The sequence below is a fragment of the Melanerpes formicivorus genome, unplaced genomic scaffold (genome assembly GCF_026170545.1).
Source record: "Melanerpes formicivorus ecotype bairdi unplaced genomic scaffold, bMelFor1.0.p_v2 SCAF_4, whole genome shotgun sequence".
In the NCBI taxonomy this organism is placed as follows: Eukaryota; Metazoa; Chordata; class Aves; order Piciformes; family Picidae; genus Melanerpes; species Melanerpes formicivorus.
Window position 1 is genome coordinate 22,918,024 of NW_027142356.1, and position 63,165 is coordinate 22,981,188.

Consider the following 63,165-nt stretch of genomic DNA (forward strand, 5'->3'; position numbering starts at 1 on the left):
CTACAGAGCGAAGAAGAGTCTGATGACTGAACAATTCTAATGGGAACTAAACATTTTATACCATCTGAACAAAATTTACCATCTTGATTACGAGCCCTTTTTTTCTGCAGTCTTCAAACAAAGGCAGGAGAGAGTTAACTGTGAAACTCAAGTCACACAAAACCCCAAGTTTTACCTGGTTTTAAAATGAAGCACTATGGTAGCTAACTTCTCAAAACATATCCCTAATTACCACTATCACAATGCATACACACATATAAGACAGACAAATCAAGATCCAACAGGCAAAACTAGTTTCTAGCATTAACTCTTAAGTGCTTGAATTTATAGCCTTCAGTATTCTTTAAAAGGCAGCAAAGTGCATAACTATTTTTAATTAGCACAGTAGGGCATATCATCTGTTCAATACCATTAACTAGGAACACAGTGCTGATGGCTGAACTGCTCCTGACTGAACCAAAGGATATGGCATAAACATAGCAAAAAACAAACTAAGAATTTGTTTCAGGTTTACTCTGTTCAGTATCTGATCCCTGTTCTTAATTAAGAAATGTTATCATACAGCCACACTGGTACCCACCTAGTCTTACCAACTAATGATGCAAGGGAACTCTTGAAAGATACTGTTGATCTCTTCTTATGCTTCTCCTAGAATATCAAATATTTCAATTCTTCTAACAGCTGTTGTCTTGAAAATGGGTTCTCCTGATGAGATCAGACAAACAAAGGCTTTTTTCACCTGTGGCAATTGTTACAAATTGAACTTGCATTTTGCTGAACATAAGTATTTCAGAGTACGCTACCAATAGTGGACAGCACAGAATTCACAGAATGGGTTGGGAAGGACTCTCATCTAGTTTCAACCCCCCCTGCCATGGGCAGAGACAGGCACTTCCACTAGACTGGGTTGCTCAAGGCCCTGTCCATCATACCTGAACATTTGATGTACCAGCTTGGATACAATCACACAGAATGGTAGGGATTGGAAGGGACCTCTGGAGATCATGGAGTCCAACCCCCTGCCAAGGCAGGTTCACTTAGAGAAGATCACAGAAGAAATACATCCAGATGGGCCTTGAATGTCTGCAGAAATGAAGATTCTGCCATCTTTCTGGGCAGCCTGCTCCAGTAGCTCCATCATGCTTAAATTAGTTCCTCCTCACGCTTAGATGGAACTCAAGTTTGTGCCCTATATTCCCTGTCCTGTCACTGGGCACAACTGCCAAAAGACTGGTCCCATCCTCCTGACACCCACCCTTTAAATATTGATCAGGAATCACTCTGGGTCCTCACCGATGGAGAGGAGAGCATTTATTCATTGTGTCCAAGTCCTCTGCTCAAAGCAAGGCAAATCCAATAGTCTCACTTCTTAACACCAACTTTTCAGCCATAGGACCTTGTCATGATTCCTTGAGCTGCTTCTGTGAAGCAGGAGAATCACAGAATGCCAGGTTGGAAGGGACCTCAAGGATTATCTGGTACACCCTTTCTAGGTGACAGTGTAGTTGAAATGAGCTGGCCTTCAAACTTGTCAACCCTTTATTCTCTGTCATTAACTGAAACATTGGAGAGAGAGCCTGAAATCTGAACTGAATTCACTGCTTCCAGGGTGTTCTTGCAGTTGTCCTCATATTACTTCTGCCTGGGCACTTGGGATGTCAAACAGTTCCCTACCTTCAACCACATTCCATGTATTCCCCTCTCAAGTTGCCCCTCTTGTTGATTCTGTAATACTAATTATTGTTGGAGCTGGAGAAAGAAATAGGAGTGAACATTTAAGAAATTAGGGGGGGGGGGGAATGGCTTTCATAGTACATTTTGTTTGCGGTCCTCGCCTCCTTAAAATTTTGTAGAAAGGCAGATGAAGCAAAAAAAGAAATGCTTTTGTGCCAGCACTCAGCCATAGGAAACAAAAATTATGCAAACCATAGATTTGAGCCTTTATGTCCAATGTCATGACTCTGCAAGATTTGTACCTTGCTCCTCTACATAACTGTGATGAAACAGCAACACATCACTTGTCTTCTCCACTGTTTTCCCATCAGTTTATGCAGGCACAAGCCATCTGACTTGCCATACTTACGTCACAGGGTAAGGTACTTCCTTAATTCACTTCTAACCATTGCCCCGACAATAAAAAGTGTCAACACACCCCAGTCTAACTGGCCACTTGATTTCCATAGAGAATGACAGAAATTAAGAGAATAGACCTTGGTGAAAATAGGTGCAGTGACATGAACAGGACTGCTCTCACAGACACACAATTGTGCTTCCTATGCATCACTAGCTTTAGCACCAAAATCACCTGAAAGAACAAAAAGGTATCAGAGCCACTACCAAGACCATGTACAAATACAGACCAAGTAACAGTCAACTCTGTGGATCCTCTCATTAAAACAAATAAACCCCCAAAACCCTCAAAAAACAGCAACAACTCACTCCAAATTTTCAATTTGACACAACTTAGCTGACAGTAGTTGGATAAGTTTGGGGTGGAAGCAATCGCAAAACATGAAAAAAACCACAACACAAACCCCACCAATGACTAATTAAAAAAAAATCTGTGCCTAGTACAGCCCTCACATAAAGCACACAGCATGGAAAAGATAACCAGGCTAAAATAAAATACCAAACCAAACCCAGCTCTCAGGATAATTGCAGATGAGGAATGCTAAATAATTATAATACCTTATGATTCTTGTAACACCACAACAAGGAACAAGAGCAGATAAGTAGAAAATACAAAGTGACTATGCCCCCTGTTCAGTTCAACACAGAGTTGAGTAAAACACTTAACTTTTCCTTTATATTACTTTGATAATTTTTTTGAAGCAGACACAGAACAGAGATAAGGTTGCTGGGAAAACCAGTTGACAGAAGATTGAGATCAGGCTATTAGTTTAATGATACTGGCATGTTACTATACTCTACTTGCATAGACCTCTTTTCAAATACAAGTATAGAAATATTTTATAACCAGAAAGGTTTTGTAAGGAATTGACAAAGCATGAAGTACACCAAAGGACATTTTTAGAGCAAAAGAGAACTCGTGCAAACAAAATAACAAGATCTACAAGTTTCAAATTAGCCAGGAGTGCAAATTACTTAGTGTGGTCACTGAGAAATGAAACAGCTCCCTGGGTCTCTGGTGGAACAGCTGCAACAGCATATCTGAAACACTATTAAGTGGTTTAAATTCTTCTTCCCAAGAAATCTCTCACAACACTGGAAGGACTAGTGTGGTAAGTTTTAACAGAGATGAAATCTTTCACAGGCAAGACTCTACCAGGTGAGTATGGCCCCTCTTCACACACACACACACACACACACATCCAGCCTGCCAACTGTATACTTAGATAAATGCCAGGGTTACAACCGTAAGATACAGCTTTTTTTTTAAATCAGTATCAGAAGGCCTCATAAACATAATTACTTCCCATTAGAAACTTCAGATGTCTCATCCTTGTAGGATCTCCAGAAGCAAAAGTTCCTAAAATTTCGTTAAAGAACTAATTCAGAATATAAAATATGGGCTTGAATTATTTCATAAGCACATTTGAATAGAAGCAAAGAAAGCTGAGTTCCATATCCTGTCAGCTGAACACAGAACCCTCTTCACTGTGGCTATTAATTAGAACAAATCAATTAAAACAAAACTTGCTTTTATGAGCAAAATGGAAGTAATTTTTCCTCCTCCCAGTACTAAACACCACACAGATTTTAGAGAATCGTCTCAGTTGTCCCACCTTTTCTTCCAAGTGAAGAGGCTCTAGCAGTTTTAAGCCACTGCAAAAATGTACAGGTTACACATGCACCATTCCTGCACAAAGCAATGTCAAATTCAAGTTTACACTCTTGCTGTTTCTATCAGATAAGCTCTATCTGGGCAGCAACTGTTCTCAGCAGGAGACACATAAGAAAATAGTACGTGTTCCATATGTGTCCTTTTCCTCTAGTGTTCTAAAAGCTGACATTTCGGCTGTAGTCAGTAGGTATGCATTCTTCACCCCTGCTATAATGCTGCTACCTGCATTTCCCAGCTCAACCATACAGTTATAAAAAAGCTAACTTCTTTCCTGCACCATCATACCACAGATGGCAGGAGTCAGACACTGGAAATCAATGACTTTGTAAGAGTTGTAATGAAATTTCATTAAAAAGTTTAAGTCAAGCGTATATACTGAAAGATTTGTTTCATTATGAGTTTACATTCAAGTTGAACTTACACACTATTAAATCATGCTGAAACAACATAGCCTCTGTGTTACCACCTAGTACTGTGCTTCAGCAGCAATGGCAACTCAGAAAAACAGGACGGTGTTTACTGCAGAAACTGAGTTCTACTCTGAACCATCACAAGTCAAGAAGTTTGACTGCAAACACCTTTAATATGAATACAAAATTCACATAAGATATACATTCTGGGGAATGTAAATTAACTACTACAAGAGATTCTGACAGAACAAAGACAAAGGCGGCTTTGCCAGGCCAAGAATTTAATGAGGAACGATTAAAAAGTTTGATTTACAGTTACATTACAGTTGTGTTAAGCACTGAAAACTTTAAGAACATCAGCTGAAAGGCATTCAAACATACAGTACATAAATCATACAATCCACACCGTTGTAAATAACATATTTGAAGAATTTAATTTTACTTAAGAGAACACAAAGCAACGTAATATGTGCAAATGAGGACGCAAATATATTGAATTAAAAATGTCTATGATAAGACAGACATACAATTTTACATTTAAAGACTACAGGATTGATGGAGAAATGAAAAAACCTGTCCTCCATGTTACTCCCATTACTTAAGTATGCTTTTCAATCAAAAAGAAAAACCATACTGGCCCATTTCCCTCTCTCAAAATCATGCCTGTCCATGAAGGTTAACTAAAGCTTTAACTTGTTCTAAGTGTACAATGAAACACCATTTATACAGTCTCCTTCCCCTCGGTGGGAATTAACAAACCATTACATGAAAGGATTTTTGAATTATGTACACTGGAGAAAATATTATCTTATAAAAAGGCACATACCTGTGATTTAAGGCTAGTACGGTATTTGTTTCATAGAGAAAGTAAAATTTTAAATGAAATTAGTACATTGCATGGTTGGCCTCACTGAGCAACCATTCGGTGCAAAGCAAAAACATGTGCTTAGAAGCCTCAGACTGACAGTGATTCTTGCTTTAGTGTTTTTTGTTTGAACCTATGATGGAAAGGTACATCTTTTAAAAAGGCATTTTGTGCAATTCCACTAGTCTATGACCCAACTGCTACTCGTACGCAGATATTACACATAGGCCTTATATTAATCTGCAAAACGTTCTTTTCACACTCTCCTTTTTAAAAGTCATATGAAAATTACTAAAGATGTTTTCTATGTTCATCTATAAAATACCAGATGTTGGTACAAATCATGTAAACCTTCATTTGCAAATATTTTGACTAGCCACCAAAATGACCAGAAATCACAAACATCATTTGTCAGTGCAAATCTGTAAGTTTTGTTTCCCCTCCCTCCCCACTGTCCCCATCCCAGTTACAGAAATAACCACCAACTTCTACATACAAAAGGAGTGCTCTGTATTTGAAAGGAAAGAAATTGTTTGGTTACCTTGAAGTCACCCATTTCCCCACCAAACTCAGTCTTACAGTATTACCAAAGGCAGGGGTGGGAGGGAGGAGGGGGAAGTAATTAAAGCTTTCTGTGCAAGAATCACTACAACAGTCCTTCAACCCCAACCTTGGATTATTATCAGATTTAAAGATTTCACGTTAACATTGGGTCCTCTCATCTGATTACTGTTCTTCAAGCCAGGATGGGGCATCTGATCCAGGAGTTTTCAATTTGATGTGGAACTCTTTAAGAGTCTGTTCAAGCTGCTTTTGATTCCCGGAGAAGTATGCCGCAATGGCGTTGTGGAACAGAACAAGCTGATTGTGCAATACTTTAACCTGCAGGCAGGAATAGAGATAGATTAAAAGGAGGAAGCAGATGTTAGCAACATCATAGGGCAGTTACCGAAAGAGAAAAGGTGCATTTGATATGTTCAGATTTCATATAGGTTTATTTATTGTAAGTGTTGGGGGTGGTTTTTCTTGTTGTTATTTTTGTTTTTAAATAATCCCAAACAATTCTTTAACATTGGAGTGATTTAGAGTTTTCATAAAGCATGCTTAATAGTCAATACTTGGTATGCACAGGCCAAAAGCAATTCACCAAACAATATAATGTTCACAAGTGTCACACACTTGACCACAAGTACTTGATTTCCTGTAATTAGATGACAAGCCTCTCTTTAAGACACCTACTCGAAGGCCAAATGGACTTACCTGAGAGTACACGACAAATGTGTTATCTAAGTGTACAGTTCATTTATTTGCACACATGCCCCCTATCCCTTGCAGTTTTACAGCTCACATACACCTAAGTCAAATTAAACTGATGTTCTCTTCCCAGCAGTATTTCTTGTCTCTCCCCTGTAACTCAGGACTATTTACAGCACTTGGTCAGTATCTTGACTATAACATTTATGCAAATCATGGAATGCACACATCATACCACTAATCAAAACTTGGGGAAGAGATCACAAGAGCAGCTGGAAAGCATGGCTGTTTTTCTCTTCCAGAGCAGTCTATGATGGCACTGATGATGTGTATAGCCCTGATGAAGTTAAGCGAGTGCTACATTTCCATATCAGTACACGAGTAAAGCTGATGTTGTGAATGAGGATCAGTAGTGTGCTGAAAAGGCATCTGTCCTGCTCCTCCTGCAGTCAAACCCTGCCCTTTTTATTCTTGAGTGTATTATCGGCCTAGCACAATCTTAGTTTTGTGTTAGAGCTCAAATCCAAATCCTAAAATGGTGGCCCTGTGCCTGTTGGCTGACCTAACCTACAGGGAGGATGCGGTAGGTAGCAGATTAAACTTTCTTTACTCAATTTTGGCTCAGTGCCTTATCTTTCAGCACAATTCACAAGGAACAGTCTACTCCTCTCATGCTGTGAAGCAAAACAGTCTCTGGGCCAGGTTTGGTCCATGCCTACCAATTGGCCATGCTTGTTTTAACAGGTTATTTACCTAACATGCTTTTCTGAAACACATGCTTGCTGCTCAGTATGGAAATACTTCATTGCCTTCATTCAAGAAAAGATCTCAAAGTAAAAAATCCCAACATATATTGCACACTAGAAACCCAAAACATTTTACCCTATTACACAGAAATGCAGTATACCTCTAAAATAAAATACTTTAAGGAAAAAGGGCTGAGCATATGCCCGTGTGCATGCATACACTCAGTTGTATATACAAGTTTCAGCACAGATAATTGAGACTTCTCTTTAGCATATAACTTTTTTTAACTGAATAGTCATTTAATGCATTAAGTTTTGCCCATAAACTGACAACTGCACAGACCTTAGTGTCCTACTTAAGTGATAACCTCTGTTTGGGGACCCAAATTTTGGTCAAAGTTGCAATTTGACCAAAACTAGTAGCCCTGTATTTTGTTCCCTAGTAATTTGGAACAATTCAACAAAATACATGTTAAAAGAATAGGTTTTTTGCTTCTGTCAAAATGCTCTCCCAAGAAAAAACCATGAGAGGTATGTATGGCCAGAAAGGAGTTCACTGTGCACATCATCTCCTGAGACTGCTTTTTTCATTTACAACAGACTTCACAAAATTAAATGTTTTAACATGTCGGAGATGCAAAATTTAGTTAACTACAGTTGTTTAGCACACACAATTCAGCTGTTCTGAGTCATAAAAGATCACCTCTCTTTCAGTTTGTTTTCAGTACGCACATATAGATACTTAAAAATATATATATATATATATAATCTAATAATGCTCATCTCCCATGTCAAACAAGTAGAAAATGCCAAAATAACATGAAGGCTTAGCTTGTAAAAGTTTAAAGAAAAAAAATTTAGCAGGTAGAGTCTCTCACTTGCACTCACTCTTCTAGGATATCAAAATGCTACAAGAGTTTTATTCATACTCTTTACAGGAACTCAAACTGGGTAATAAACCCACTCTTACCAGCCCAAACTACCTAATTTGAGATCAAATTTGGTACTCTGTTAGGCTAGCTTTTAACACAAAGCTTCTGTAAACTGCCCTGAAGTTTTCTGACAATTTTATAAATTCAGTCAGGCCTAGGTTCAAGTAAGTGTGCATGCACAGGCAGAAGCAGATGATTTGGAATGAAAAGAAGTTTCACTTTGGTGGAGTTTTTTTGAACTACCAGAGCTAACTCATTGTATGAAGTTCTGTCCCCAAGCCAATCACTGTGGCATAAATTTTGTGATCACTATCAAGCTGGCTGCTGAGGTTCATGGTGTTACAACTTCTCTTTCAGAAGAGGATTGCTAAGTAAATCCCAGAAGTAATGGTGGGATTCTTTTATCCATAGCTTAATTTAGGTAATTTTAAGACTCAATTTTTAGAAAAAGTCCACTTAAACTGCCTTGACACAGTACAAGGAAGCTCTACTATGAAGCAGCAGCCAGCTATGAGAAAAAAGCTGTAACATCTCAAATCACCTGAGGTTCACTGCAAAAGCACCTACGATCACAGCTAAAAGTGTGACAAGTATTCACTCAGAACTGAGTTAAAACCTAACCAGTTTCCCCATGGAAGAATTTCAGCTTCACTCACTCCTGTATCCAGCCATTGACTCTTACTTCCACACTGTTTCACCTTAGCCCTCTGTTGGCAAAACTCTTGTGAAGTTATGCAGTCAGCTGAATCAGGGAACCGATCTAGATTAAAACTAACCAGACAACAACATATTTGTGTTAATGTGAACTGGTTCCCCAGTCTGATTCTCTGCACAGCTGCAAAACCACTTCTGCAAACACAACTGAGAAGGAAATGTGAGGGTAGGGGCATGGAGGATTAAGCGATCACCATTTTCCAGAGTACAGTGCTTAAAGTCAACTCTTAAGCATTAAGATAGTGTCTATTGCAGTAAAGGAGCATTTGAAGATCTGCCTTTCAATCAGACCTGTATTTCAGCAGTGTACCATGAACATCATGTCCCAACATATGACCAGCATGCTTATCATGTTTTACAGTTGAACATCATTTAAAAATCACTGATCCTTGTTCTTTAACTAGATACACCTTCCTGTTCCTAATTCCAAACAGAGCAAGCACTCCGTAACATACGTGACAAACTTCAAGTCTCAAACCAAAACTAAACTTTGTGGATAAGCATAAAGAATGGGCATGTCCTAAACAGATGACTTAACTTGCATATACAGAAGATTTTATGGGTTGGATTGGAGTTTTCACTTTTCCTCTGGATGCTCTTACAATTTCTTTTCTTTTTAAATACTGTCCTCTTTCTCCCACCTCCCTCTAGACACTGCATTTTCTGTGTCTCAAAAAGTACAGATTTGTTTACCTTCTCCTCATTCAGACTGTTTCAGCCATCCATTTCAATCCTGTCAGTTTCTACCTTCTAACAACTATCATAATCCATTCCTCTAGCTATCTTTATCTGAAGCTTTTTGGCCATCTGGGTTTCCATTACATTGCATATTGCTTTCATTTGTAGCAGCAAGCATTTAAACATCAAACTCCTGAAGTATAACCCACAGAAGTGCATTCAATTTCTTTCTGTACACAGAATTCTATTTGCCATTTCTCAAGTGCATTCACAGGTAACATTTTCCCCCTTTCTTATAAAGGCAATGCTTTTACAATAACAAACAAACAACTTTCAGTGGCAGAAATCTTTAAGCTAAGAATGGGTCATCAACCTTGTTTGGTTTTGTTTGTTTAAAAAACAAAACCACCAACTATTTGTGAGTTGACTGCAGCTACTCATATTACTTCATGCCACAAACTCCTACAGAACTCTGCCAGCTGGGTATGCTACCAATACAACTTGGTTTTAACACTAGAAAAGCCCTCAGAAAGTAACCACCAAACAACATCAGTTCTAACTTCAAGATCAAATTCTACAAAGTGAATAGCAATCTTGTGTGTCTTGGTTTTACACACAGAAAACTGCAATCCTAACTTTACTGTAACGCAGTTCTCAGAACCTTTGGGGGACTTTAAATTGAAATAGTAACATGAACCCAGGAGAACGGGCACAAAGAGATTGCAACCACGTAAGACTTTTCCTTCCACAACACAGGGCCAGCTAGATTATGACTGTTTGGTGACATCTGCAGCAACACAGACCAAATGGAGCCCACCAACCAGTTAAACTGCCTTTACAGTTCCTTTGCAGTGACAGCTTGAATCACCTCCCAGTTTTCCCTGCTCTCCTCGTATCTTGTGCTTAACCAAATATGGGACAAAACTTTTCAGTGAGAACATAACTGAGTGTATCTAGTAAAGATACATTTACAGAAGCCTATCTAGGATTCTGTTCTGACACTAAACTTACATTTTGGCCTGACTAAGTTTTTTTAATACTGGTCAGACTGTAAAACCATTTTTGGGAGATAATCAGGAACTGATTTATCTAATCTAAAATTAACTCCTAAATTGCTTAATTGTCTTGCAATGGCAAGGCTTCATTACACAATTCTGTTTTCAACACACAAGTGATACCAGCTAAGGCTGAAACCACACTGTATTCCAGCCTGTATCAATATACACAAGACTTGAAGCCCAAAGGCTTATAGTCTACAAGAAAGGGAAATTATACAGCTACTGCACTATTTTCTTACTTAAAAAGGCTTCACAGAATAGAATAGAATAGACCAGGTTGGAAGAGACCTTCAAGATCATCGCATCCAACCTATCATCCAACACCACCTAATCAACTAAACCATGCAACCAAGCACCCTGTCAAGCCTCTTCCTGAACAGCTCCAGTGATGGTGATTCCATCACCTCCCCAGGCAGCCCAAAAGTTTGGCATCTCCTTCGAGCCGGAATCGAACCAGCGACCTAAGGATTTCCGCAGCAGCGCCTCTACAGTCCTCCGCTCTACCAGCTGAGCTATCGAAGGGACCTTAGCCTCAGAATAAGCACTAATTCACATCTGGATTCAGCAACATGACACTATGTATTAACAAAGCTGATGATCATGAATCTGCAAGTTCTGGTATACTGTAACATGAGTTTGGTAAGGCCATACCTTGATACAGTTGCTCAAATACTAACCCTCATTTGTCTTCTATGCAACAAACCTGAAACAACACAGGCTTTCTAAAACCAGCTACAAATAAGCTCTTAAAACAATTCCTTCCAGGGACTACAGTAACAGTTTAACAGTATCAAAATCATTCTTCCACTTGGGAATTCAGCATCATATATGGTCTTCAGTTTAAGCCATCTCCTAAACTGTACTCTACTCCCACAGCTGAAGTGGCTGATTTACACACATAGTCATACAGCTGTGTTTTTCTCTGTGTTCCTCCTTCTTTCTTCCTTCTCCTTCGCACACATGCTCCATTTACAAATGTTTAAATTATGGACCACAACAATTGTTATCATATACTATGGTAAAAAGTAGACATCTGAGACTACTAAATCTAACTGAAATGAAAAACTAATCCCTACACTTAGCAATCCTGTATTTACTGAGTTAACAACTTCACTTGAGAGCAGTCACATACACTCTGTAGGAAGCTAAAATTAGAAGTAATGTTTATAATGATTATATAGTTATCTGGCAAATCAATTGCACATTCTGGTACCTTAATATGAGCTGCAGGAGAAGTATGAAGTCTAAGAGAAGCTCCCCCTCCACTGACACTAGTTAACAAAAGAAAAAGAAGCCTGCCACCAGAAAAAGAAACATGTCAGACTAGTAAGAACATCATCTCTGAGATAACAATCACTGTCTGACTACAACCCAGCAAGCATTCTGGGTAACAGAAGAACAAAAACTATCAGAGAGATGCAAGATGGGGAAAAAAAAAATCAAATTAAATAAAAATTTTGGATTAAGATTACATGTTCTTTACTATGGACAACCCTACACAACAAACAAAACCACCAAAGCAAAGCTTACCAGTGTAAAGCTCTCAGTAGATAATTTTATTTAAGCCAGTATTTGACTGTAAAGGAAGTCCTTTCTATGACTTATTTGGGAACAAAATTAAATACACTCTTAAGTAAATATTTTGACATCTCTAGTGTCAAAACTGAGGAATGTCAGCCAGTGATAAAAAGGCTTAAGCATGTGAAAGTCCCCTCTATTAATCGAAAAGAAAAGGCAGGAAGGGAAAAACAATCTCTTTCAGAAACAAGATTTGTAGGCTGCGACTGTTAACAGGATGCTTGATCTAATTCAGGGCTGTCACTAGGAAGACTGTGCTAATGCTCTCAGACCCAGAGGGTAAAGGCTCAGGTCTGGAGCACTGAGCAGAAGAATTCAGAAGCGATTCCCAGGCAAGTATTTTATGGCAACAGTGGGGAGAACTAGATCACAGTAGACAGAAGAATTTTATCCTCAAGCTAAGCAAGGCATATCTCATGACCAGAGATGCAGCTCTCTGCTCTCCCAGCATTTCTAATGTACCTTTTTGTAGGTTACATAAGCAGGGTTGAGACAAGCAAGGCTTACACTAGGCATTCCCTAGGAAACACCACCCTTTCAGCCCCAGCAGATGCCTCTGGAGGGGATGACTACTCAGTGCGTACTGGGAATCTAAGGAGACACCACCTTGTAACCACAACCACAACTAGTGCTAATGCTCCCTAAATTACTTTTTTTTTTTGTTTTTTAAATATGGAAAATTTTGTGCAAGATGGAAATACAATGCTTTCCCTCTGAAGCTTTCCTATCAGGATAAACATAAACTGATCAATCTGCTATGTAGTTAATGTAAACGAAGAGGAAACAGGGTAAGTGCTGTTTTCAACCGAAGATTCAATTATTTCAAAAGCAGTATATTATATCAGTAGCACAAAACTTACCAGAAAATGAAAACAAAGGGGAAGAGGAAAAAAGGACACTATACCCATTTTCAGCCTAATACTGTTTCAAAACTCACTTATCAGCATTTTCTAATGTAAACTTAAATATCAGCATTTCGATCAGACTTCAGCTTGTTCAAGAAAATTCATTTCAGTATGGATTTTTTTCAATTTGAAAGTTAATGGGCTGCAAGTTCAACAAGAACAACAAATGGAAGTCAGAGCAGTACCAGTTTTTAATCATCTGTTGATCTGATTCATCAGTTCTTAATAGCAATGCAATTCAGACCCCTGGTCCTAATGCAAATGCTCGTATGAAGAAACAGTGCTCAGTAGCAACATTTGAAGCGTGTATTGTTCTTGAAACCATGAGGTTTACTTATTTTCTCCACTTCTTTTCTTCTCATTTATTGATGGTTCTTCCCTTTCATCCTTATTCTAATTAGCTGAAGCAACTGCATATGTGGTAGTATTCAAAAATTCAGATAAGTAATCAGTTTTAATTGGTTGAGCTTGTCCCCTTGATTTTCCATTCCAAAGTTTCCTCCTCCCATGCAAGGAGCATATTTTCTTACTGTTGTCATTAGGGTCATGTATTCTCTGACAAGCAGTTGTCACCTGCATCAGATCTTTAAAATATATGAATTAACCCATGCTGAAAATGTTTGTCCACAAGTAGACATGGACAAACTGAGAAACCACTATCTTGATATAAGTTTTGCTAATATTTTCCTCCCTCTGAAGACACAGGAAATACAGTCACAGATTACGATGACCATTTAATTTACTCTGAGTATGAGCAAAAATCAGATGTAAAACCTCAGGTCTTTAAAGATCTCATTATAAGCAGTTTAGAAGGACTTGTTTATCAAAGAAAGCACAGTTTCAGTGTGTTCTGTATTGCAAATCTATTTCTGCCTGGCAAGCAGAGTTCTCCATTAAGAAGGTATACATGAAATAGCATGGCTAGAACAAACAGAGATGGGGACAAAATTCTTTCAAACCAACAGTTCAAGAGCCCTGTTTAGAATTAAGAAACTATAAAGGCATTATTTATAGAAAGTTGTCTAAGTTCAAGTTAAATTTTCAGAAGCTCCTTCGCATTTCTCTCATCTTCTTTGTGCCATGAAAGCGTTGCCAGCAATCTGAAATCAATAGCTGTACGACTAATTTAATCATTAAATGCAAGAAGCTGAAAAAGTAAGCCTTTGCCAAACTTGAAACCTCCCATATCAACAAGAAATTTAGTACCCTGTTTGCCATTTGTAGCTGGAGCTGCTTGATTAGACTCTTTCAAGGCTATCTGTTCTAAAAGTGTGTTCTCCAGTGGTACAGCAAGAACTGTGAAAAAATAAGCCTCTTCCCCCCGACCCCTCCCCCTTTAAATACTCTTATTTTTAAATTAAAATATATTTTATGATCTAGAAAATATTTCTAGCAATGCAGAAACTTATATGAAAAAACTCCTAAATGTAAAATCAGAAGCTGTAGCTTACCTTGTTTTCTTCTAAAAATTTCAGTTTGATAGATACATCATTACGCATTTTGTCATATTTCTCTTTATGCACTTGAAACAGTTGTTGCGATTGCTCAATCTTTGGCAGAGTGTTTGCATCACGAGGGCCAAGATTCAACTCTTCTAGGTCTGTTCGATAGGCATCATACTCAATTCTGAGAAGAAAAAGGAGGAGGGAAAAAACAATCCTCAAGGCAGATTGTCTCAAAACAGACCTCACAGAGGGCCAAGTAGAATAGAAGATGAACAAAATGGTGAAGTTTGGAAAAAATAAAACACCTGGACAAGATTCTTCTTCCTCCCCCTTCCTATTAACCACCCTTAAGCAAATTGTACAGCTGCTTCAACAAATACCCTCCCTCTTCTGTCCCTATCTTGGCCACATGCTCCCAACCCTCTGCTTTGTGTTGACTTCAGTGCTCAGAACTCTTCCTAAGGCTTCTTAGCTCATATAAAGCTAGTATATCTTTTTTCCAGGTTATTCTTCCCTTGTTCAATCAATTCAGTGAAGAGTTTATGTTCAGAGCAAGAGAAGCCTCAAGACCAAGACATTTCCTTTAAGCAGATATCTGAGCAACAGCTCACTTCTACCAGGCTCTGTCCCAAGGCTTTTTCAGCAAGCTCTAGGCTTCTCTGCATGCATTCATTGGAACGATTTCATAGTTCTTCCACAAGTAGTTTTGTGAGAACATGTCTATCCATGGATTAAACATGCTGCAAAAAGATGATGCATTATTTACACTCTTCTGAGGGCCTATCTTACTTTCATAGGAAAGTCAGACTCTCTGGATCAATACCACCACTGAAGGAGATAAAGGAAGACAGAGTTAAAACTAAGGGCTGGCTAAGTATTTAAGCTAACTCAATACCAAAGGTATATATCCCACTTCTAGATAAGACAGATTAAAAGTATTTTCTAATTTATTTCTGTTCTCTCCAAACTACCTATCCTGAATACTGACAGCAAAACTAGAATTGATGTTATGGTATAGGCTCTTGCCTGCAGATACCTGATAATGTTTTAATTGAACCAGCTAGTCTACATATACTACTATTTATTAAAATAATCATAAGCCCCCATATAAACATCCTTGATATCCCTCTATATTATACTGTACCATTTTAGTATATGAAAGGAAATAAACTCTATGTTCTTTCTGAAATGTTCCATTAAAATGAGAATACCTTTCAAGTACTTAATGCAGAACTTTGCATATTCAATTCTGTCTTTAAAAAAACATTACAGAATGTTAAGCTTTCTAATCATCAAGACATAGCATTTATAAGTGGGAAAGGCACCTATGGAATGTTAGTAGTTTGAAGATTGTATCACTAAACTAATGTTCTGATTTGCAGTATTACAAATAAGTCTAACAAATACTGGATCCTTGCCAGTAAAATTGCATTTTAAGACATTATTGTAAGTGGCTAATACCAAAGTAGTATGCAAAATGTATCCATTTGTTCACAGCCATCCAGCACTTCATCAGTAAAGCAACAGGCAACAACCAGAAATCCCTCCAAGGCCCAAGGCTTCACCTTTTCCTTCCATACTTCTGTGTAGCTCTCAAAAAATGAAACCTGGCACATCAGCCTGTGAGAGATGCTGCATTTAATGGAACAAACCAACCATTCCGTTTACCTGGATAAAAGAGTTAACCTTGCAATGCCGTGCTGCTAAGAAAGCCACCTTAACCCAGCACACAGGAAAAACATGCTATAATTACTCCTAGAGCTAATGAATAAAGTCTACACAGAACATTTAGAAAACATTAAGTGATGTGCAATGAAGCAGTTAAATCCTATCTGTGTGAGAGTTGTGTTAAAATCTTTTTATCTGACAGGTTAGTCACATCCCAGGAATAAGCTGATACAAAGTCTGTTTCCTGAGTATTAGTTTGTAATGAAAATAAGCTGGACACAGAATAGCTACCTGGCAGTTTCGTACTGTTTCACAGTCAATAATGTGTCTTCAATTGTTTTATTCACCAATGTAGTCACACTGGCAATAAAAAAGTTAATAGCCCCAAGAAGAGTTTCTCCATTTTTAGCTAGAAGTTTCTGTGTATCTGCATTGTAGCCAAATTCCTCCTATAAACAGAAAGCAGAGAAAACAAAACTGTAGATTATTTAAAATCATAATAGTCATCAGCAACTGCATATAAAAAAGTACCCAATCACACAGATATGGCAGTTCTTCCCCTTCTGTTTGGGTATAGCTATGATTAAACATACATGACTTCAGTGCAACATTCAGTTCAGTTTTTAGGAACTCTAGTATCAGTGAATCATGGTTTACAACTTTGTTACCACATGTGATGTTAAACCCTACTTTATCACAGGATTTTTCTGCACTTGGAAGCCTTGAATGTTACTTAGAAGTAAGCGCTGATGCAATCCTTACATTGTCATTCAGCAGGATTTCCATCCATGTGATTGTCTATGTAATGCTTTGATGTCAGAGACACCACTACATTAAATACAGCAATATAACTAAATTTACAAGGGCACACAGCATTAATTAGCTATTACATTTTATTCTTACATTCTGGAAAAAGATTAGTGGAAAGAAAAAAAAAAATCAAACCAAACAACAACAAAAAACAACCAACCAAACAAAAAACCCCACAAAAAACCCCACCCCAACAACAAACCAACCAACCACACCAAAATAAAACCCCCAACAAAAAATACCACCAACAAAAAACCCACAACACACCAAAACCAAACCCCAACATCTATCCCAGGTCTAATAGGCTGAAAGTAATTGAAGAGCAGAGCATTATAATGGACAGCAAATTAAAAAATTACAATTTAATTCAGCCATAAATTTTGAATGAAGGGTGAAATTTTTTCCAAAGCATTTCTGTCATATTTGGATATATGTTTGTTCATGTCTCTTTATTAACACAGCAGCGTAAGCCCTGATGAAATCTGCAAAGACTTTTCTAGTGCACAGATGCCAAACAAGTTCAGTTATTACATTTATGTCATCCATATGGCATCTTTGCATCCTGCAGATGGGAGTTCTCACAAAGCAGTACAATCTCTGGTGGCAATGGTTGTAAAACACAATAGGTTCATATTTGAAGCTTGGTCTTCTTAGGCTTGCACACTGCCAACAACTGACTCAGAAGTACTGTATTCTAGTTTCTTTTCATCTGTCTAGAACATGCACACCAAAGCCAAAGAATATTTCATATTAATAACTTGACAAGAGTAAGGGTGACGTGCAATAGTAAAGAAGGAATCTTGTAGAAAGGAGGTGCAGTGAAGTGAATGATTTGAAGGAGAACAACAAAAAAGGAAGAGAACTCAGTGCAAGTTTTCACGAGCTAAGACCTGCAAACACCACTAAAGATCTGACAGCTTTGCATTGCTCGGGTGGCAAAAGCAGACAGCTAAATCACTACAGATCTTGCTGAAAATAAGTATTTTTCAGCTGGTTTTGTTCAAACATTGCCAGCAACACAGTAACATGAGTGGTAAAACAAGGAATAAATAAGAACATGCAGGCAGAGATAACAACAGCAGGACTGCTCTATTCAGCAGTGCTTAGTCCCATCTCTTTTCACTCCTGCAAGTAAGACTGCAATGTTTACTGGCTGGTCCTCTGACCTAGATCATCCTAGACCCAGCTGAACAATACTACCAGTTCAAAGTAGGAGGGTAAGAAGGACAACTCTGCAATGGCCTGAAGTATTAAGGAAGTTGCTAGCCACCAAAACTGTCCTTCTACTGGTTCATGCAGTTTCATATTAAAAACTGTTGAAGTTTGTCCATGACCTCTACAGATAACGCTTATGAGAGAAACAATAAGTCCTTTCCGTATCAAGAGTTTACACTCAGTTCATACTCAAGGCACAGCTCAATTAAAATTGGAATTCATCCGCCTGTATAATTGGAGACACATGAGCCTGGAACCAGGAGTTATCTTTGTATCCAAAAGAGAAACAGCCAAACATGTACATTCAGTAATATCTCCACAGATATCCCATTGAGATCTTATTTTGCTATCATGTATAAAATACAAAATATAAGCTGAAGTAGTACTGTGGGGATTCTTTTCCCCTTTGTTTTAGAACTTACATCCTGATAGCACATTAAGCATTAAAGACTAACTCTTCAGAAATCTCAGTCTTAGTCTTGCACAAGTTTTAGAGGCAACAATGCTATCCAAACATCCCAGAATAGGCCAGGCTACAGATAGTAGTACAGGACAGATTAAGCAAAGGGAAAACACAAAGAGGAAAGAGACAAACATCAGGCAAGTCTCCAAGAGGCAAAAGTTTGATTGTTTTTATTACAGCAATAGAAACCTTTATTTGATTTTCATCAACAGCCCCATTCAGTAATCTACACAAGAGATGAATGACTGAAATTCCAAGATCAGTACATGATGCTGAAATAACCTGGAATGACAGTATTCCCACTAGAAGTTACCAACCACTCATGGGGGAAAAAAAAAGAAAAGGAAAGAAAAAGAATCATTAAACAAGTGCATAATGCCAGATTTAATCCAAGTTTCAGAAGAAACATCCAGCTTCAGCACATCATATCAATCACTAAGCTCTGCCACAAACAACATGCCTATATGTGACAAGGGTAAACTGACTATAAAAAACAACTTCTTTTAGCAGATGTCTTAGCTGCTAGAAGTGCTTTGCTTTCACAGATTTTGATCTGCCAGCCTGTAGTATTTAGAATTCCTGCACACAAGTGCAGAAGTATTTTGTTCCCCTGCTAGCTCTTAGTTAAGGTTCCTCTGTGCAATCACAAACTCCACATCTTCCCTTAAAATTCCATGAGAATAGACAAACATGAATAGGGAAGAATAAACAGAAAGAAGTTTTAAGTTTAATCACACAAAGATAATTTGAGCTGTTTCAGCAGCTATGTTTTATGGAATTATTAAGCCCCTTAGTACTGGTGAAGCAGCAGCAGTAATAAATTGTTTTAACTTTGGAAGTATACAGAGCAATCAGTAGAGAAGTAAGACAGCTACGATGTTTTGTATTTAACATCTACCTTCCTCCCTCTTTACAGCAGCTTTATTACTTGCCACAAAAAGTGCCAGCATTACATATGCTTCTAAACCAGAGTTGTTAACACCACAAATGCTGGTATCTAAAGACTGCCTCCCTTGCTCAGAATCTACAAACAACGTAAGAGTACAGACTGGTCCTACTAGCGGCAAAGTGTATTTCAAGAAGGATTTTGAGATTAAATCTTGATGCTTAAACATGCTACAGAAAAGTAATTTGCTCACATTCAATGTGCACAAGTGAAGTAATGTGCCCTATACTATTTGCTCTCACGTATATTCCCCAAAGAAATGATGTAACACTCTGGAACACTGATGACATTTCATCACAAGGAAAACTCATAGCAAAATGCATTTTCTATACAAAAGAAAGGCGTCAGTTCTTGAGTCCAGCCATCAACTGAAGGGAAACATTTAACAAACAATAAAGAACTACAGTAATTCCAATGATTTCTTCTAGTTAAGTGAATTACATAAGCTTTTAACACAAACAGCACGTAATATATACTTAACTACAAGGTTTAAAAAAGTAGCTGCTAACTGCTGTATACCCTGCATGAGTCAATTAGGCTTATCTTCATCTCTGCCATTTTATTTTTGAACACTATAAAAGTCTTACATGAAGTTCCAATGATTTCAAACTCAGGTCAGCAAACGCATCTCCAAGTTGCCTTTGGGTATGTACCATCTGGAAGAGTTGTGTGGACAGTGTCTGCGCCAGTCTCAAGATGTTTTCATACTTTTTTTTGTTATCTCTCAATATATCTATTTGAGCTTCTAGTTCCAGATCTACCGTTCTTGAGCCACGACCCAATTTTTCAGAGATGATCTGACGTGTACACTGGAGGAAAAAAAACCTAATTTAAATTATAAAGAATCAAGTATATTCAGGACAACAGAGCATACACCCATTTTCAGCTTCAAGGGACGTATAATTACACACAATTCTTTCACAATCACCCCTCCCAATGTAAGTTTGCACAACAAACCAAAAAAACAACACACTCTTTAGAAGTTTATCAGGACTCAGCAAGAACAGTTGGACAAGTCTCAACTCCTGCTAAGATGAATATTCAAGTGAGCAAATCAAGAGCATAACTAATTGTTTCTCAAGTAAAAGAAAACTTATCTCTTTTAAGGTTTGGTGAATCTCATTAAATTAGAAGACGCAATTTAGCCCACTGCATGAAACAGTTAATGGGAGTATTACTAGTTCTACATAAGAGCAGTTAGTGATCTTTGGGTTCTCTATCTACCAAGCATCCAATTTCAGATCATCCATGTTATTTTCTCTTCAAAAGAATGTTATTTTGCTTTTTAGGTTCGGGGTTTTTTTTTGGTTGGTTGGTTGGTTCATTGTATTTTTGTTATTTGTTTGGGGTTTTTAGGGAGGGTGATGGGGAAGGAAAAGGTAAAGATGCGGTGGTTTTCAGGATGCTATTTTAAAGCTGACTGGGAAACTAGGAACTCTTACTGAGGAAGATGTAGAACTATTAAAATGCATTTCTCATTATTTATGCATCTACAAAATGGAGCTGGCTGCCTCAGGCTTATTTTTTTCTGTCGCAAGTCAAATTCAGAACATTTGCAGTTCATTAAAACAGTGAGCAGAAAACTGAAAAAGCTACAGGCACTTTCAGCCAGGCACTGACTGTGACAGCTCAGGCTGCTACCACATTCCATTTTTCTGTGGCACCTTCTCTGAAAGATTTGTGCCCAACTTGGCAGTGAGCCTCCCAAGATACACACTGGACTTTCCCTTGACTGAGACAAAGAAGAAGCCATTTGCAAACACATGGGTATCAAAACAATACAACTTCCTCCACAGAAAGCAAGAACAATTTGCTGTTTTAGTAAATAACTTCAAGTTCATCCACGGTCCCAAGAGTTGAAGAGATAACCAAGTTACATGTACGAAGAATTACTGCTAGAAACAGAATTTAAAGGACACAAAGGTAATTGTCAAGCCCACAACCACTCCAAAGGACCTTAATCTAAGCACAAAGCTGCTATTGAGTTAGGTGAAACAATCCCCAAACTTACCTTGTATCACATTCCCAAATACACAACAGCACTGGATTTCCCAGGGGTTCCAAATTCAGCTACTTTAGTTTAATCTAGTCTTTACTTATGTCCAAAGGAGATACCACTTAACCTGCCAGAACTTTTATGTCCTTTCCACATTTAATAGACAAACACAGAAAAAAACCAAGAATGACAAGGTAGAACAAGATGGTCATAACTCAGAAGGTTTAGATTGGAAGTTACAGACTCTTTGGGTTGCTTAATTAGATTCAACCAATTAACAAGACAGACCACAGCTAATCTAGGAGACATATGTCTGTTAAGAATGAGAAATTTGAGAGAGCATAACAAACCATACCAACACAGAATATAATGTTGCTAGTATGCAAGGAAACTGCCAGATACATATTGGTGATGAGCGTGATCAGAGTGTTAAGTAAGCATTTCACTGGGAACTATGGAATTATAGACTGGCTATTTATAAAAAAACCCCAATAAACCACAAACCCTCTTCCCCCCCACCCATATGTTTGGAAGCAAGAATAAATTACAAAGGAATGTATCTTTTCAAACAAGGAGTATTTGCTTCAGAAGTTATAGTAAGACATCTAAAAGCCCCAGCAGCAATAAGCAAGGAAAAGCTACTCACTGGAAAGACACTGCATACTTTGTTAAACTGAGATGTAGCTACAGCTGAACAAGAACTGAGAAAGAAGATGCATTTAGCTATTTTGATTTACTATGGTTCTAAGTGCACTAGTACAGACACACAAGTTGCTATATATTCTCACCAGTTAACAGAAAATGCCACACATGAATTTCATTTTGCATTGTTCCAAAACAAGTATCTATAAAGATTAGAACTCTCAATAAGACTGTGCTCCTCACAAAGGTGCCACACAAGGCAAAATGTGCAAATTATAGCTTGCAGAACAGGTATATTGAACCGGTATACTGAAGCAAGGTACTCCGAGTTTATGAAGGCATACTTAACCATCTCTGCGCAGATGGGTATGGCTTTTGAACACATTCAATAATAATTGGATTTCACAACTAATACAGATGCTGTGACAGAGGTACTGCTCATACCAGATTCTTTAAGAACCTCCTAGTAGGAAGTTTCACCACCAACTCCACTCACAGATTAATGCCTGGTACATTCAATAGCATGGATTTCAGCTCAGATTTAACTGCTGCATTCCCTTCACTAACCACTTATTCCTGTCCTTTATTTCTGCATCTTCTAACCTATGATCAGTTAGCTCTTACAACATAAGGAAGAGAGTTCTTCCCACAACCATTCTAATGGGAACCAAAGCAAGCCAGTATGTCTACTACCTGAAATGTTGTGATGAATCAAGTAAGAGGTGCTTTTCGTATGTAGCCTATGTATAAAGTATTTTCAGAGACATTTGATTAATGCTCCCTCAAGCTCAAAATGAATTCATAAGCTCTCTTTGAACTATCCTATTCCTCAAAAAAAAAAAAAGCCATACAAGTAGTACAGGGTTCTAGAAAGACAGTAAGTGACCCATCTCCTTAGGAATATCCATGAAACAACGTCAAGCTCATAGATTGAAAGAATAAAAACAGATTTAGTTTTCTGAAAGTGCCAATCTGTTTACTACACCCTAACTGGTGGAATTTCAGCAAGAGGGAGGTTTAAGCCAAGAAAGAGATCTAAAAACCCAGGCTTTGCAAAGTCTACTGCCAAAGTAATAATGTTCTAATCAAGGATCTGAGATCACTTTTCCTAGTATTTCTCACTAGTCCTCTGGCTGTTACTTCATGAAAGTGAGTTTCTGATTAAGTCATGGGAATTTGTTTTGTCTTCTGAATCAAGGCACCAAAAAGAGAGAATAAGGTCAAGTTTTCTATGTAGTTGTGGTATAGCAGATAAAATCTCAAGAGTCAATGTTTCTTAAACAGATAATTTTAAGGGACCTCAGCTAAATTGCATGTATTCTGATTGGACCACCATGCATTCCAGGAATAGCTGACAAGACTTCTGCAGATGCTATAAAATTTATATTAAAAGTAAAAATTCTAGAAGTCATTTAATTAGGCACAAAAGAGATACAAACTTCTGATTAAAACAGAAAGAACAGCATAAGCACTTACTGCAGAATGTCTGAAACCTTGCTTCCCCTCCTCATTAGGGAGGAAGTCCTTATCTGGACTTAAGAACTCTGGAGGGAACTCTGTACTTTACAGGGGAAGTTTTTCCAGATTTCTTCATGGTCTCATGTAGATCTCACTGATGTACAACCCACCTGTCTGCATCTTTGTCATTTGAGTTGCAGACATTTGTTTAAAACACCTGACAGTAATGGATTCCCAGAAAAATTGTTCCTTATCCTACAACTCTTTAATGAGAGTTGCTTCTGGAAACTGGTGTGCTTTACATACTATTTTCTTTATTCTTTTGTCATTACTTTATCAAATTGGAATTGATCACAAAGGAGCACCATACAACAGTATGATGAGCGTGATGACATAGGAATGGAAGCAACAGTTCCAACATTCAGAATAAACAATCGCCCAAGATAGAGCAAAAACATCACAGTAGTGATTAATAAGTATGGAACTTCTAGATGGGCCTGACATTTCCCCTGTTAACTAAAGAATTCATTGTGTCAGCACTCAAGTCAAAGTTAGCAAAAAGATTTAATTAAAAGCATTAGTGCTGAAATGTGTACATTCTGCATTTTGAAGAGGCCATGAGAAATGGAACAGTCTACACTTCGCTAAATCAGGGACTTTAAAAAGCTTACAAAGAATGACACACTTGAAAGAAAACTAATTCTTCCCCATGCCTTCTTTGTTACCCTCTGTGACCCTCATTGCAACAGGTTCCTTTCACACAGTAGTAAAATGCTTTGAAAACTTCAGGCCAACCTAGTAGCAAGTTTCTAGAATACATATACATGCTTGCATACCTTGTAGGTGTTTAGGCTCCATTTTCTCACCAATTCCAGTTTCTCCATTGCTGGGTTTTTCACTTCATCTGCTAACACAACAGGTCCACTCTTCTGCTGCACTCTGCCCCCTGTGTCAGACACAAAGCAAATCTTCAAGGCCTTGGGTTTTTTTGTTTTAAGGGATTAATAGCAGGTATGGAAAATCTGTGCAACTGCAGATGAAGAATCAGAGCAAGGCAACTCTTAGGGAGAACTTAAGATGAATAAGCAGATTTTCAAAATACATTCCAGAAAGAAAGAATCAATTTAAAATGAATACAAAGTGTGTATGTATCTCAGTATTTCATGTAGTAGTAGGCTGAATAAATCTTACCTGAACACACAATTTTACTAATCAACCTTAAACAGGTTTTAAGACATGTTTTTTCCTTAATGTGTGTTTTAAAAATCCAAGAAGTGAATGCTCTCTTGGATTTAGCCAATGTAAAAGTCTGGCTGAAGCCTGTGATCAGCGAATGAAAATTATCAGCACATAAAAACTGGTGTCACAGTACAATGACTATACTTCAAACAAGATTTCTTTTTATCTTTTCCAATGAAGGTCATCCTTTCCAGAAGATATGTTCAGCCAATATTTAAATTATTTCAGCATTATTAGCTCATTTTATTAGAAATAATTACAAGCCACAAGAGCAAGTAAGAAAGATTTAATGAACAAATTAAGTATCTAGGGCAAATCATCATGCATTAATTGCTAATACTTAGCATTTTCAAGCTAGAATGGGATATCATGTGGATTCCAAGTTTTAATTTTGCAAAAAACATTTCCTAGTGTCCCAAACAGTAAAAAATGCAAAGCACTACCACTTTTAAAGCAACATTTATTCAGCTACTCCTGTTTCTACTGCTACTTACAGGCACTTTCGCATTACCAGGTTATTTATGTAGGTAAGTTTTGGGAAAAAAGTCTATGCAGATGCCTCAAGATACTCCTTTAGCACCAAGCTCTGCTGTGTTCTTTACATCTTCAAAATGCTGTGCAAACATTTGGTAATTAATCCGCTCAACACCCTTATGAGGTAACCAAGTAGATTTTCTCCTTTTATATAGGAGGAAACAGACAAAGATGTTAAGTAATTTACCCACAGGCACAGAATGAGTCAAGTGGCAAAGCCTAGTTTGGGTGTTGTGAATTCCTAATGGCCACCTCATAATCTATGCTGCTAGAATATGCCATCATTTTGCAAAAGAAGCCAAAAGTTTTAACTTCATCCTAAATAAAAGATTTTGGTTACTCCCATTTTAGCTACTGCTTGTTATTAACGATATCTGGCAACTATTTCTTAAAATTTTATGGAGCAAAATGCAGCATACAGAAAGGAAAGCACAGGTTACTTTGTGAACTGTTAAGAGCCAGAAATGAGAGCCACCAAAAAGCCCCAGAAATTGCACTGCCACCTAACAATAAATCAAATTATTAGAGACATGGAGGAGTTAGTACAGTGTCAGCGAAGACAAGGGCGTTATCCATTCAGTGCTATGATACCTGTGGGAATAATTAAATCACAACCTTGTCCAGCCAGTCTGCTAGCTGCTGCACTGCTAGGAGATATAACAGATGATTTGGTTGATGCTGAGGAACCTGAAAAGGTGACACATTTAACCATGAAAATTCATCATCTTCCCTTAGAAGCCAATATGTGCTTTTATACAGTGTTTTTTTAAAACAAAGCAACACTCTAAATAGAAGCATTCATGGAAAAGTTGCTGGAATTTCTGATGGAAATGCTTTAAGAGATGCAGCTGTTCATGTGAGCTACTCCAAGTTTTCATTATTTAATCTTTTTCTCTAGGTTGTGATGCCAAACCACCTTCTTTTTTTTTCCTTCCAGTAAGACTAATCAAAATACAACTGACAACTTCAACAGTGAAATAGATACTATCAAGAGAAAATGCTGTGAAAGATTGTTATGCACGGCTTCCACAGGTGAAACCTCTTTTTTCAGGTCCAAGTAAATTTCATTCTGCACTGTCACTGAATGGTATTCACAGCAGTAAGGAGTGAAGTAAGCTCTGAAATCTGTGCCAGTTTCAGATATACTTGATTAACATCTGCTCTTAAGTCTGTGTAAACATTCAGCAATAAGCTGTCCTGAAGATCATACAAACCATTAGCTGTTAAGGTGTGCAGGCTCCACCCCAAAAGAAAGATTTTACAGCACTTGCTTTTTCTCTTAAAAAAAAAAACCACAAACAACCACAACAAACTCAAGTTTAAATGAGCTTTGTCATCTGTGTTCTCTAAGCTGGTTTACAATTATGCTTTCCAGAGCTTTACCCCCTTTTTCATATCATTTAAAGTGGCATTCTTATGAAATTTTCAGGATTTAAAACGCAAACAAACTAGTTTTTTCCTCTGTAATGATGAGTATCCATCATATTGGGGGAGGTGTGACACCTTATTATTGCTGTTGCTGAAAAATTCTGATATATATTTCAGGACTGATTGTGCTGGGAGGGAAAGGAAATTGAAACTAAATTTTAATATTTTCCACAAAATCTAGTTCTCTGGAACACTAAAATCATCAAACAATGTAACTGAATTAACAACTAATTTCTGCTTTTTGAACTTACTACAAAGCTCATGGGGTACATTAATTCGATGCTTTGGGTCCAATGGCAAAGAGAAGATGAGATTGAAAGCTCACTTGCCCTTCTGTAGCGATACATTGCATAAGAGCTGCAAATGGATTCAGCCAGGCATGAAAGTTTGACTGCAAGATCCTGCTAAAGGCCTGAAGACTGAATCACTTCAGCAAGCGAGCCAAGACAAGCAGCTTAATAAAAAAATAAATTCCTTATCATTTGACACAGTATTAATGCAGCCTTACGCAGGCTTCATCATTCAGCATCACTCAAATCCCAAAAACCCTTCCCTCCTCCAGTGTTTGTCTACTTTGCATTCAAAAATTGAAGCCCTAATAAGGGCACTGAAACAGAAAACAGAATTTTTAGAAATAGGGCAATTATTCTACTTTTATCCATAGTTTCATAAGGTGTAGTAGTTCCAACCACCTCTTTTCTCTCACACACACATTTGGTCAGCATATCAAGGAAAATCTGAAGAAAATATCCTTAGAAAAAAACTGCAGTGCACGAAGCCTTAAAAATCACATGTCCAAAGCTCAGCATTTGTGTACATAATTTTCTACAGAACATTTGTATTTCAGACATACTACTGTGGCTTGAAACAGTGTCTTAGGACACTAATTCCCTTGCAGACTAATGCACTTAACAGCTGCAACAGTTATCCTGCTAATAGAATACAGAACGATGAGCAGTTTGCCATCTGCCCAGTTCTTAGCTAGGTATTTTGCTAATTTCAAAGACCCAAAAAACCCACACCATTTACTTTGTAATATATGTAAAGTACAGCATGCAAATAACTGTTTTCATAAGCACAGAGTTTTACTAAACAGGAAATGAAGCAAAATGTAAATTAAATATATGACTACAAAGAGACAGTTTCACAGCTGCTCATCTGAGATTATGTCAAACCTTTCCAATTCAGAAACTGTCAAAGCTACATAATTAATGAAAATATCACTTTCACATACTATATTGTGGCATTCTTGTTTATAGACAGATAGGAAACACTGACATTACAGGCCAGTTTATCACTTTGTATTTCTCACTGTTTTAATACTAGCTTAGATCCTCTAAAACATACATTAATATTTACACAGTGAATGAATTAACAATTTACTGAAATCCTTCCGCTATGAACAATGGCAACTCTGGCCTGAGAAAATATGAGAACAAACACTTTTTCATTAGGTATCATCTGAAGAAAAAGATCCACAGCATTATGACTCCTGACAGTACCTTAATGTACGTGCTATAAGCAAAGAGAGATGAGTCTCAGGGGCAACAAAGGAGAATCCCACCCATTCATTTGCTCCAGGTAACTGAGTTATCAAGAAACAGTTCAATGCTATAATAGTATCAAGAAATAAACAACCCCCTAGTTATGTTTCACATCAGGACAATACCTGCAATATTAAACTTCAATGCAATGTAAAACTCTTCAGCCTCACGTTATTTCAAGGTGCTCAAGGACTTACTTTCCTCTAAATGCAGATCAGTTTAACAGTAAGTAGTTTCCTCTAGTCCCCTGACAGATGCTACAAGTGCGGCATATACTTTAACAAGCCAGCTGCCAGAGAAGAGGAACGGGTTGTTGCTAATGCATATCCCAATGTGTACACTGACACCAAAGCAGATACAGAACACTGTGTTCCTGACCAGATGGAAATCCCTGAAGAGCTGAAATTAAGAAACGGGGGGGGGGGGGGGGGGGCGGGGAAGCAATTACCTTTACCTGGAAATGGTCCCGCCTCAACAACTCCCTCTTTGGTGCTGTCAAAGCCATGAGATGTTATTTTGGTTTCAGAAAGTCCCAGTCCAACTGGTAAAGAACGTTTCAAGTCCTTAAAAAAAAAAAAAAAAAGGAAAGAATAAAAATGAAAAGTTAATGTTTAAAAAGAGAAGATAAAAGTGTCTCAAAGGGATTATAATGCAGTTTCAACAGTTCCCAGACAAGCAATTCTGCTTTTAGCCTGGAATATCTTCATTGGTGTCAAAGCATTCTACTCTGATGCACAAATAAAACACAAATGAGTAAGAAACACTGGAAGTATAGCCTGTGTATTTATTCTACTTTTTTTTTATATTAATGGACTAGGATGCCGTCTCTTAGAGCAGCAGTTTCCAAAACTGTGGCCTACATCATCATGCGATGTGGTCCGAGGCTGCTACAACCACCCACATGAGTTTAGTAATATTTCCAGTTAAAAACTGTCAGGCATATAGATGACCTGACACCACGAGCAGACACTATTTTACAAACCAAAAACGTGGACGCAACTATGAGAATGTTAAGGCTAAAAAAAGATTAAGCAAGAAATAGTCTCAAAATTCAAATCCACAGCATTCTTAATTTCCACAAATTGCACAGAAAATCTCTTTGATATTTGGCATGGATGAAACACTCAAGCACTACTGCAACAGCTTGTATGTTTTTGAAATTAATTGACTTAAAATTGCCTGAGATGAGCTTGTTTGAGAGCTAGTTCAACTGCTACAACCAACTTTCATCAACTGAAGTCTCCACAGAAACCCAGTGGAAGCCTGTTACTGAACCAGGACTTCATACACTATAATTCACATAGTTACTGCCCATTTCTGCTATTTTACTGACCTCTACAAACAGCTATCAAAGGTTTTCTGCCCTGTTGATTCCAACTATATGACTTAAGTTTCAGCCTCTGATGTTAAGAGAATATATTTAGCGCCTAAAAAAAAATATTCAGATATTCAAAGCAATTTAAAACCACTAATTTGCCTAAGTAACAAGTTAGTGAAAAGCTCCTCTGGAAGTAAATGCAAAAAGGTAAAAAACGTGCTTCTAAAAAATTAAGTATCAAGACATCAGAAAACTGTCAGTTTCTGGAGTAGGGACTTTTACACATCCTCTGCTTCCTCAGAGTGGCAGAAGAGAAAATAGAGAGAAACAACAGTGAAACTTGCAGAGAACAACTATACATAGCTTTAAGATGTTGGTGTCTGGATATGTGCAGAAACTATTTATGATCTACGCAATGCATATAATTACAAACAAAAAGCAATCTCTAAAAGATCACTGTATATGAAAGATCACTGTATATGAGAACGGACTGTCCCCCAAAGATAAAAAAATCCTGGGTAGGGAATTGGCGGGTCTCATAGACAGGGCTTTAAACTAGTTTCGAAGGGGGAAGGGGCTGAAGAGAGTCCTCTCAGACAAGAGTCTGGGGGCGACAAGCTAGAGTTGGAGGTGAAACCAGCAACCCAGCTGAAGTGCATGTACACTAATGCACGAAGCATGGGTAACAAACAGGAGGAGCTGGAAGCCTTGATGCAGCAGGAAAATTATGATATAGTTGCCATCACAGAGACGTGGTGGGACGACTCACATGACTGGAGCGCTGCAATTGACGGTTACAAGCTCTTCAGGAGAGACAGGCGAGGAAGAAGGGGTGGAGGGGTGGCCCTGTACATCAGAAAGACACTAGATGCCATTGAGATGGAGATTAGGGATGATCGGGTTGAATGCTTGTGGATAAGAATTAGAGGGAAGACCAGCAGGGCAGACACCCTGGTTGGAGTCTGTTATAGACCACCCAACCAGGAGGAAGATGTTGACGAAGCATTCTATAGGCAGCTTAGGGCTGTCTCAAGATCTCCGGACCTTGTTCTCATGGGTGACTTCAACCTGCCTGACATCTGCTGGGAACTCAACACGGCAGAGAGGAGACAGTCTAGAAGGTTTTTAGAATGCATGGAGGACAGCTTCTTATCCCAGGTGCTGCGAGAGCCTACCAGGGGCAAGGCTATGCTTGACCTCCTCTTCACCAACAGGGAAGGACTGGTGGGTGATGTGGTGGTTGGAGGGTGTTTGGGGTCCAGTGACCACGAGATAATTGAATTCTCGGTTTTTGGTCAAGCCAAGAGGGGCGGCAAGAAGACCTCCACTCTGGACTTCCGGAGGGCAGACTTTGGGTTACTCAAGGAACTAATTCAGAGGGTTCCTTGGGATAAAGTCCTTAAAAACAAAGGGGTCCAGGAGAGCTGGACCTACTTCAATGAAGAATTGTTGAAGGCTCAGGGACAGGCTGTGCCAATGTGCCAGAAGATGAGCCGCCGGGGCAGACGGCCAGCCTGGATGGTTCATGAACTTTTAATGGAACTGAGGGAAAAAAAGAGGGTGTATCACCTTTGGAAGCGAGGGGAGGCAACCCACAGAATGTTTAAGGATGTTGCTAGGTCTTGTAGGAAGAGAATTAGGGAGGCAAAAGCACACTTGGAACTTAAACTGGCCTCTACTGTGAAGGACAACAAAAAGTCCTTCTATAAATACATTAATAGTAAGAGGAAGGGGAAGGAAAACCTCCACTCCTTGGTGGATACGGAGGGGAACATTGTAACCAAGGATAAGGAAAAGGCAGAGATACTTAACACCTTCTTTGCCTCAATTTTTACTAGAAGGGCAGAACGTCTTCCTGACAGCTGGTCTGCAGAGCTAGCAGAAGGAGCCAGGGAGCTGCACAGTTTCCCTATGTTCCATGAGGCGGTAGTTGGAACTCTCCTTAGCAGCTTGGATCCCCACAAGTCCATGGGACCAGATGGGATTCATCCTAGGGTGCTGAGAGAGCTGGCAGATGAGCTGGCCAAGCCACTCTCCATAATTTTCCAGCAGTCCTGGCTCACTGGCGAGGTCCCAGAGGACTGGAAGCTGGCCAACGTGGTGCCCATCCATAAGAAGGGCCGGTTGGATGAGCCAGGGAATTACAGGCCTGTCAGCCTGACCTCAGTGCCAGGCAAGATCATGGAACAGGTCATCCTGAGTTCAATAACACAACACTTACAGGATGGCCAAGGGATCAGGCCTAGCCAGCATGGATTTAGGAAGGGCAGGTCCTGCCTGACCAACCTGATCTCCTTCTATGATCAGGTGACCCGCCTGGTGGATGTGGGGAGGCCTGTTGATGTAGTCTACCTGGACCTCAGCAAGGCCTTTGACACCGTCCCCCATAGCAAACTGCTGGCCAAGCTGTCAGCCCATGGCTTGGACGGGAGCACACTGCGATGGGTTAGGAACTGGCTGGAGGGCCGAGCCCAGAGAGTGGTGGTGAATGGTGCCACATCCAGCTGGCAACCAGTCACTAGTGGTGTGCCCCAAGGATCAGTGCTGGGCCCTGTGCTCTTTAACATCTTTATTGATGATCTGGATGAGGGCATTGAGTCCATCATCAGTAAATTTGCTGACGACACCAAGCTGGGGGCAAGAGTTGATCTGCTGGAGGGTAGAGAGGCTCTGCAGAGAGACCTGGACAGGCTGGACAGATGGGCAGAATCCAACGGCATGAGATTTAACACATCCAAATGCCGGGTTCTGCACATTGGCCACAACAACCCCATGCAGTGCTACAGGCTGGGGTCAGAGTGGCTAGAGAGCAGCCAGGCAGAGAGGGATCTGGGGGTGCTGGTTGATGGTAGGCTTAACATGAGCCTGCAGTGTGCCCAGGCAGCCAAGAGGGCCAATGGCATCCTGGCCTGCATCAAGAACAGTGTGGCCAGCAGGAGCAGGGAGGTCATTCTGCCCCTGTACACTGCACTGGTTAGGCCACACCTCGAGTACTGTGTCCAGTTCTGGGCCCCTCAGTTTAGGAAGGATGTTGACTTGCTGGAACGAGTCCAGAGAAGAGCAACAAAGTTGGTGAGGGGTTTGGAACACAAGCCCTATGAGGAGAGGCTGAGGGAGCTGGGGCTGCTTAGCCTGGAGAAGAGGAGACTTAGGGGTGACCTTATCACTCTCTACAACTACCTGAAGGGAGGTTGTAGACAGGCTGATGATGGTCTCTTCTCCCAGGCACCCAGTACCAGAACAAGAGGACACAGTCTCAAGCTGCGCCAGGGGAGGTTCAGGTTGGATGTTAGGAAGAAGTTCTATACAGAAAGAGTGATTGCGCTATGGAACGGGTTGCCCGGGGAGGTGGTGGAGTCGCCGTCATTGAAGGTGTTCAGAAGGAGACTTGACGGGGTGCTTGGTGCCATGGGTTAGCTGTTTGGGTGGGTTGGATTGGTTGATGGGTTGGACACGATGATCTTGAAGGTCTCTTCCAACCTGGTTTGGTTTATTCTAATAAAGGTTTATTCTAATTCTAATCCAATACATATTTGACTTATGCTTGATGCATAAACCAGATGCGTGCAAATGCACAAGAAGGATACTGCCTCTGCTCACACTGTCAAGAAGCGGCTTTGGATCGCATTCCCACTGATTTAGATAGTTATCTTTAGTTTAAGACAAAATCCTGGGAGAAGGAAAAAGGAAGAGCTATCAACAGATGAACTGCAGCACAACAGAAATCTTGTTGACACTGAGAACTCAGGATGTTGCTGGCATCAGAGTAAACGATTCCTATGGCTACACTTCCACTCACATTTAGTAACAGATTATGCCATATTGGTGTCTCCAAAGCATTGTAACAATAGATAAACAGTATGAAGAACAAATAGCTATCACATGCAGAACCTGATCTGACAAATTATTAAGTATATGACAACATTGGATACACACTGTTTTCAGGCTTTGCAACTGACTTAAATGGAAGCACCAATGTTAAGTATTTGCAGTTGGTGGTATGCTGGAAAGCCTTTGCTATGTGTTGGTTTAAGCTAATAAAGTCAACTTAACTCAAAATGTAGCAGACTTGAAAAAAGATAGATTGCAAAGATGCACTGACTTAACAAAAAGGATATGTTAAATATTTTTTTTTCCTGAAAGCACATTGGCATGTGGCACCTCAGAAATACACCTAAATCTGTAGCCAAACAAATACAGACAGCCAACCTGCTTAAGCATGTCTGCAATAGCGATCTAAGCAATCATCTATATTTAAGGTTAAAATGCAGAACAAGGGCTTCATAAAGACAAATGTTTGTATCTAAACTTAAACAACTGTACTACTGCTGTACACTCAACCTAATTCCAGTTTGAAGCTAAATATAGGGCCAAAGTTGAATAAACCAGAGTATTGAAAAACATCCTTCTCTTAAATAAAAAGTTATTTGAATCATGAAAATTATTAAGAGATACAATTCTGTATATATACACACATAAGGGTTGGGGGTTTTTGTACATAAACATATACATATGTATATGTAGTCAGGCAAGTAGTTGAAGATATCTTCTATTTTTTCCATTGACAAAGTTCAATGTAAAGAACTGCATTCAAACCTGGTTTTAAACACCTACCTTAACCAACTGAAACATAGCCTGCTGAAGAAAGATAGCCTTGTATACAATTTGCCATTGGTTGATTTATACATGATCAGGTTTGTCATCAAAAATTCAATGATCATCAGAACACTACCTTCTCATTGTTTACAAACCAATTAATTCCTTCTGTAATTTACAAAAAGGGATTGTTTAGAAATAGAGGAAGAAATTAATAAACTTTATTTATTTAGAATAAACCAAACCAGGTTGGAAGAGACCTTCAAGATCATCGCGTCCAACCCATCAACAAATCCAACCCACCTAAACAACTAAACCATGGCACCAAGCACCCCATCAAGTCTCCTCCTGAACACCTCCAATGACCACCATTCCACCACCTCCTTGGGCAGCCCATTCCAATGGCCAATCACTCTTTCTGCATAGAACTTCTTCCTAACATCCAACCTGAACCTCCCCTGGCACAGCCTGAGACTGTGTCCTCTTGTTCTGGTACTGGCTGCCTGGGAGAAGAGACCATCATCCGCCTGTCTACAACCTCCCTTCAGGTAGTTGTAGAGAGTGATAAGGTCACCCCTGAGTCTCCTCTTCTCCAGGCTGAGCAACCCCAGCTCCCTCAGTCTTTCCTCACCAACTTTGTTGCTCTTCTAATGATGTGCACAAAACTTCATTTAGGAGACTGTATAACAGCGTTTACATTTTAGAGTTGTAAAAAGGCTGCAACACTTTCGTTGTTGTTTCCCTTTTTTGTAGTTTTATTACTACAACACAGAAAGTGATTTTTTGACTATACGTTGCTCCTCTAGCTAAAGGAAGATTTTGATAACCAGAATATCTGCTTTCAAACTCATGATTTCCTCTCTTAGGTGCAAAAGGAAAATCAAGTCTTTAGAATTCATCCAAATCTGCTGATATGTTAAGAGATCACATCACACATACACAAGCATCATTCATAATTTTTCAATTGTGTAAGACTGAAAAACATTGCATGTTTATGCAACTATCACCTAGCAGAAGTATCTTCATACTTCAACTTCACTTGGACCCACAGCTAGAGGTATAAAACCCCAACAATGCAAAAGATTCCCATTCTCAGCCACTCAGCATGCTAAAGGCCTGAGCAAAAGCATACAAATGGGAAGAGAGCTGAAGGCATTATTCAATTGTTTCATCTCAAGGAAACAGTTTTCTAGAACTGACATGCAGAAATAGATTTTAAATTAGCCTAAGTTACCTAAAATATAATTGCCCCAAGTATCTATCTATGACAGTAAACATGGCAAAACCTAAGAGATGAAGATGCTTCAGGTAGAACGTGAATGACAAGACTGGGACTTTTTTCCCTAAGGAAAAAGGAAAAAAAAAAAAGCATATAACTTAACTATGTGTGCGGTCTGGCAATTAAATTACAGAACATGACACTCAGATTAATCAGATTCCAGAGCTTTTTTCATTATTCCATTAAGACAAATGGAAGACTCACAACAAACTCTATTTATCTTTTGCAGCCTAAAGTTTATTCCTGGTATTATACACACGCTTAATAACAGTTTTGTCCCCCTTAAGAGTACAAAAAGAGCCAGGAGAAGAGAGTTTATAATGAGTAAAAAGAAACAATTGGAACAACTTCAGTAACTCAGCCTGATAAGAACTTTTTATAGATTTTGTACAATAGTTTAAACATAACAAATAGCTTACAGCTGCCTGAAAAACCAGGCAGACCAAACAGCATTTTGTTTAAATTTATTCCCATGAAGCTTTCACACTATACAGCATGTTACTGAAATAAGAGCAAGAAACTTCCTCACTTTTTCCTATAGTCCTTATCTTCCAGTCCCCTCAGTGACACTGAAACATCACTACTCTAATCACATTATAATAATATATTGGAAAGAAAACTCCTAGAATTCAGGGAAAACTGAAACAAGCAAAGAACAGAAACCAGCAAAAGTGTTTTGCATGCTGAGTTTTCTTATATAAAGCAGTAAGAAAAACGTTTAATTAGGAAAAGTCCTCTGTTAAGACAAACACATACCCAAATATTGGCAGCAAATGGTTCTATACACCAGATTTTTAAGCCTTAAATGAGTTCAAAAGGAACTCAGAAAGCTTAAAAGCACAGAGTCAGGCGTTTTTCTAATGAAAGGACACTAGACATTCCATCCAATGACGACTGAAGCTGCAGTCTTTTAGTAAAAAAAAAAGTTTCCATCCGTCACATGGGCAGGACAGAACTTGTCAGAATTCCACAGGCATTTCTTATTACTACAAACAAGACAGAATTAGAATGTAGCACTGCGTTTCTTCTTCTTCTTAAACATAAGGAACCAACAAGATGTACTGAGTAGTGCTACATCACATTCCCACATGACTGCAGCTAATATGCTTCCTTCTGAAATGACGTTATGGCAATCTCTTCTTTCTGATGTTCTGCAAAACTAAAGGCATTTTTCTTCAAAGAAGGAGCAACCCTACTTCTTGTTTCCAGGTAAACACATTTGCAATGCATTGCCTTGCAAAATAAAAAACTTCCCATGCTTGGGTATGCACAAACACTGCATTTGCTGGAAAATAAATATGCATTTTCATGCCTGGGCAGCTCAGTGATAAGGTAAGGTGTTAAATAGAAAGTGAGTCCAGAGGAAAGTTTAGTTTTGCAATGAAAGAGTCCTGAAGAAAAAGGTTATACAACTACCTCTTAGTCTATCAAAACTTATTATCAAAGCTGCTCAAATGTTTACTCCAAAATAGCTGTAGAACACAAAAACCCCCAAACCACACACACACAAAAAACCCCAGGATAAATTATGCTTCATTGTTTACATCTGAATTGTACATCACCTAGACGAACGGCTCCATGATCATAAGAAGAAAACAAGAAAGCAAAATTACACCTTTCCAAGAAGGTGTAATTGAAATCAGTGTGTTATAGTTTGAGAGCTCTAAACTCTGCTGTGGTCACCTACTCTCATAGAGCACTGTGATAGCAATACAACAAAGTGGCAATGTTTTCTTGTCCCTTTCTGAAGCAACCTCGTAAAAATCAGTACTTGCCTTGTCATTATCATAAGTCAGTAAAGACCCTTGAAAACCTGGCACCGAAATTTTGTGGTGCAATGCATATTGCTTTAGGATAAAACAAAAAATTACCTGGCAAGGGAAAAAAAGGGAAAGCACAGCATTAAGCACTAAGTAACAAACACAAAACAAGATGAATAGAAGCTAAACCTTAGAATTTAAGACTAACGCATTAGTGAACAGACCTAGATGTTAATTCCAAGGAGTTTGCTTTGTTTTGTTTATGAGAAGTCTTGATTATAACCTATTCTGAGTTTAGGTAACACATGCAGGTGTTAACTTGTACAAGACAGTTCAAAAAAGAAAAAACTGTAAATGTCCTTCATCTTCATTGACATCAGAATAAGCATTATGAAAAAAATATTACAGCAGCACAATAATCTATGCTTGCATTGTATCACTTTTCTGCAATTCCATCAAATGTTTAACCCATTTTTGTAAAAGTTTCAAAATATAGTTGACTTCAGGCCAGCACAATAATTACCATGCCAGAAAACACCTACTTCAGATCTTATATGAGTCCACAGATAAAAACTACCTTGGTATTTCTACTTTCTATAGAAAACGGTGATTATATTTTGTCTGTACAAGGACTCTGACCCAGTCAACAACAGCACAAGTTCCTTTTATTGTAACTAATTTATAAGTATTAGATGTGCTACACTGAAGAAGCAATTATTTAAGGAAAAGATAGCTTAGTAGTCAAGTCACAGCAGGATCGAGGTCATCAGGCTTAAAAATAGTAAATCTGGTTTTCTACTTCCACGTGAACTAAAACTCATTACCACTTCAAGGTTTATTCCTGTTTTGCCCCTTAAACACAGATACATCTTCAGCAAAATTTAGTTTTAACTTGGTGTTATTAAATGTCACCTTAATTTTTACATTGTGTTACTGGTAGATCTTAGTGGAATGACAAATCTTAAGAACCCAAAGTCCTCCCTCACTGCAGTGCTACTGATACAAAAATCATGGCCAATTCAGCAGAAACAGAAAAAAAATCCCAGTAATAAAGGCAGTATTTTGTTAGTGAGAGCTCTAATATGGATGTGTTTCCACCTCTGGAAGTTATACACTTTTTAATGCAGCCATGCTTACTATACAACAACTAGCCTGCAATCGCAATCACAATCAAATGGTGTCAGATGATGTTCTCATCATGTATTTTATGTCTTAGTATTTTTAAATACATACTTCTAAGTACTTAAATAACATTTTAATTTATAACAACTCTACGTATTTATAATAGGATAAATACATGTTTCAAATTATAATTTTAATATATATTTAAATGCTTGATTTCCTGCTTTATTTATAAAATGGTTGGATTAAAAAAAATCAGTATCCTCAACACTTAGAATCAATAAGTAGAAACTTATAGACTTGATTGTGGATTACAGAGTACCCAGCATTTTGCACTCTTCAACATTCAGAAAAAGTTTGACACTACTAGTATATCTTTCAAATAAAGTAGTTATTGCAATGTGCAGCATCTGCTTCAGTTTAGTCAACCTCAGATGAAAAGCAAAATAAAACCAGCCCCAAATTCAATAAACTATACCACAGCACCCTCTGCTGGACAGACAAATACAAGAAGAATTGATAGTAAAAGGTAGCAAGGTTAAGGGAAAGACTTCAAAATGGCACACAGATGGTTATGGAAGTACAACTTTCTTTTAACATGCACCAATTAAGATTGATTCTGACACATCTCACCTACGTAGCATACAGCAATACAGTAACAATTTTTGAGTTCCAACACAAGAAAAGTTACTTTTCTCCTGTTTACAACTTCAAAGAGGGACATGACAATTTATCTTTATTTTCAGCTATCTTGTCTCCAAACTTTTTATCCCTTAGAAGTAGCTTTCCACAAACAATTTGATAATTCTTCATAAAAATTTCAGGATTTGGTAGCCTGAAATCGCAGGACCTGTTAAGTCTCATATTTTAAAAGTGGTAGATTAAAACTGCTAGATTAGAACAAAATGAAATCAATATCCTCCAGGATCAGAGACAAGAGTATAGAAGCATATACACTTGATTATGCATTACAGAACACCCAATTCTTTACAGAAATAGTTGCCACTACTAACATGCCTTTTACACAAAAAAGGTTACTGCAATGTGCAATCTTATTATGTCAACTTTAACCATTTCTGAGCTTCAAAGAAGTTCTTCCATTAAAGTTCTAGAAAATTATGTCAAGAGAAGCCTGTTATGCATTGCATTGTAACTTTAGCATTTCTGATAAACATCAAGAAAATCCTTACCCTGTTAAAACTGTGCTCGTGAGAATCTTCCAGCTGTCCATTGCTAGTCACAGGAATTTCTGCTGCAGAATTTTTGGGAGATTCTTGAGCCATTGCACCTTCCTATAGTACAAGAAGAAACAGGTTAGCATTTGTCTTAAACTTTCAATGAGTGACCCACATGAAAATATTTTGATATATAGGTTTCATAACTGCTGATTTTATTTCAAACTCCTATTGGTATACTTTTATTTAATCATACATATAAACCACATTAACATGTTAGTACAGCTCAGACAAAAGTAAGTTAAAGCTTCAAGATCCAAAAGAAAAGAAAACTAAAATTTAACCCATTGATATGGGGGGTGGGAAGGTGTCAGACACTAATGAGACATGGGGCCAACAAAATATTTTCTATGTACACTTGACCCTTAGAATAAGTTCATACATCTCATACTATAAAAAAGGTAAGCCTGGCTTTAAAAAAAAAAAGAAAATGTACTAGCTAATGATAAGAAGTATACAACTTCTAAGTAGTAACAACTCCAAACTTCAAAACTGCTTACTTTATCACAATATAGTGCCACCTTCTGGCTAAACTGCTGGTATGCAACTCTCATTTCATCCACAGCAGAAAATGTAAAGTGAAATGAAGAAACAAGAACTTAAAAGCATCAATTCAATAATCCAAGGCAGTTTCAAAATGCAACTGGGAAATGACTGCTTTTATGAATGACCTGGAAGAGGCATTCCTGTAAGAAATGCACACCAGTTACAAGCACCTGAAGAGGGAATGGCTCACTACCCAAAACTAAGAGTCATCAAAAATACTAGCCCTCTGACAACTCTGCTGAGACAGCTTCATCAGTCAACAAAAAGTGTAAACAGCAGAAAAATCAACATGACACCAAAGCAGTGTTTGTTCAGTTACTTATTAAAAAGTTGTCTTAAGTCTTCAAATCAGCCCAGGCACCTCTCTATGCAAGACATGGTACACTGTCAACAGGTACTTGAGAGTAGGTGCTTTTTTCTCCGAAAGCTCCTAAATCAAACTGAACCAGCTCTTTTCAAAGGCCCAGGAAGAGGCCAGTCGAAGCACCATCAGCTTCTTAAATCACACATGTAGCTTTTAAAGAGTATCCACATAACACAGAAATTTTACTGGTACTTAGGATTGCCTGCATCCTTCTTAACTGGCAACATCTTCTGTCACACCCCACTGCTAATACATCACCCACTTCACTTATGGTCTTCACTTATCACAGAATCACAGAATGTTAGGGGTTGGAAGGGACCTTGAAAGATCACCTAGTCCAACCCCTCCCCGCCAGAGCAGGATCACCTGGAGTAGTTACAATAGTAACCCTGATTTCCTTTGTAAACCTTAGGGCCTTCCAGTCTTTCTCCTATGTCGCTACCTGTGGGCTCCAATAACCATGCTCCTCTAACTCCTGATGACTATCAAAGCTATGTTGCCACAACTTCTTCCAAAGACTATAAACTACTGAGACTTCACCTCTATGGAACTCCAAGTTCTGAGTAAGTTCTGCCTTTTACCCATACAGAGAAAAGAAAGAAAAAGGCCAAGAACAAGCCACACTTAAGAACCACGCGTATGAATTACAATCCAGGGGTTGCATACCAATAAAGTAGCATCCAAAGTGATATATTTTCTACTTTTGAGGACCAAAACCTTTTCTACAACTGACTCAGCAACACTGAGTTAAAAGGTACTCTTTCAAAAATGGTGCTTTAAGAAACACTTCACTGAAATGAGAAGCTAAACATTTTGGTACAAACTCTAAATACAGAGAACAGATTTTAAACAATTTACAGCAAAAAAGTGTGCTGTAAATCTGAGCAAATGTTACTTTATAACACACTAACTTACCCCACCAATCCCTCTCATTCAGCATCCTTTCAGCACTGGAGAGGAATAGTCACGTGCCGTATATTCACATTGCCCAAGCTCCAATATAGTACTGACTACCCACAGCTTTTTTTTGGGGGGGTCATTTTTCATACAAGAGAACAAACTCAAAACTCAGACTTCAAGCAAATGAAAATACTGAAGCAAACCAAAAGGTTTGTTTAATTTATGAATACTTTTAAAACAACAGCATGTAGAAATAGAGTACCTTGAAATGGAAGGAACCCACAAGGATCAGAGATTCCAACTTGGAATTCCTCACAGAGTTGCTATACAGCACCAAAAGATCAAATGTTCTAGGTACCTCCCATATTATTTTAATTCAGGAAATCTCTCCAATAGTTCAAGTTTCTTAAGCTTGTTCTAAATCTCACATCTGATTAAACTACAAGACTCTTGGGAAGTGAACTTGACACAGTTAAGTGAGGTATTTTTCAAAATGCTTGTCCTGTCACAGTTACCAGCATAATGCTGAAATATTACCATAGGCTACCGTAGCTATTGCTGTTCTTTCTTCAAATTGTCATAAATCAGGGAAGTCCTGTACCATGGGGTAATATGCTTCACTTGACAGGGATCACAAACAAAACTACTTCCCCAAATTTAGTAAAAGGCAAAGCAAATACCCAGCTTGGGTGCTTTCTATCTAGAATCTCCAATAATATTGCTAATACAGGACCAGGATACAAGCATATGCATTTATTCAGATGTACACACTCACACATACATGTCTCTAGTAAATACATATTTGAAAACAAAAAATCAACAGCCTCTCTGGACAGCTTTTCAAGCCCAGGACAATCTAGAAGAAATTCACACGTTTTTAAGCATTCCTTACTTAAGTCAAACCTATGTATCAAGTTCAGAGAAGGCAAAACACAACTTGCTAACTTGTTTCATGTTATATCTGAAATAAACCACCATTTATCATTGCTGAAAGCTGGATGTTTCCACCACCCTGCTTTTTCAGTTCCTACTGTGAGCCACAGTGCCTCACCTCCCAGCCACTCACCTGACTGCACAGCAAACACTCAACTCACTGGCCTAGCAACAGACCTTTTCACCAGGTTAATTTTCCACAGTTTCAGTGAACTGAATCAGTTTGCAATGCAGTCAGACAAGTACCAGATATGTGAAGTGAGCAACTGAAAAAGGGAAGTGGGATAAACTGCTAATTTGGCTCAGCCATAACAAGAAATCACCAGCTGCATTTTAGTCAACAGTAAACTAGCACTGCTGCCAAGAACAAGTTCTTCCCTTTTTTTTCTGCCCTTCACTCCAACTCTTCCCCTCATCAGCCTCCCCTATTCCCCAAACTCTTCCCTGGGCCAGAACAATGTATTTGTACAGCACACAAGATTGTGGAAACACTGCAGATTAAAAGAAGGTGACCTCTGATCAAGAAAGGGATAGGTAATTTTTCCACTCAAATCAGCTTTCCAAAACAATTCATCACACAGCTCCAACAATTGTACCTATGAAAGAGAGGGCTAATAATGCAGCAAGAAACCACTGAGAATGAAGGATTGCTCTCAGTCACAGCATCAACTTACTTGAGTAGTGCAGGATGTCAAAATACTTACTCTAACTGCAGGCTACTGGCAAAATCAGCTGCTATTTCTCTTCACCTCTGGCTGCACATTCCTGCAGCCTCACATGCTCATGGCAAACGTACTGATCTAACAGAAAACTAACCCAATAAACCATACAGTATTTCTACTACAACAGTGAGTATGATCACCAAATTGTGTCAAACATATTTGACTGGCTACATATTTTGAGGACTTCAGAAATTTAATTCACAATTTTTAAAATTCACAGACTTCTCCACAAAGAATGTACAAGCTATATCTGCTCCCAAGATAAAAAAAGATTCACCACTCCATTGGCAGATAGAATGTCCTGTTACAGTGAAGTTACACAAAGATTACTGCCTTTTAAATGCCAACCCTTTCTTTCTGTAGCATTCACACTTCCCCCCTGCCAGACTCTACTACATCTAAATCTACTCAACTTACAAAACAAATATCATATCACACTGATACACTACTGGTTGAAATAATGCTGTTATGAATTAACTAGGTTGCTCTTAGTAGTGCCTCAAACCCAACTCCACTCATTCAGGATAGTGTGTATGAACTCATATCCCCATACTAAATTCATTGTGCTATGTATATCAGAATTTCTGGCAGTCTGAAACTGTTGCTGGGATTGGTTGATTTTTCACTAATATGGCTATCACCCAATCACCTCAGAGTCAGACTGGACCTCTTCTGCAGCTGGATGAGATCCATCAAGTACTGTGGATTCACTGCTGTGTTCTGACATACCTGAAAATAAAATAGGTTTAGCATGAATTGATGGGAAAGGAGCTGGAATTTGCACTTAAAGAAACTGAAGTAGGCTTTCAGAAAACATTTTTTTTTCCACAAGTTCTGATAAAGTAAAAAACCCTGCCTCCCCCTTCTGATGACAGCCAGGTCTTTAGCTCTCCAAAATGTAACCAAGAGTAGGAATGCAGTCTAGCAGAAGACAAAGCAACCTTCCCTGCAAAGAGAGCTAAGATTGCTATGTAAAACTCAGGAAGGCAAATAAAGTTCCTCAGCTGTCATTTACTGTCACCGGCAATAACGCACTGACTGCAAAGACCAGAAATTTGTTAAAACATTATTTTATACAAATGGTGCAAGTTTATATTGCTAATCCACCACTGAAACCTAGTGAGCTGTTCAGTCTGTTGTATCTAACTAGAAACAGAATCCCTTTCATTTTATTTACAAAAAGCCCAACAAACAAAAAAAATCCTGCGAACCAAGTCAGTAGCACTGAGCACATGCAGAAGAAATCAAACTTGGTGAGTATAGCGATCCTGAAAGATAAGTTACTTACTTAATATAGCTTAAATAAGAAAAAAAGACCTAAATTTGATTTCAAGTAACTGGCAACTACAGGTGACACTGCAATTCACTCATCTGTGAGAGGAGGAGACAACCAATCATCAAAAATTAAACAGAGTCAGACAGTACTGAGCATCATCATGTGACTTCATCTCATTAAGTTTTTCACCATTTTATTACCTGTTCAGCCACATACCAGACTAAGAAAAATTATAGAGATCACTATTTATATTGTATTTCAATTTCCTAAGTTACAAAACATTTAAGTTAAAACAAATAATAAGGTAAGCAGCTCACATGGCAAAGGAAATAAAACAAAGACAGAAAGGCTGAGACACAGAATTACCCAGATCATTTTACTCTGGATAACCTATTACTTTACTTTGGAAAACCAAATGTGTGAAGTAAGAGTTTGTTTTCAGAAAAACAATTTATTCAGGGCTGTCACTGAATGAAGTCAGATTTTTCACTAACCAATGCAAAATTCCTTTTGAAGTAGCTAAGAAAGAAGTACAACTTCTTTACATGTCTTTTTTAGTTTTCTAGAGTTCTTTTGAATATGAAAGACCATAGAGCCAAAGTGCTGTTTTCCCACACAGTCCTGTCCAAATTCTGCTCATGTCTGAAAACAACCTTCTTGCTTAATAGCTTATTTCCCAGTAGATAACATTTTCATTATAGAGTAGAAGAGTAAGCTCAATTTATGTGCACTGCTCGTTAAACAAGAAAAAAAGCTAACTTCATCTTGTAGCGCAGTCTCGAGTAAGACAATCTGAACCTCAGTTTGACCATATTAATGATCCTGGAGTTATGCTTGTACCCTCATATACAAACTTACATACCATGGTAATGATGCATAAAACTACTGAGTGGGGAAAAAAAAAAAAGGCAGCAAAAATATTTTCTTGATAGCCTTAGGAACTCTAAATAACCTTATCTAGAGGCATGAACAATCTCACAAAGCCATGCAGCAGGCACTGCATATAGCCAAATAATTAAAATCCAAATTATTTCAGCATTTGTTTTACAGCCTTCTCCCCACCAAATTTTTTGTATGATGTTCTACATGGGAAAACCCCCATGCTTGATCCATATTCTGATACCCATTTGAGCCCAAACCCCTGCCCTCATTCATTCCTGCCCCTCTGGACTTGTAATTCTACAAATCCACACAAACTGTGCACCAGAGTAGAACATAGGGTCCGAAATACTGAGAACCTTTCCCACCACAGTAAACCCACATAAAAATTTAACCCTAGTCATTGTAAGTTCTGCCTGCCATAAATAAAACAGCACACTTTAATGCTCTGTGAGTCTCCAGATTAACCAAAGCATGGGCTCCCATTATGGTTTCAACTTCTACCAAAAGAGAAGAAAACAGCTGAGCAAGATAATGCCTCAGCTTCTTTTTATTTGTCTTCCAATCTACTGTTCTCCCGTATTATTTATTCCTCACATTTTAATGGTGTGTACATATATAATTGGACTTGATGATTGTAAAGGTCTTTTTCAACCAAAACAATCCTATGGTTCTATATGTAAGTCAACTTCTACATGATTCAGACGGTTGTTTGGTGTTGCAGTCATCAAATGACATCCTATCTCAGCCCCACAAAAGAATCCTTCCATTACCTTTTCTAGAGAATCAAGACTTTGATAACAAAGCCACTAACTGCAAATTAGTGTCACTAACGGGCTTCTTGTTACCAGCATCATCAAGCATAAAAATGCACCTACTAGAAACTGAAACTATTCTGGTTGCAAGATAAAAGGCTGCAAGGGGGCTTCAGTTAAAAATGATTGAACAAAAAATCTACTACAAGCAACACATGAACTGCTTCTAGTTTCTAAGTATCACATGCAACACCTGCTTGTCACAACACCAAAGTGTTTCCATGTTTTGAGAACAGAAAGCCAGCTGCAAAATACAAATTGGAACACTTAAAACAGTAATTGTCAGGGTGTGGAGTAACTCCCAGGGGCATGAGATTCGTATAGCATCTAAAGTTTTCCTTCTTCACCAACAAATTGATTTCCCCTTCTCTCCCTCGAAACCCACCTTACACCCTGCTCGCTCTCTCCGCGTGCCCACAACTCCCCAAGGGCAAGAACACTCTCATGAACCCCGGAGAGAAGCCAGGAGATAGGATAACCCCAGCCGTACCGCACTCCCGACCCTTCCGGCGGTATCGCTCGCCCACTGCACCCTGGACGGCGGGTGCAGACCCTTGATGGAACCGGCAAGGGGTTGAGAGCTGTCCTAAGGCCGTGACAAGGCCTAGCCACCCACTTCCCGCACCCACGGGCTGCCGGGGAAGCGGAGGCCGCTTTCACAGTCCGACACGTATGATGGGGCGGGGCAGGGCGGGAGGTGAGGTGCGGCCCTCCTGGCCCCGCTGCAGGGACCCCCGCGCCAAGCTGGACTGGGCCGGGCCCGATCAGACCCGACCCCAGGGCCCAACGGCCCCCCTCGGCCTCACCCCGGCCCTCACCTGCCGGCGGCGCTGCAGCGGCCCCGGGGGCGTCGTGCCGAGGGGGAAGGGAGGACGGGACGGAGAGAGGAAGGGGGTGAGGGAGGAAGCCGGACGGGGTGGCGCCGCTGTCCCCTCTCCAGCTTTATTTTCTTCCTTCTCCGGTACCACCAGGAGCCGGAAGCGCTTGGCCGGAAAAGCAGCTGACGACGGCCTCGGCAGGGAGGCGCGGCGGGCAACGGCCTCTCTAGACTGTAGCGGGCGTGTCTATGGTCGCTGCCCCGCCGAGCTGTAGCCATAGTAACCAGAGCTAGGGCTGCCGCTCCTCACCCGCCGGCAGCACCGCCTGCCTTGCCCTGCCCTGCCCTGCCTTGCCTTGCCCTGCTCTGCCCTGTCCTACCCGCGCACTGCCGTCGCTTGTATTTCACTACCGCCTGGTGGATGCCCTCGGGGGCGCCCAAAGGCAGGGAAGTGGTGGCATGGGGCTTCTCACCCCTCTCCGCTGGCTCCTCTCAGGGGAGCCTAGGAGTACAGTGGTCACTGCAGTGACTATGCTGGTGACGGCGTCGGCGACCAGCGTGTGTGCGGGCAGGCGCTCCCCGTCAGGACTGAGGCTCTCTGCTGGGCCTGCGGCTCCGCGCAGGCGGCGGCCCCTGGCTGAGGAGCCTGTTCCCGGGCTGAGGCGCCTGCTCCCAGACTGAGGGGCCCGCAGACTTGAAGTTTCGTGACGCTGGCGTGTGTGCTAGCTGGAAGCAGGAGGCTATTCCAGCCTCTGCCAAGTGCCATGCGTGTGAGATCAGAGAGCGGGGCTTCAAAACGGGCCTCGGGGAAGGCGCCCGGAGCCGAAAGCGGCAGAGCAGAAGAACGCCCGCCCGGGGCTGGACGCGTGCGCCTGATAGTGGGCGCTCTGTAGCATGGCAGAGTCTTCGGGGAGTCATCTCTCCGAACCCGTAGTGAGGAGGAAAAAAAGCATATCCATACAGGAAAAAATTGACATCATAAGTGCTGTGGAGAGCGGCAAGAAAAAGGCAGACATCGCAGCCAAGTATGGCATAAAGAGGAATTCTTTGTCTTCAATTATGAAGAATAAAGAAAAAGTTTTGGAAGCCTTTGAATCTTTACGGTTTGATCCTAAGAGAAAAAGATTAAGGACTGCTTTTTATACCGACCTGGAGGAGGCATTAGTGAAGTGGTACAGAATTGCTCAGTGCTTGAACGTGCCAGTAAACGGTCCGATGTTGCGCCTCAAGGCTAATGATTTTGCCCAGAAGCTTGGACACAATGATTTTAAATGCAGTAATGGCTGGCTCGATCGTTTCAAGTCAAGGTATGGGTTAGTTTTCAGAGCTCAGCTTGTAGAAACAGCTCCTACTGCTACAGTGGATGCTCCAACTCTTTGGTACCAAAATGTTCTTCCATATTATGTAAATGATTATCAGCCAAAAAGTGTGTTTTGTGTACAGGAGACTGGATTGTTGTATCAGATGTTACCCCACGACACGTTTGCATTTAAAGGGGAAACTTGTTCCGTGGGTAACCTAAGCAAAGAGAGAATAACTGTAGTGACAGGTACCAATATGGATGGCTCTGAGAAACTTCCTTTGCTTGTTATAGGAAAAATCAAAAGTTCACAGTTTTTCAAAGATGTGAAGTCACTACCTGTGGACTATGAAGCAAATGATACAGCATTGATGACTTCAGAAGTATTTGAACAGTGGATGCGTAAACTTGATGACAGATTTCAAGCACAGCATCGACAAGTAGTTATTCTTGTTGATTCTTTCTCTGCACACACAGCAGTGAAGAACCTGAAGTCTGTTGAATTAGTGTTCTCTCCTTCAGACTCTTCCTGCATAGCTACAAAACAAGGGGTCATCAGAAGCCTGAAGGTTAAATACAGGCACTGTCTTATTAAGAGATTCATTGACTGTGTGAAAGGTAATAAAGAGTTTATGCTGACTCTTCTTGATGCAATTGAGATGCTGAACCTGTGCTGGAAGAAAATAACACCAGAGACTATTGTAAAAAGCTATAATGAATCAGGATTCAAATTAGAAACCGAGACAAATGGTAATGACATAGAGACTGAAAGCGATTTTGATTTGATTGCACATGCACAGGCAGCTGGAGTGGAGTTTCCAGAAGGTTTATCTTTTGAAGAATACACAGCTTTAGATGATGACTTGATAACTTGCAAAATGCCAGCAAATAATGAGACAATGTGCATCAAAGAAAGCATACTGGATAATGCTGAGATATTTGTGGGTGATGAAGATGAGGATGAAGATGATCAATTTCAAGTTGCTGAACAGCCTTCACCATCAAAAAATGAGGCTTTGAGTGCTTTAGATACTCTTAGAAAGTTTCTCAGAAGTCAAGACGCAAATGATTCTCTTCATGATTCCCTATCTGACCTGGAGAACTTTATTGAACATGTAGCATGTAAATAGATATTTTAGCAAAGTGTGAAAGCACGTACCTGGGGGGGGGGGGGGAAGGGGGAGGGGGAAGTGTAAGTACACAAAACCAGGCAGTTTCATGAGTGTTGCTGCAATGTTCTCAGATGCCTAGATATAAAGAAATTTGAAATTAAGAAAAAAGGCTGTGAACTGCAGTTTCCCATTAAATCAGGAGGAAAGAGCAGACTTTGGGGTGGAGACAGGAAATTAGTTGAATCTTTAAAATGATAACTGTAGTAAGTGCATTGAAAGCAAGAACAATTCCTTGAGCAGTTAGGTGCACTCGTGAACTGATGCCCACTTGGAATTCTTTCTTCAAGAAGACATTAGCACTGCTTCACATTGATAATCTCACTGATGTCTGTGGCATTACTGAGGGTGAACCAGGATATATTTATCAGGTCGGTGCTTTTGATACTTAAAGAAAAAAATGAGCATGTAACAGTGATTACATGCTTAAGTTCTGACAACTAAGGGGGGTTTAATTTTTGATTAAAATGTTTTTTTGCCGTGTTCAAGAATTCTGGCCATAGTTTACTCTTGCAGCAAATGACAGACAGCAGAAAGTTAGCAGCTTTGGGTGTATTTTGTTTGTTTAAAAACTGCTCACATTTGACTACACACGAATAGCACAACCATTTATCAGGGAGTCAAAAGACAAACCTTCTTCTCTGAAGAGGTCAAAAAGGAAGGTCATTCTCTCTCTTTTAGCCTTTTTGGTATTTGGATTTGAGGTAGGTCCTTTTGTGCAACTCCATGTGTTGCTATAGTAAATACGGAAAAAAATCTTACGTAGTAACTGCACTCAAAAGCTTACTGAACTTATTATTAACTGTAACTTGAAGGCTTTGCTGTAGGATTCAGTTCACCAGTGTGGTTTATTATTGTAAGTACTATTAAGAGGTGTGGGTTGCATGCATGCTGTGTGAGGCTAAGTAAATCACAGTATGTTTACCCATCTTCAACTATGCATTTCAAGCAATGAAATCATAGGAGAGTCAAAACACTCAATGTATGTGAGACAGGCTGCTTGTGACTTTTTTCAAACCCTGTTCTAAATATTTCCCATACTTACCCATTTTTATGTTTTTGAACGTTAGAGACAGTCATTTTTCTAATTAAAGAAAATTGGGTGAAAAAGGGTGGAAGCCCTTTAGGAAACCTGTGTAATAAACAATCTAGTATGGTGCCTATAATTAAACCCTGAGAAACAATCTCTTGCTTATTTGAGTCTTACATTTTGGAGGGCAGTCTAGCCATCTGTGAAAGCATTTCAGAAAATAGAACAAATTGTTGGAGAAGTGAAGACTTTGCTAAGCTTGTTTGAGGTTCCTATAAATGCCACAAAGCCCTTCAGATCATTTTCCTATGATGATCTCTTGACTTTAAATCAATGTTTTTGTTTGCAAGAGCTCCTACCAAAGGCAAGTTTAGGATAAAGTTTCTGTCACCGATATAGTAGATGTATATATTCTTTAAGATTTGACTCTGTGTGGAGACCTCCAGGTAAAGAGATTTCCTGTTGCCTTCTAAAGAATTCTGAGTGTGAAATTGTTGCAGCTGAGTGAGAGAGACTTGCGCAAGTGGCACATCTTGGTTAAGCAAGGGTTCAATCTGGATGTGTAATTTTTTGCAAGATAAGGCTTACAAAATCAGGAGATAGGAAATGACATCATTAGCTGTTAAGGAAGCAAATTACTGGGTTCTGCATACTGTCCTACTCCCTTGTGAAAACAGCAGGATGGATTTATGAATTTGGCCTCTACTTGGAAGGAGAATTGTGGAACTTGCTGTAAAAAACCATATAACCCATTGAAATCCTGTAGCTGTAGTGAATATGAGTTCTCCCAGTCTCCTAGTTCATTCTGAGAAACCAAGCTAAAATGCAGTCACTGAAACTGGTTTTTTTTTTTTTTGGTCAGACACTTTATATTCTAGCTCTATAGCTTTAAGGATTCTTTAGGAGCCCAAACATTGCTCTTCACTTGGTTGTATTTACAGTCAGATAGAGAACATGAAATCCATTCTGAAGCTTGTTGCCGTGTCATGTGTTTGTTTACGGGGAGATGCACTCCTGAGATCCAAAATGCTAGCAGTGAAAAAGGAAGTGGTGCGCTATGTAAATGTTAGCCTTTTCAGCCTGTGTACACAGTTCGAGCTAGAGATTTATTTACATTGTCTAGGTAAACCATAGGGTGTCTGAGGTGGTATCTTTTGGAGTGTGGGGAAGACTATTGCTTTAGATTGCACTATATTTATAAAGAGGAACCTTTTCTACAGAAGGCAGGCTATTACGGCTGTCATTTGCTTTAATACTTCAAATATTAGTTTGAACAACTATATGCTTTTTTTTCTGTATACTTTTCCACTCTTTGCTATGGTCATCTAATAATTATGTGCTCTAATGCCAAGTCAGCCAGGTTGCTTTCAGTAACCCAAAGTGACTTCTAGAAGTGAGAACTGAAAATACGAAGTTTTAAAAATATAGCTGACTTCCTAACAAGGCCAAAACAGAAAAATGTGTTTTGAAAGTATGTTTGATATAATCAAAAGAGTCCTCAGAATCATTCTAGAGACAAGCAATATGTAAAAATAATTATGCTTTTCAAAATACATTGCATTTGCAAATTTTAATAAATATTCTTAAATTACTAAATAAAGTGTTTCTGTTCTTTTTGTGTGTGTGTTACTGCTCTGTGTAGTTCTGGATACCTTTCAGATCTATGAAAGTGCATATCCTTTTAAAACTGTTCTTCAAAGGAAGGTTACTCACCTCTAATGGAAAAAGGAAATAAACAAGCTTTTGCACCCTTGGGCAAAAACAAGAGAGGGGGGAGTCAGAGATTTGTAGGAGAGGAATTCCTACATGCTTGTCTCTGTCTCTGGAGAATTTCAAGGCCTGCCTGGACATGTTCCTGTGTGATCTGCTTTAGGTGATCCTGCTGTGGCAGAGAGGCTGAACTCAATGATCTTCAAACTCCCCTTCCAACCCCCACCATTCTGTGACTTCGTGTATGCCTGAGATCTGTGACATTTTGACAGCTAAGTAATTGAGGGAGTAAATAAGTAAATGGTTTCTCATTATTAGGTAAATTTGAGAATTACAGTCTGAATCACACTGAAATTTTAGTGATTTTTAATTTTAATTGGAATATTTTCCTAAATGTAAAATAAATTATAACTTTAAGATATTAGTAAAATAGCTTCAAGACTTTTTTTTAGTGGTTGTGTTCATTGCAGTGGCAGAGTGAATATCATCCTACTCACACTGAACTAAAACATGTGGCCTGTAGTGATAGGACAGAGGACAATGGTTTTAGATTAGAGAAGAGTAGATTTAGATGGGATATTAGGAACAAGTTCTTTACCATGAGGGTGGTGGAGCGCTGGAACAGGGTGCCCAGGAAGGCAGCTGAGGCCACATCTCTGGAGGTATTCATGGTCAGGCTTGACAACGCTTTGGGCAACCTCATCTACTTGAGGATGTCCTTGCTGACTGCAGGGGGGGTTGGTCTAGATGACTTTTGGAGGTCCCTTCCAACACAAACCATTCTATGATTCTATGTGCTGACTGGGAAGGATATCATGTAGTGACAGCATTTCATGCTATTTTCTTCCTTTAATTTTAATGAAAAACAGTGCCTCCGATTTTTTGAGAGGCTATTGTTAAAGGAGGATTTTGCAAATTTCTTTTTGGGAACTGAATTGGTGCTATCACCAGAGAAGAGTTCTTAAGCAAGGAAATCTATATTTGCATCTAGATGTTTTAATATGCCTGTTTTAGGGGTTCCTTCCTTGAAAATCCAAGTCCAGTCAAATTGTAAGCAAACAAATCTAATGAATTTTTGTGATGTGATGAGTGACAGTGAGCTTCTGTGAAGAGATCCATTAGTGATAGGAAAATTGTTGTGACAGATGAAAAGATAACAAATTTGTGTTTGATAGCCTGCTTTTGCACATTTCATTTATAATGGTAAAGCAGCATTGTATAGACACAACCTTTGGGCAAGCTGCTTTTCTCCTTGCTCTCCCTATTTCTAATATTATCTTTTGCAGGTGGTATTTTTGAATCATCTCATGTATCAGCTAGTATCACTCTCTTGGTACACATGCTCATGATCTCAGGCCCTAATTTCTCCATTGCTGTATTTAGTGGCCTTCCCAAATCCTTGCTTCATTTAGCTAAGAACATGTAGTATGTCCATATTTCTTTTCATCTTCTCTTTTTTCCCAGAGGAGGGTGAGCAGTGATTTTTTTCAACAGACACCCAGGATGTCTGAGAGAACTGGTAATAAAACATGTAATCTTTCTCTTCTTTCAGGTGTCTTCATTTATACCTGCTGCTAGTGGTCCATTCTGATCTGTACTTTTGAGATTCTCAATTTGAAATTTAGTATCTTTGTCTAAACCATTCCCTTTTCTCTTTCATCTCTTACCCTTGTCTACCTGTATAGCATCCTTGTCACAGTTCATTTTTACATTTCCATTTCTAACTATCATATCCCTAACCTCAGCTCTTTCGGTCTTTCTTCCCTCCTCTTTTACTAGCCCCATCTAATGTTTAAACAACATTTGAAACATAGTTCCCCCCCTTTTCATGATAGATGTCTGTTTTTCTTCTCCAAAATCAAATATCTAACTCTCTCTGAAGACAACCAGTTTTTTACTTTCTGTTTTACTTGATGTTTTTTTCATTGTAGTCTTAGAACAAAGATTATGTAATAATTTGAGGTAAGTTATTTTCCCTAAATGTACTTCTTTGCATCCCCCTCCCCCCATTCTATATTCTTAGCACTTCGGTGTCTTTCCTTTGTTTGAGCCTTTCTTTTGCACTGCTGATCACCAGCATGAATTTGATTTCATTTTTTAAGCTTGCAAAACCACAAAGCCTGCACAAAGAAAGTGCTTGGGTTTCTTGATTTACATAGCTAACCATGTTACAATGTTGCATAAAATAAATCAGATTGAAAGCCAGCTTGAACATCAGCTAGTTTCTAACAAGTTTTTTTCCTTGGAATTTACTTTATTTATTGTTTATTTTCACTATGACTTTTCCTGTTTCAATAATTGCTTGTGATATTTCAGGTATTTATGCCCTATTTAGTTTTGTCTCCAGCCCATATGGTCTGAGATCATGGAGAAACCCAGATAATTATCAAAAAGAGGGTGTTAAATGGTGGATCCCCAGTCCACTGCCATTTCCCTGCAGGAACTCAAGGAGAACTTGTCCATCAGGTAAAGCAGAGTTTTTATTCAAAACCAATATTGAGAGTCCTCTGAAAGTCCACATCCATACACAAATTAGCCACACAAAATTATACAAAAGATAACACCACAGGTTGTCTGACTTTAGGATGGCAAGAAATTGCTGCCCATAATTCAGCTCCACTTTAAAATTAATTGACATGAGTTGAATTTTTTTTTCCCAGAGCTAACAAAACATGATCTATGTAAACTGTATCTCACTGCACTGCCCAGGGCTCATCTAAGTTCAGTAAGCAAACAGAAATTTCCCTAGAGACAGGCAAGGCTGAAACAGCATTTCTGTACAAGAGCAACATTTCTGTGGAGTCTAGATACTACAGGAAGAGTCAGATGAACTTGGGAATTGGCATGGTATTTCAGAAGTTATTGAGAGACAACTTGTAGTACAGACTTGGGATGTGAGTTAGAGACTTACTAAGTGCAATTTCCAACAGCTACTGAACTGTTTTTGAAAAGCTGGCTTAATGATTATAAATTTTACTGCTCTGAAAAAGCAAGTGGCAAAGAGCATTGTATGTATGTTCAACACATGGCACAGACAAACATTACAATTCAAATTCTGTCAGAGACAAATGCTCAGTTGCCTGTAGGAGCTGAGGAAGATCAGACTCAGTGCATTATATGGTGAGTGTCTGCAGAGAAGCAGGAGCAGACCTGGCATATGCTGTAGACATGCAACAGCAAGACAAAAAAGACAAATACGGGCAGACAGAGCTACAGGCTCTCTGCTCCACTTGCTGAATGACTGTAAAGGACTGTCTTTTGCCCCATCTTAACAGCTTTCCCATTGCCAACCCATTTTTTTTTTTTTCCAAAAGCAAAAGAAATCATCTTATGAACTGAAAGATATTTAAGATCTGTTAATTTCTCACCAATTTGGCAATGTCATACTTCATACCCTTGTAGTGTGTAGAAGTTGGCAGCAGAAACCAGAATTACAAAAAGTAAAACTGAATGAAGCTTGCAGGTTTTTATGTTCCAGTCTCACCTGGCCTTGACTCAGCTCATGTTGAGTAACGTGCCTAAAATCATAGAGTTCTAAGATTTGTCAAAATGTAATTTAATGACAGCAGATTGCCCACTAGAGCTAACAGGACAGTACTTGGCAGTCTTAATGCTTGAATGGTGAGAAACCATCTTGCAGTTTAATCTTAAATATTCATGTTTAAATAGCTTTATGAAATCAAAAGAACTTGATCATTCCCTAACAATACCTCCACCATTATTTACACCCAGCCTTAATGCACATGTCAAACTCCAAACTTGTATTCCTCTTTTAAGTGCTTGCATTCTCAGTGCTGATCTGTTGAGGACTAATACTGGGATGGCAGATAGCATCCTTCACAATGAGATTGTATGAAATTTACATTAATGTAAGCTTCCTAAGGGATTATTTAGAATGGGGATTAGGGAGCTTTATGAATTTAAAACTTCCTTCAGATTCCTTCATCCTCTCACCTAATCTCACAGAGGGGAGAACCCCATGGCTTGTACACGGAGTACTTTGAACAGCCTTCTTTGTGGGGAGTTCCGCTAGTGTTCACCAACATATTATTCTGAAGGAATTAGGGGGAAATTTTGCAATGCATGGAGAACAGCCCTTATGCTCTAGCCTGTGGGAGGTGTAACTGCTGCTCTGCCTCCTGGGTGGGTTGAGCCAGCCTCTTACTAGAGTGATGACTCCTCAGGCAAAGCGCATATTTGTGAGATTACATCTTCAAAAAGCAGAAATGCAGGTACTGATTTGCTTTTCATCATCCATCATGGACTCTCCTTCCTGTCTGCCATTCCAGATCCTCAGAGATTCAAAATTCCCTGTCAGCCACCTGCCTGATCGGATCCAGGCCCCCAGTTTGGAAATCTGGGGTAGTTCTGTGCTGTCCAACTGCCTGATTTACAGGCTTTAAATATAGTGCCTGTATTTGGCAGGCATATTTTTGCTTATTTTGAGCACTAGATATTTGCCCTCTCTAAAAGTGTTTCTAGCTCTAATGGGAAAAGAATGAGTTGTGGACCTCAAATGAACTCCACATTTCTCTCTGTAGAGCTACAATTATTAGACTTTGTACCATGCAAAGATATGCCCATACTGACTTTGAAGGGGACTGTAGACTCAGGCTGTATGTGGAATGACACTTGAAGACATGGTAGAAGACATAAATCTTTGCATTAAGTACTCAGAACCAAAAAGTATTGAGAGGAGTTAAACATCCACTTCTAGGAAGCCTCTACTTCCTATAGGATCCGATCTACAATTCTTTCCATTGTGGGTTTTATTACCAGCCATTAGCACTGACCTCATTTGATGCATCTGCCTATAACTGGACAAATGCCATTCTCACAGGATTTTAATATTAATTACCTCATACACAGGGTACACTTAAGTATAAAAATTGTACCTCCTGAGAGTAGATCGATCGTCAGGGAGCAGCATATAGGAAATGTAGCAGCTTGTCAGACCCAGGGACTTCTTACCATGCTTGGTGCATCTACGCTTGTGCAGAGCTCTGACTATGGCATGGATAGGTACATAGAAAAGGAGACATAGGAATTAAGGGATATTGGTTTGTATTCTGCTACTAGGATATGTAATTGGGCTGCTAGCTCATAGTGAAGTATGTTTCACTGTCACAGAACTCTACAGCAACCAAAAATATATCTAATGAAGGTTTGCCAGCTTGCACTGATGTCACAGATGCTGGTCAAAACATGGATCCACCTGAAAATGAGCTACAGCATACCTAACCCAGCTGTCTGGAAAACATTTCTCCCTGTACCAGACTCAACCAGGACAAAGAGGACATGGACATAGACTGCTGCCTGTGTCTAAGCAAATTCAGTGCTTCTACAATGTATATAAATTCATGAGGCTGCACTGACATTTTGGTAAGCTCAGCACTCATACAACTTCATCAAATTCTTACTGTTTCACTATGTATTGCAACTTAAACAGGAAGCCATTCTGTATATTCAGACAAAATGAAGAGAATGACCACATGAAATTACTTTAACTGTGTAGTAAACCAGTTACTTCACCCATGTAATAACTCAGCATAGTTTCTTAAGAGGAATGAAAGAAGGCAGAGAGAGAGAGAAACAAAAATAAAGTATCAGAAAAGATACAAGGCAAAAATTCTGATTCTTTTTCTTGTAGCACTACAGACAGACAAACTGAACTGAAAGTTAAACACATGGTGCTGAGAAGTGGAAATTTCTGCCTTAACTCCACTCAACATATGACTGATGGCAAGTTGGTGTATTTATCATGTGCATACAAGTAAGCCTCTTGTTTGTATACACATCATAAATACAAACTCTTTACAGACTAACACACTTTTTCTCTTAATATCTGCCTGGTTTTCAGCTGGATGCCATCTCTTTGCTTCTACTGGGACTATTTACATACTTAAACGTGTACAACTTCTGCAGAGCTGGACTAAGACAGGACTGGAGGCTGCCTCCATGATTTTAGAGTGGCTCATAAAACTAGACTAGAATTGGACTCTTGGATTAGATCCTTTAAAGATATTTAAATGACCACCTAGGAAACTATACTTTTTCAAAGTATCTAGAAACTAAAGCTGACCCAGATCAGATAGTCATACTCTTGAAAGTGTACTAGTTGCAATTTTAGTTATTTGAGTAGCTTTTAAAAAGCTCATCTTTAATGTTTGTTTAGAGTCTGAACTCTGTATTAACAATTTCTAAAGTTCTGTAATTACAGTGAAAATATGCAAAGGAAAAATAAGAGAGTCTTTTAATTTAAGAATAGAGAAAGGGACTTATATGGGAGGATCAAATGAGAGCTGCCACAACCTAAAAAAGCATCAAGCAATATTTAAGCAACATTATTGCAGGACATCAAAGTTTATCTTCAGATACTTGAGGTGTGTCTGGAAAAATCTCACATTACAGTTCAGATGTGCTGGTGTGGTTTTTTTATAGCTGCATATTACCAAAAGAATGTGCTTTCCAGATTTTATTCTCTTCTTAGGAATTGTTCACAACTGAGAGAATACCTTCAAACAGTCAGCTGAAGCACCCTACGAATAAAAATAGAAGACATGAAAAAAAAAAATAAATCAACTTTACTTTCCCTCAAGTACCTTGTTTTTCTACTCTTCATGTTACTAAATTCACCAATGCTTACACCCACATCAGGTTTATGTTTGGTTTTCAATCCTTTCCTTCATAAATCTCACTTTGTATTATCTCCATAAGAGAGAGGCTTCAGCATCTATAGAATGCTGTGGGTTTTTTTTTGAGCCAGATCGTAAGCTAACACTGACTTGAAAGTGACACCTAATGAGTAGGTGCCTTCGTGTAAGACATGCAGTACTGACATTTTATGTGAAGATACCTCACTGGCTAATGGCTTTTTCTCCCATTTATGTGGCTGACTGCACGTCTATTAACTGAGCCGCACATGAAAGCCTGTGACCAGACAAGGCTCTGATCCTTGCACCAGACACTCAGGCACTGTCACTTCTGCAGGAGCAGTTACAGAGCATTTCCATTCTCTGAAGTGTTTTTCCAAATTGCACAGATACTTTTTTTAGCATTTCAGTTTCATTGTCAGTCCTGTATCTGTCTGTACTGTGAGGTCTGCTTCCCTCCTGTGCCTGCACAGTCATTTCCATACTAAAAGGCTTTATTCCTGATCCTGGAGAATGAAGTCAGCTCCTGATCTGAACAGGCAATTGAGCACTCACATACTGTTGTGAGGTGTCTCAAGCAATTTGTTCATTCTAGCCTATTACATGCCTTTACTTTTGGGGTCCTATTCTGGTCCAACATCTTCCCAAATTTCTGATGAGGAATGGAGGAGGACCCTACCCTCTCCTGTCAACAGAATTGCAGCTCCTCAATGAATCCCTTGTTCTTTAAATTATTTTATCTTGGACCAAATACGCACTTACAGTATGAGTTTGGGGTACACTGCAACCCTGTTTCCATAATTATTTTCAAAGAATGAGGCAAACCTTTAGCTGTGCTGCTCAGCAAAGTGAGTGCCTGATTTATTCATACATAAAAGATCAGGAAAGTGACCCCAGGCCCTTCTAAAAACTGCATTGTGCAGACCTTGGCTGCTTGTCCAAGATGCTCATGGACTCATGTCTCATGAGGGTGCATAGCTTTGAAATAAAGTAGGGCACAGACTTCTGGCACACCCATCTAGGTTTTCCATGTCAAAACAGACAATTTGGGGGGCAGAAAAGGGCAAGGCCACAACTCAGAAGTTGCAAAGTTAAGATAGAGCCCTTATTTAGCTGTTGAAGGGGACATGAAGCTGGTAGTGCTGAGCTAAGTACAGGTTTTCCCTAAGAACAAACCCCGAAGCTGTACTTTGGGCTGTTTAAACCATTGTTATCCTGGCTGCATTGAAACAAAAACAGAGCTCATGGAGTCTCACCTCAATTTCAGTGGGAGGATTCCTGTAAGATCGTGCCTGGGTGAAGGATTTCGTGGCCAAACCGTGCACTAGGCTAGATGGAGGCACTGCTTGGTACTACCTATGTCACATAGTAGAGCTGTATTGCTCTAGCTGTCAAATAACAAGGTGGCTTTGCTGCCCAGACACCATCTTTTTGGAAGTGCAGCTTTCAGCTGTGGGTTTTGCCTGAAGTAAAGCTGAGCCCTTAGAAGACAGTATATTTCAAAGCAAAATACAGGCATCATATCTTTTCTTTCTTTCTTTCTTTCTCTTTCTTTCTTTCTCTTTCTTTCTTTCTTTCTTTTTCTTTCTTTCTTTCTCTTTCTTTCTTTCTCTTTCTTTCTTTCTTTTTCTTTCTTTCTTTCTCTTTCTTTCTTTCTTTCTTTCTTTCTTTCTTTCTTTCTTTCTTTCTTTCTTTCTTTCTTTCTTTCTTTCTTTCTTTCTTTCTTTCTTTCTTTCCTCCATTTTACACAAGTTACTAATAACTTCAGAAGCTTTTGAAATGGGCAGAATTTATAATACATGTACTGCTGCCCAAAAAATGAGTAGAGCTGCAGTGTCCAGCTACACTTCAACATAAGTCTGCCAGTGCTCTAGCTGGACTCTGCAGTCTTCTTTATTTCAGAGGATTTTTTTTTAATGTTAAAAATATCTCTTTGATTCAATTTTTCTTTTTGTTAAAGGAAACCTGCATACAAACATCTGCACTATTGTCAGGTTTCATTTTTTGTTTTCTTTCTGTTCCTGCTGAAGTCTCTAAATTACTGTAGCCATGATTTAACAACCTGCTTTGCGTGTGAGGGAGAAAATAAAGAAAAAGACAATAAAGGAAAGCAGAAATTTACAAGCCCAGTTAAGCAAAGAGACACTTAAAACTGGCAGGTACTCAGTTTTATGCTTTTATTGTCATTCTCATTTGTGTTATTTTATGATATGCAGTTAAGGGCAATATCTCATTGTTCTAAACATTGTTCTAATTTTGTGGCATGGGTTTCAAAAAAGCATAAACCCTTTTCTTGAGCACCTCTGTGGCTGAAATAAAATGTGATTTGTCTTTTCATATGATTCAGAACTGAGAGAGTTTACTGGAGAGAGAGCTTTATCTCTCCAACTCGCTCAGCTGTAACCATGGATGTAGTTCCAGGTGCATGTGAAGCTTATACACAGGGATGCTGTGGAACGTAGCCTTAATTCTTGAGTCTTACTTATCTCAGAAGACTGCTGAAGCACCATCATAGCCAGCATGCAGGTAGCTTGAGAAGATCCCTATGGGCTTTGCACACCCTCCTTTGCCTTGGGAACTTTTTTTTTTTTTTTATGGTGCAGTGTGTTATGACACAGTGAGATTCCCATTCTTTCACAGTGACTCGTGAGAAACTTGTATCTGTACTTTCCCAACATATGTCATAGGCAGAAAAAAGTCATTAAGGGACTAGCAGAGCTCAACTGATGCTAGCCCTTGCCTGCACTTCAGAGCAGGCAGATTAGCTGCTGACATCTGCAGCAGACTAGCTGCACTAGGAGGAGTTTCTAATGGAAGTCCTGTAAGTAACAAAAAACTTGCTTCATCACTCTCAAATGTTTAGTTGTTGTTATTAGAGTCTTCCTATCAAAAAAGGAACAAGAAGAGTGTGGCTGCAGCATTACAAAACATTTTGGTTTTATGACAATGTCACACTGATGACATCCTCCATGACAAAAACCCTTCTCTGATTAGGGAAGAACATTAGCAAACAGCTAGCAAGGTGGTCAGAAATGCCCTTTATATTACAAAAGACAGTACCAAAAGCATCCATAGGTATTTTCCAGCTGGATAACATACACCAAAAGCACTCCCAAAATGTAGTTCTCTCACCTGTGAAAAGATATTTCTTTTTGCTAAAGTTCATTGTGGATCCTAGTAAATACACTAAACCATATGAAATCAGATACAATCTACCTCTTACAAAAATAATCTGTGACTGAAGCCACCTGGGTTTCCAAATACACAAATTTGTTTGCAGCAAAGTTGTCATTATAATTCTTGGTTTCCACATTTCTACTGTGAAAAGAGAAGCTTGCAGCTGAAGGCAACAACCGCAGCAAAGATACTAATCTTTTGCAAAAGGAAGCCTGCTGGGAGTGCTTCAGGGGAGCATGATTGCAGCACTGGTGGGGCTGGACCAAGGTAACTGCCCTTCCATGACAGTCCAATTCATCATCTTCGAAAATACCTTGCTCCTATTTCTCTACCTTAAAAAAAATAAAAGTCAGATGCATTTCTATCACTCTAAAAGTCTTCATTAAAATGTAAAGTGGCACAAAGTCACATTTCATGAACTGTAATTTGCCTTAGAAATCATTAATTTGCTACACACCAGTGGGTGGTTAACTTGCTGTCAAGGGGCAGTGATGAGTTGTTAGCTGAATGCGTGTCACAATCTCAGGCTGCACCAGGGGAGGTTTACGCTGGAGGTTAGGAGGAAGTTCTACATAGAAAGAGTGATTTGCCATTGGAATGGGCTGCCTGGGGAGGTCGTGTAGTCACCAACACTGGAAGTGTTTAAGAAGAGACTGGATGGGGCACTTGGTGCCATGGTTTAGTTGATTGGATGATGTTGGGTGATAGGTTGGACTTGATGATCTTGAAGATCTTTTCCAACCTGGTCTATTCTATTCTATTCTATTCTATTCTATTCTATTCTATTCTATTCTATTCTATTCTATTCTATTCTATTCTATTCTATTCTATTCTATTCGTTAAGAAAAAAAAAAATAGATGAAGAGGTAGAGCAACAATTGGTTACTTCAGCAGCTCCCACCAATCTGAATAGAAAGACTCATCAATGATGGCTTCAGTTAATTCACCAGAAATCAGATTTAGATGCATATAGCAAGGAACTGAAAATGTTTGGTTTCATGTTGAGCTCTCCATTGCACTTTTCAAGTGACAGGTGAAACACAGAGGCCCCTAGTCAATCCTTTCACGTTTCTGAGTGGGAAATGGTGGGGCAGTGGGGACAGAGGATTGGGCAATGTGGGAGAGGCACAGCTATGCGTTATGTTCTGTATGCCCAGACAGAGACCACTGGGGCAGAGGAGAGAAAATCAAAAGGAGGGAGGAAGGTAGGAGAGACTTACTTGTCCCCATG

The 63,165-nt window shown here is 39.1% G+C and overlaps 2 protein-coding genes and 1 non-coding gene across 11 annotated transcripts; 1 reads left to right on the forward strand and 2 right to left on the reverse strand.

Annotated features, from left to right (window-relative positions):
• Positions 1-4,479: 4,479 nt before the first annotated feature.
• ARFIP1 (ADP ribosylation factor interacting protein 1) lies at positions 4,480-47,080 on the reverse strand. Of its 9 annotated transcripts, none has more exons than XM_068137279.1 (10): positions 46,897-47,080; positions 43,758-43,837; positions 39,599-39,700; positions 28,788-28,896; positions 25,977-26,048; positions 24,425-24,534; positions 20,080-20,301; positions 16,350-16,507; positions 14,397-14,571; positions 4,480-5,962 (listed from the first exon to the last, which is right to left on the reverse strand). In XM_068137279.1, exons 2-10 carry the CDS (start codon positions 43,833-43,835, stop codon positions 5,807-5,809), a joined length of 1,182 nt encoding a protein of 393 aa, XP_067993380.1. In that variant the 5' UTR covers positions 43,836-43,837; positions 46,897-47,080; the 3' UTR covers positions 4,480-5,806. The 9 variants fall into 9 exon arrangements, with proteins under 9 accessions (XP_067993380.1, XP_067993378.1, XP_067993379.1 ...); XM_068137277.1 differs by having other exon boundaries at positions 25,953-26,048; XM_068137278.1 differs by having other exon boundaries at positions 28,782-28,896.
• TRNAY-GUA (transfer RNA tyrosine (anticodon GUA)) lies at positions 10,896-10,984 on the reverse strand. The gene is given in 2 exon segments: positions 10,896-10,931; positions 10,948-10,984. It is a non-coding gene; the product is annotated as a tRNA-Tyr (tRNA).
• A 618-nt stretch (positions 47,081-47,698) lies between the features above and the next one.
• Positions 47,699-49,325, forward strand: TIGD4 (tigger transposable element derived 4). Its single transcript, XM_068171186.1, has one exon. It carries the CDS (start codon positions 47,790-47,792, stop codon positions 49,323-49,325), a length of 1,536 nt encoding a protein of 511 aa, XP_068027287.1. The 5' UTR covers positions 47,699-47,789.
• The last annotated feature ends 13,840 nt before the right edge of the window (positions 49,326-63,165 follow it).

What these genes read in the sequence shown, in the direction of transcription:
- ARFIP1 (XM_068137275.1), bottom strand. Translation starts at nt 43,835, where the DNA reads ATGTCAGAACACAGCAGTGAATCCACAGTACTTGATGGATCTCATCCA. An exon ending in TGATTTAATTATTCCCACAG is followed by an intron (nt 24,535 to 25,952) that starts GTATCATAGCAC and finishes TGTCTGACACAG; the next exon opens with GGGGCAGAGTGCAGCAGAAG. An exon ending in TGAAATCATTGGAACTTCAT is followed by an intron (nt 16,508 to 20,079) that starts GTAAGACTTTTA and finishes TTCTGTTTATAG; the next exon opens with GAGGAATTTGGCTACAATGC.
- TIGD4 (XM_068171186.1), top strand. Translation starts at nt 47,790, where the DNA reads ATGGCAGAGTCTTCGGGGAGTCATCTCTCCGAACCCGTAGTGAGGAGG.